The 72,089-nt window shown below is 31.0% G+C and overlaps 5 protein-coding genes and 2 long non-coding RNA genes across 7 annotated transcripts; 3 read left to right on the top strand and 4 right to left on the bottom strand.

Moving 5' to 3' along the window:
• The first annotated feature begins 2,688 nt into the window (after nt 1–2,688).
• Nucleotides 2,689–3,445, top strand: LOC128295477 (uncharacterized). Its single transcript, XR_008285907.1, has 2 exons — nt 2,689–2,803; nt 3,046–3,445. It is a non-coding gene; the product is annotated as an uncharacterized LOC128295477 (long non-coding RNA).
• A 557-nt stretch (nt 3,446–4,002) lies between these two features.
• Nucleotides 4,003–4,924, bottom strand: LOC108483031 (uncharacterized). Its single transcript, XR_001870995.2, has 2 exons — nt 4,731–4,924; nt 4,003–4,279 (listed from the first exon to the last, which is right to left on the bottom strand). It is a non-coding gene; the product is annotated as an uncharacterized LOC108483031 (long non-coding RNA).
• Nucleotides 4,925–30,474: 25,550 nt separating this feature from the next.
• On the top strand, nt 30,475–35,628 carry LOC108479155 (uncharacterized). The gene is made up of 4 exons (XM_017781586.2): nt 30,475–30,641; nt 30,851–31,302; nt 34,335–34,944; nt 35,026–35,628. Exons 1-4 carry the CDS (start codon nt 30,576–30,578, stop codon nt 35,482–35,484), a joined length of 1,587 nt encoding a protein of 528 aa, XP_017637075.1. The 5' UTR covers nt 30,475–30,575; the 3' UTR covers nt 35,485–35,628.
• Nucleotides 35,629–37,459: 1,831 nt separating this feature from the next.
• LOC108479149 (uncharacterized) lies at nt 37,460–41,705 on the top strand. The gene is made up of 4 exons (XM_017781576.2): nt 37,460–37,605; nt 38,080–38,531; nt 40,383–40,989; nt 41,082–41,705. The coding sequence occupies exons 1-4, from the start codon at nt 37,543–37,545 to the stop codon at nt 41,538–41,540; spliced, it is 1,581 nt and encodes a 526-aa protein (XP_017637065.1). The 5' UTR covers nt 37,460–37,542; the 3' UTR covers nt 41,541–41,705.
• Nucleotides 41,706–44,195: 2,490 nt separating this feature from the next.
• Nucleotides 44,196–45,811, bottom strand: LOC108479144 (AAA-ATPase At3g28610-like). The gene has a single exon (XM_017781566.2). The coding sequence runs from the start codon at nt 45,797–45,799 to the stop codon at nt 44,348–44,350; it is 1,452 nt and encodes a 483-aa protein (XP_017637055.1). The 5' UTR covers nt 45,800–45,811; the 3' UTR covers nt 44,196–44,347.
• Nucleotides 45,812–51,698: 5,887 nt separating this feature from the next.
• On the bottom strand, nt 51,699–53,526 carry LOC108479140 (AAA-ATPase At3g28580-like). The gene has a single exon (XM_017781558.2). It carries the CDS (start codon nt 53,310–53,312, stop codon nt 51,780–51,782), a length of 1,533 nt encoding a protein of 510 aa, XP_017637047.2. The 5' UTR covers nt 53,313–53,526; the 3' UTR covers nt 51,699–51,779.
• A 2,891-nt stretch (nt 53,527–56,417) lies between these two features.
• LOC108479139 (AAA-ATPase ASD, mitochondrial-like) lies at nt 56,418–58,447 on the bottom strand. The gene has a single exon (XM_017781553.2). It carries the CDS (start codon nt 58,294–58,296, stop codon nt 56,821–56,823), a length of 1,476 nt encoding a protein of 491 aa, XP_017637042.2. The 5' UTR covers nt 58,297–58,447; the 3' UTR covers nt 56,418–56,820.
• Nucleotides 58,448–72,089: the final 13,642 nt, after the last annotated feature.

Here is a 72,089-nt window from a genome sequence, read left to right as displayed (position 1 = left end):
GAACTAATAAAAATGATTGATTGCTAACAAAATATACATACAATTAAAAACAAGACATTTCCTATCAATAGTATTTAATATATAATACAATAACATAGTAACAAGAATAAAAGAATAATAATTATATAATAATATATTGGTTTGAAAGTATGTAAGAGATTTCATAATATAACAATATTGGTTTAAAATGAAATAATATATGTATAGTAAATAAATAAAAATGAAATGTGTATATAATGTGAGTTAAAAAATATGATTTAATAATAATAATTTACATTTTATATATAAAACAATATAATTTATGATACATGATATACATAACATATATATAAAAAAACAAATAGATAATATAAAATGAAACATAATAAAGATTATATAATAAAATGTAATATAAACATATAAGAAAAAAATAATAGATATAATATGAAGTAACATATAAACAATATATATATAAGTAATTAATAAACATAATATATGAAAATATAATAATATATAAAAGATATGTAAAATAATAATTTAAGAAAAATAATATATAATAAGTAATAATAATATATAATTAAAAATAATACTTATAACAAAATAATTTTATAATATATAATACAAAAGTAAAATTAGAATAAAACAAATAAAATATATATATGTAGAATAATATAATAAATATGGGACTAAATTTAAAGTTTAACAAAATTATGGGGCAAATTTTGAAAGGAATAAAACTAAATTAAGGACCTATTTAAAACACGCGCAAAATTAAAGGGACTCACTGGGCAAATTGCCCTATTCCCAAAACGGCAACGTTTTCCAGAATACAATTTAATAGCCATCGGGACTCAATTGAATTAAAATTAGAATATTGGGGTAAAATTAAAAAATAAAGTGAAATCATGAGAAATTAAAAGTTGAGAGGACCGATTGGATAATTAATCCATTTTGCAAAAAGCGCGGATCCTACCCGGGCAATCGGGTCAACGCGCGGATCCTTGGGGTCACAAAACGATGCCGTTTTGTCAAGGCTATAAAAGCCAATTCCTCAGCCTTTAGTTCATTTGAAGCCCGTTTTAAAAAAAAAAAAACTAAAAATCTCTCGAAAGAAAGAGAGAGGAAGGGAGCTCTAGGCTTTGGCCTCTGTTGGTCACATTCACCACGCTACCATCGCCCGCCCTAGGACCACCGTGATACTGGTAGCTGTGGTTCAAAAACCTTTCCTTTTTCGTGCCATCCGTCAGGTAACCCTTTTCTTTTATTTTTAAGTTATTTTTGTGTACATATATATATAAATATTCATATGCTTCTATACTGAAAATAGAGAAATGAAAGACAAAAATATAAAAACAAGAATCACCTTTGAAACTGTTTGTATCCCTTTTTTATTTCTATCTGCGTATCTTTTTTAAGGGTTACAAAGGGCTTTTTATAGCCATTGATTTGTTACATAAGGAAAGAAATCTCCGATTTCTTTCTATTTCTTGTCTACTGTATCTTTGGCCATTATTTGTTGAGTTTCCTTTTCTATTTTGTAGGTACTCCGACGATCTCGGCGTTAACGGTGGTACCAAGGCCAGAGGGGAAGCGTGAGATTGCGGTACTAGATGATCGCGAGAGGGACGAACGCATTGATGGCGCTTTGATGGCCTCGATCTGGGGAGTTGAACCGATGCTCCCTGAAGCTTCCAGAAGCTGTTGCGACGCTGTAGGGAGAGAGCTAGGGTTAGAAACCCCAGCTGATGGTGTTAGGTTTTGGGCCTCTGAGAGCTTAGGTCAATTGGGTCTAGTTTAGGTCTGGGCCCGTTGGGTATTGGGTCCGTATATTTGGGCTAGTTTAGTGTATCTGGGTAAGATGTAAACGGGATTAGCTGAATTGTTTTGGTTTTGGGCCCATGATTTGGGCTTTGTAACCTGGACTGTTAAATAAATAAACATTTGTTTATTATTTTTTAATTTTGGTTTTCGGTTTCAAGGCCCGGTCAAATTTGGGTTATTACAATAGGTTTATTGAACCTTATGAAGTTCTAGAGAGAGTTGGACTAGTGGCATATCAGTTAGCCTTACCACCACAGTTAGAGCGTATTCATAATGTGCTCCACGTGTCCACGCTTAGGAGGTATCGTTCGATCCTTCCCATATCTTATCACTTGAGTAGATTGAAGTGAGCCCAGACTTGTCATATGAAGAAGAGCTAATTCAGATTTTGGCCCGAAATATTAAAGAACTTAGGAACAAGAAGATCCCCTTAGTAAAGGTCCTGTGAAGGAATCACAGAGTTGAGGAGGCGACATGAGAGCCAAAGGAGTCCATGAAATTACAGTATCCGCACATTTTTTATTTAGGTAGATTTCGGGGAAGAAATTTCTTTTAAGGAGGGGAGAGTTGTAACGGCCCCAAATTCTTGAGTCAACGTTCGAGTGTTGACTTGGGTTGGCGGTGGATAAATTTATTTTCAAATTGGATTTTGTTGGAATTAATTTGGGTGAATTTTGGACCTTTTTATAAGAAATTAAGGATTTTGGGAAGCTTGTGTGAAGTAGAGGGAAGATGGATGGCTAATATGGTGATTTTACCATTTTTGAATAAAAATCTTCTCCCAATTAATGAGAAAAGATGGGTTGCTAGATTAAGGTAAAGGATAAAGTGGATTTGTCCCTATTTTTCATTATATTATAATCACCCTATTGCTTTTTTTTTCTTTTTACATTTCCTCATCTATTATAATCGCCCATCTATTTTTCCTTAACAAGTCATGTAGAGGGAGAGAGATTTGAGTGAGTTCTCACCATTTTTTTTCATCTTCCAATTCTCAAAAAAGGTAAGGGTCTTGATCTATTTTTTTTTAAAGTTCCATGGAAGAAAAAATATATATATCTATGTTCATCAAGGATGAAGGTGGAGGTTTTTGGGTGTTTGGAAGGGTTTGAGTTTGAGGAAGTCTCTACCCATCTTCTCATATTTTATTTATTTATTTATTTAAAGTATGTATTTTTACATACTATCAACTCTTATTTTTTTTATTTTTTTTGTGGGAAATCTTGTGTTTTACATGGCTATTAGTTAAAAAGGGTGGTGAATCTTCTAAAGGGTAAAGGCAAAGTGGTGGAGAGCTAGGCAAGTCACTTTGTTGGTGTTCTTCCATCAATGTGGTACCCTCTAACTCTCTTATACTTCTTAATAAGTCATAAATATGATGCTTGTATGATAATGCATGCATGTTATATGTCTTTGGGTGATTTAAATTGAAGCTAAAAACTTAGTTGTGAAATCTGCTAGAAACAGATTATTACATGAATAGTAAGTTTTAAAATTTACCATAAATTTTGTAAAAATAATTAAGAAGTGATCTATATATTATTGTAATCGTGAGTCAGTCTAGTTTCATTTAGAACAAATAGAAATCAATTTCGTTTTGTATTTTAAAATATATGAATTTTTGAGTGTTGAAAGGTCATAAAAATCTGGCAGCAGAATTCTTATAAACCAGATTTAGCAGTGACTTTGAAAAATCACCAAAAATTTCACAAGATAAAATAGGAAGTGAGCCTTATATCTTTATAACTGTATAGAAGTCTAGTTTAATTTAAAACAAAAAATGCTCGATTTAGAGTATATATTAATAGTTATTAATTTTTTAATGAGAAAATGTCAGAATGTCAAGGTAGTAGACTATCACATCTCATTAGTTAATATTTTATCTGGAATGATAAGCAAGTTGAAATAGTATGAGGCTTGAATGTCATGGATGTATTTTTTTAATGATTATATGTTTGATGCTTTGTTTGCACTCAGCCTTCGAGCTCTAACCTAACTAGTGGCCATGAGTGGCACGGGGCCATCCGGATACCCGATTATTTGAGCAGCATGTGCAATCTAACAAGTATGACAAGTTTGATATGCAAGCGATTTGGTTATGTAGATTTAATGACTCATGATTTAATTATTCGATACTTGTAAGGCCCAATTTTTATCCGAGCTTACACCAAAAATTAAAAAAGAAAAACAACAAACACAAAATAAAATTAAAGTCCAAATATTTATAATAAATGTCCAAATTTTACACACCATCAGGCCAAGAAAAAAAAGTAGCCCAAATACATTTTCTACCCAAATTCCAAATCCCCAAACCCAATAAAAATTAGCCCAAATAACCCATTGCCCCAGGACCAATACACCCAAAAGTAATGTTAGCAGCTAGAGAATGCTAGAATATTCTGGAATAAACTAGAGGGTCAGCTTCACACGAGAGACCCTCTCCACGTCGCCCGGGCTCATCTCCTCCGTACGGCCATCCCTGCATTAGAATACACGAGAAGAAATGCTAACAGAATACAACAGATGACAACAAATAAAATGTATTTTATTTTTTATTTTTACTCTATAAATTTGGCTATAAAAGCCGATGATTGTACTCCAAAAGGACTTACGCATACTGTATCTGTACACACGCACAGAGAATAGAGAAAAAGCAATTTAAGATTAGCAAAGGTGATTTCAAGCCTTCTTTTGTCCTCTCTTATGATTTCTTTTTTTAGTTTATTTTTTTTCATTTGGTTCGGATTTTTTTTAGTATGTGAGTCAATCCCAATGAAAACCCGAATACTTCAGAAATACTGAGGTAAAGGCGAGGGAACAAATAGTGTTGAATCTTTACTTTATGAACCTATCTTCGTTTTTTTAAAAAAATAATGTGAGATTTGAAGTTTTTTTTTTAAAAATAAAAAAGGGAGGAAGAAAATACTTACCAAATTTCTCTAGGCATGATCGAGCGCCTTCAATGAGGAGGATGGGTACTATCTGCATGCTGTTGATCACCAAAACAATGGTGGTTTGGCTGCTAGCAAAAGAAACCCTAGAAATTTACTATCAAGGCTATGATTTTCGGCTAAAAAATGGGCCTGCGTTTGAGATGGGAAATGGGGAAGGAAAGGTTTTAAATAACCTTTTAACAAAGCAGTGATGTTTGCATAAATAAAGGCCCACGTGTCAACTCATTTGACAGGCCCAGTCTGCGCATTATCACTCAAAAATGGGGAATTTTCGTGGAGGGTCCTTTGCCTTGCGCACAATATTCAATTGACTCCCAATTTGCTTACCTTATGTTTTAAAATTTGGCCTTCTAATTTGTGTTTTGTTTCATTTTGATCCGCGGTTCATTGCAGTATTGTGTGGGCGCGAGATATTTACAATTCCAGTCCCCGCATATTTGTGCGCATAACACATTGACCCTATTTTACAATTATTTATTTGTAAATTGTTTCTCCTGTTTTAACTTTATTTCAATTAAGTCTTATCCTCATTATTTTATTTACTGCACATAAAATTTCTTTTACATGCTAGATTATTGATTGTGATATTTTGTTGCTTTAGTAATTGAATTTCGTTTTAAAAAAAAAAACATTATAATGATCTTTTATTTATTCTATTATTTTAATAATTGGTGTGTTATTGGTGGTAAAATTTATTTTAGTTTATGTATTCGGTTAATTCTATGTTATTTTATTCTTTCCTAAAAAATTTTATTCGCATATTTTAATATTTATATTTTAATGTTCATTTAAATTGTTATTAAACGTATATTTAGTACTTTCATGCATTATTGAAGCCATATTGTTTTTATTCATATAATTTTAATAGATTTGTACATAATTATGGTTTAAATTGTGACATATATAATTTATGTTAATATTAAGTTAATCTTAAAATTCATATTTTAACTTAATGATATTTTGACATACAATTATTTTTAAAATATCTCCATATATACATTACCCATATTAAATTATTTTTTAGTGCATATTATTATTTTCATAAAACCTTACGTAAATATTTTTTCTTCCCTATGTATATACATTTTCTTTAGAAATTATTTATATGTATACTGCATTTCTTGTAAGAATTATATTTTAAATTATATAATTTATTTATTGAATACTCTCATATTATCTTTATGTATGTATTATTCATATATTCCATCACTCTAAATCAATTTGTTACATGTAAAATTATATATTATTTGCTTCCAAATTCCTTTATAAATATAATCTTATAAATATATATATCACTAAATTTGTGTGTAAATATAGTTTTGCTTTTTGTATATGACCTTGTCTTTTAGAAATTTTTGTTACATATATATAACTTATATATTGACTTTGTTTCTTTCATACATTATTAATTTCATTTTTTTACAAATAATTATACCCAATTTTACTTGTATATACATGTTTCATAAATTTATTATATATATTATTTTATATCATGTATTGTCATTCCTTCATATTTAATACATTATTTAAGTTATCATGTGAATTATCAATTTTTGAATGAATTTGTGTTTTAAATATTTCATATACAATTTAATTTGAACTTTTATTTTATAATAACTATTTCAATAAACATGTATCCCAAGTTTTTATGCAAATTTGTCAACTTATATATATACTATGTAATCATTAATTCATCATTATGTTAAAATGTCTTATATTTCCAATTCCATTTTGTTTCATACATATTTTTGTGCATCATTTTATTTTGTGTCATGTTAATTATCATCTATATTATTTTTGTATTAATTATTCAATATCCATGCTTAAAGAATTTTTGGTTACATTATACTTAGAATGATCGTATATAATTGTTAGATGTATTAAGTGAGGTTTATTGTACTTTGTGTATATTATTTCATATTCATCAACCCTTTTATATATATATATATATATATATATATATGTCTTGTTACAATGCATTAAGTATTTCATTTATTTTAAAACAAATAAACGTGTTTTTGAGCAAATTTCTAATTTCCTTTATCATTCAAAAATTCTGAAATAAGGCAATATCTAATATTTAGGGAATTCAGAAAATCGTGCTCAATCGTACTGGGTATAACTTTTCCGGTGAGCCAAATATTTGGATAACCTTTTATAATTTTAATGTATGAGTTTTCAAAAGTCGAAAATTAATCGCGTTTTTAAGGGTATAAGGGATCGTATCCAATCGTGCTGGGTATGATACTGCATATCTTTGAAACGAGAGATTTTTGACTACTAATTTGAACTGTTCAAACATTTTAAAAAAGTAATACTTTGAAAAATCTTTTCTTTTAAGACCTTTTGGTATAAGGACAACATCAAATCAATTAGGTACCAATTTTTGGGCGTCATGAAGGTGCTAACCCTTCCTCATGCGTAACTGACTCCCGAACCCACTTTTTTTTATTTTTCATGAATAATAGGTGGCCCAATCACACCTAAATCAAGAGATTGGTGGCGACTCTACATTTTTTTTGTTTTCAAAAGTCGATCCCCATTGTTTTCAAAATAAAAAAGGGTTTCGACAATACTCATGTCAAGTTTCTGTATATACATTTGATTTGCATGCTTTATTTATGAATTGCTTGAAGTATGGTAGATTTGTTGTGTGCCATTGAGCTTGTAAAGCTCAGCCTTCGAATTGTCTTAATGTTCAGATTTGTAGACTTTTGTCTGTGTCCGAGGAACATCATCAACGAGAGACTCCTAGCATCACGTATTCAGAGGACAGTACCTTATCAATTAATGGGCATTGTATTCCTAAGGCCTTGTATTTTTTTTGTAGGTCTGTAACTCATTTATCATTTTTTTTTATTTTGACTATTTTGATATACGATGATATTGGAGCTCTATATATTTTGTATAACTACTTTTATTGCTATTTTCAGTATAACTATGTATGGTATTTTCTCTTATATAAAATGTATTTCAATTTTTAAAATTATTTAAAATTTTGGTCGGGTTACTCTGGTGACCTAATGTAGCGCCTTAGTATTCGAGTACTCCATATTCGAGAATAGGGTGTTACAGTCACCATGTAAATCGACATCCTCCATCTTCTACCTCTTTTTGATCCTCAAGAATGTATTATATGAATACGATTATCTTTTTACCTTTTTCATAGTATTTTATATTTGTATCTATCCATACTCATATATAACTATAATCATAATAAGAATACATCACTTTATAATTATTTTTATATATTATTATAAATATTGTGATTGAATTAGATGTTATTTGACTCAGTACTATCAATTTAGCATTGAAATATAAATACGTCTTCGAATGGGAGGAAAGAAAACCCCACTACTGAATTTAAGTTGTGCTAATATATAACAAGTATTAAAAATAAGGCACAATGATTTATTTAGTTCTTCAACTTTGTAGAAAAAGTCATTTTAACCCTCCATTTAATTTTTAGCTTCTTTTAGCCTTTAAATTTACATTTTGATATGACCCTTTAATCGTGTTGAACCTAAAAAAGAACAACAAGACCCAAACTCAAATTATTGGAGCACAATTTATTGTATGATAGTCTAAAACAAGTTCGAAATAAAAAAAATAGGACTTTGACCCAATAGCTATATCAAAAAACGAACCAGAGGTATAAGGACCTTGACCCAATTTCTATTACAAGTTACAAACCAATAGTATAAGAAGGACCCCGACTCGTTATCTAAAAAGATAAAAACCAAAGGTATAAGGTAGTCGCCACACTCAAGATAAGTAGAAGGTGAGTGGAAGATTGAAAGGTTGAACGCCACAAGAAATAATTCTTGATAAGCTCGGATAAAGTTCTCAAAAAAACTAAAGAAATAACTCTTAATTTAATCAATATTCATTAGTCTTTTGCATAACCTTATGGTTGGATATTTGTACATGAAACAAGTCCCACAAGAATGGAAATGGGCAATTCGGCCGTTAATGAAATACATGAACCTTAACATTCAATGGATTGTTGAAAAGTCACATTCATCCACCTTTAGTTGTCCATACATGTATCTTAAGTTCATGGAAAGTCTTTCATAAATGTACATGCTCCCCTCCTTACCATCCATTCAATATACCATGTGCATTTAATTTGAACACTCATGAAATGTACTTGTAAATTACTATTCGGCCATGCATGTATATTCCTTGGCTTGGCTAAACATGCATTGAATCTTAAAGGTAGATACTTGGTCTTTCATGCATACTAGCCATACCTTGAACCCAATGAAGGTGAAGAGTCGGTGGTGCATGGATTCACATGCTGCATTGTATCAATGGAAGCCGATTGATCTTTGGTGCATGTCCTTGTATGGCCAACCATAGAGATGTATCTAAAATATATTAAAAAACTTCATTAAAACATAAAAGTCGAAAATTAATCGCGTTTTTAAAGGTATAAGGGATCGTATCCAATCGTGCTGGGTATGATACTGCATATATTTGAAACGAGAGATTTTTGACTACTAATTTGAACTGTTCAAGCATTTTAAAAAAATCATACTTTGAAAGATCTTTTCTTTTAAGACCTTTTGGTATAAGGACAGCATCAAATCAATTAGGTACCAATTTTTGGGCGCACCCTTCTTCATGCGTAACCGACTCCCGAACCCATTTTTTTGATTTTTCATGAATAATAGGTGGCCCAATCACACGTAAATCAAGAGATTGGTGGCGGCTCCACATTTTTTTTGTTTTCAAAAGTCGATCCCCATTGTTTTCAAAATAAAAAAGGGTTTCGACAATACTCATGTCAAGTTTCTGTATATACATTTGATTTGCATGCTTTATTTATGAATTGCTTGAAGTATGGTAGATTTTTTGTGTGCCACTGAGCTTGTAAAGCTCAGCCTTCGAATTGTCTTAATGTTCAGATTTGTAGACTTTTTTCTGTGTCCGAGGAACATTATCAACGAGAGACTCCTAGTATCACGTATTCAGAGTACAGTACCTTATCAATTAATAGGCATTGTATTCCTAAGGCCTTGTATTTTTTTTTTGTAGGTCTGTAACTCATTTATCATTTTTTTTATTTTGACTATTTTGATATACGATGATATTGGAGCTCTATATATTTTGTATAACTACTTTTATTGCTATTTTCAGTATAACTATGTATGGTATTTTCTCTTATATAAAATGTATTTCAATTTTTAAAATTATTTAAAAATTTGGTCGGGTTACTCTGGTGACCTAATGTAGCGCCTTAGTATTCGAGTACACCGTATTCGAGAATAGGGTGTTACAGTCACCATGTAAATTGACATCCTCCATCTTCTACCTCTTTTTGATCCTCAAGAATGTATTATATGAATACGATTATCTTTTTTACCTTTTTCATAGTATTTCATATTTGTGTCTATCCATACTCATATATAACTATAATCATAATAAGAATACATCACTTTATAATTATTTTTATATGTTATTATAAATATTGTGATTGAATTAGATGTTATTTGACTCAAGTACTATCAATTTAGCATTGAAATATAAATACGTCTTCAAATGGGAGGAAAGAAAACCCCACTACTGAATTTAAGTTGTGCTAATATATAACAAGTATTAAAAATAAGGTACAATGATTTATTTAGTTCTTCAACTTTGTAGAAAAAGTTATTTTAACCCTCCATTTAATTTTTAGCTTCTTTTAGCCTTTAAATTTACATTTTGATATGACCCTTTAATCGTGTTGAACCTAAAAAAGAACAACGAGACCCAAACTCAAATTATTGGAGCATAATTTATTGTATGATAGTCTAAAACAAGTTCGAAATAAAAAAAAATAGGACTTTGACCAATAACTATATCAAAAAATGAACCAGAGGTATAAGTACGTTGACCCAATTTCTATTACAAGTTACGAACCAATAGTATAAAAAGGACCCCGACTCGTTATCTAAAAAGATAAAAACCAAAGGTATAAGGTAGTCGCCACACTCAAGATAAGTAGAAGGTGAGTGGAAGATTGAAAGGTTGAACGGCACAAGAAATAATTCTTGATAAGCTCAGATAAAGTTCTCAAAAAAACCAAAGAAATAACTCTTAATTTAATCAATATTCATTAGTCTTTTGCATAACCTTATGGTTGGATATTTATACATGAAACAAGTCCCACAAGAATGGAAATGGGCAATTCGGCCGTTAATGAAATACATGAACCTTAACATTCAATAGATTGTTGAAGAGTCACATTCATCCACCTTTAGTTGTCCATACATGTATCTTAGGTTCATGGAAAGTCTTTCATAAATGTACATGATCCCCTCCTTGCCATCCATTCAATATACCATGTGTATTTAATTTGAACACTCATGCAATGTACTTGTAAATTAATATTCGGCCATACATGTATATTCCTTGGCTTGGCTAAACATGCATTGAATCTTAAAGGTAGATACTTGGTCTTTCATGCATACTAGCCATACCTTGAACCCAATGAAGGTGAAGAGTCAGTGGTGCATGGATTCACATGGTGCATTGTATCAATGGAAGCCGATTGATCTTTGGTGCATGTCCTTGTATGGCCAACCATAGAGATGTATCTAAGATATATTAAAAGACTTCATTAAAACATAAAATATTAAGACAATAGAGCATTAAGACATATACTAGTGAGACATGAAAACATAAACAAAACATAAAGACATTGAAACACTTATGAATGCATTAAGTAAACGGACTGAATCTTGAAAACTAAGTGGCCAAATGTTAGGATTTGAATGGACACTTCTAGAATGTCGCATTTTTCTTGGTCTTGTTGGAAGTGGGCTTCTCACGTTCGACCCAATCTTCTTGGGGCATCCCGTGGATGGCCTTTTTAGGCCATTTAGCCCTAGCACTTGTGAGCGACTCACCCGACGTTTGTAAAGGTTTTTTAAGCTTGGAAATGGCCTGGAGCTGACCCAATTGAAATAGGCCCACTTGTAGACTAATTCATTGACGCTTGAATTGAATCCTTGGCCTTTGAAAATGGCCCAATGACCAATGGCTTGATCAAAATCAGTTGCATACTTAAAATTGAACTAGGAAAGCTTGGCCTTCTTAGAACTTGAAGAAGAAGTTTAGTTGATGATCCACATAATGGGAGCAAGCTCACATCACGTTGTTTGTCAAATCACCCAAAAATGGATGGCAAAGCTTACATCTATTAACTTTACTAACATAACATACACGTGGATTGCCGCATGGATACCACATCAATAATTAATTATATTTTTAAATTTAAAAGTTCAAAAAATTATAAAATTTATTTAAAAAGTAAAAATTATTAAAAAGGTATAAAAACTATAAAAAAATTTTAAAATTAATCAATTGCTAACATGACATACATATGGACTATCACATGAATGTCACATCAGCAAAGTTAACTCTCGTTAACTTTTTCATCCATTTTGGGATGATTTGACAAATAATGTGAGTTCAAAGAATAAAAGAAGTAAAAAAATTAAATTGAGGGCTAAAATGAATTTTTTTATAAAGTTAGAAGGCCAAATAAGTTATTATACCAAAAAACAATCATCAACTTTTTTATTATTTTTAAAAGGTTAAATTCTAAGTCTAATTCCTGCATTTATTGATTTGTGCAGATTTAATCCCTCTATGTAACACCCCAAAACTCGGCCTAGAAGTTTAGACCGAATCCTGGAGGTTACATTAACCACCGAAGTGATCTAAAAGCAATTTTACAAAACGAATTGTTAAAATCTCATTACGAACACAGTTTGCTAAAATCGAACAAAACTGTTTTGGATTCAAAACAGAAAATTTAAGTTAAATTAAAAACATTCAGAAATATAATTCTACAGTTTCTAAAATTCGGTCCAAAATCAATTTACGAAAACCCACACTAAAGTTATACCACAATCCTTATAAATACTTACTGTGACAACCCGAATTAGGGCCTAATCGGAATAGTGGTTTCGTGACCACAAATCCGAGATAGAAATAATTGTTTTATAAATATTTTGGGGTTTATGATATGATTGCATGATTGTGTGAAAATTTCGTGATGAAATTCTATGCCTAAAGTGTTTAAATTGAAAGTAGGGACTAAATCGAATAAGTTGCAAAATTTGCATACTAGAAATTTTAGTATGAAATTGTTTTGAAATATTTATTAGGAGGTCTTAAATAGCAATTCTACCAATTTTAAGTTCATGGACAAATTTAGGACATGGAAGGAATTTTGGAAAGTTTAGTAGTAAGGGTATTTTAGTCATTTTGATATTAAATGAAATAAAATGGGAAAAATAACACAAAATAGTCATCTTCCCCATTTAGTTGCTGCGAAACTTCACTCTCTCCATAGCTAGGATTCTTCAACTTTCAAGCTCCATAGTAAGTGATTCTAAGCCCGTTTTAATGTTCTTTACGTTTTTGGAATCCGGAAGCTCGATTAAGCTTATGCTAGTAATAATTTAACCTAGGGTTCATATTTGGAAAAATACCCATAGGTGAAATTTGTGTATTTTGATGTTTTATGCTAGAATATGAGGTTTTAAATTGTGTTAAATAATTTGTGCTACTCGGTTTTAAGTGAAAGCGAGTAAAAGCAGCATAATCGGTAAAAATACCTAATGTTCATAACTATATGATAGAGTGGGAATTTGATGTTGTTGTAGAAGAGAAAATGTTCAGCATATCATAAAACATAAGAATAAGGGCTGAAATTAAATTCCGAGCCTAGGGGCAAAATTGTAATTTTGTAAAAGTTAGGGGCAAAATGTAATTTTTCTACAATGTGATTTTTGGATTGAAATAAATAGTATGAGTATTAAATGAGCTAAATGTGTTATTATAGATCAAGAAAGGCGAGGCCCGACCTCGAGCAGGGAAAGAAAAGTTTTGGACTAAATTGCAAAATTTCCATATTTTGCACCAAGGTAAGTTGTATGTAAATATTACAATAATTTCATGTACATTCTTATATTTCAGCCTATTATATAAATATACTAGCTGATGTTAAAATATAAATTGACTATGGGAAGAATGGAAATAAATACGAGAGAGAGATCCGGTTGAACATTGAGAGATCGAATGAAATAGAGGGCGTAGCTAGGTCACATGTATGATGCTGAGTGCACATCATGTGTACAAGAAAGCTACGAGATACCCTGTAGTAGCTAGGTCACATGCGTGATACGAGATGTATCCCATGTAGACAAGAGAGCTACGTGAAAGATAAATGTAGCTAGGTGCATGCGTGATTCCAAGTGAAGGACACCATGTAGACAAGAGAGCTACGTGAAAGATAAATGTAGCTAGGTGCATGCGTGATTCCAAGTGAAGGACACCATGTAGACAAGAGAGCTACGAGACAAATCGGCTAGGTCGCATGAGTGGTACTAAGTGTTCCCCATGTGTACAAGAGAGCCGAACTAAATGAAGTATGATGGTGGGGTGTGTCTTTGAAACCGTTAAATATCGAGGATTGATCCGAATTGTTCAACGGGATGGTTTTGTGGTGACATTGTGGTTTGGACCTACACTTATAGTGAATGAAATGTGGTGAAAATGAATTGTGGCATATACATATATACGATAAAATGAGGTTAGCATAAAGAATGTGTGAAAGAGTGAAATTAGTATTAAAACTGTTTTTAGATGGCAGCAGTGACGTGATTTTGAAAAATCACCAAAAATAGGAGGAATATAATTAGAGGTTGAATGAGATGTGAAATTAAAGCTTAATGAGTCTACTTTCATATAAAAGAAGCAGGGCAAGCAAAGGAATTCTATATTTTGAGATATTTACAATTGTAACTGACTTGCTCAGGATGAATACGTGATCCCTGTTTCCACTTTGAAAAATCATTAAAAATTGTACAAAGCAAACTAAGAAATATAGTTTACATGCCTAAATTCCTTATTGAGACTAGTTTTAAATACAACAGACTTCAGGGTTGTTTGAGTTATGTACTGAGAGAAATTCAATTCGTAGTGGACAGAGGTCAGGCCAGTCGAGCTGTGTAACAGGGAAACTTTAACTAATAAACTGTACTAATCTGATGAACCAAAATTATAAAAAATTTAGCAAGAAGCTTTATGAGTCTAGATTCAGGGAAATTTTACGGATATGAATTTCGAGTTTTGTAACTCGAGTTATGATTTATTTAGTGAATATGACACAGCAGAGACAGCTTAATCGAAGTGGAATAAGTAGTGAAGTTAAAGTAGACATACTTGAATTGTTGTGTAAACATGTTAGATTCTTAAATTAGTATTTACATACTACTTACTAAGCTATAAGCTTACTTCGTTTCTCTCTTTTGTCTTATAGTGTTCTCCAGCTTGCTCAGGAGTCAAGGATCGTGAAGATCTACCCGCACTATCATACTTTGGGGTATTTGAACTAAATGTTTTGAATTATGGCATGTATAGTAGGCAAAAATTATTTTGTTATGTGTCATATTTGTCTAGGTTTAAAATATTAGTTCTGATACTCGACCAGTTACTTTGTACAAGCCATAAAAGTTGGCTAATATTGTTCAAGATATATGTTATACGATGCATTATCAAATGGGATGACATATTTCTATCTTGGTATATGTTATGTTCGGTAATACCTTGTATCTGTTAAATGACAGTAGCAGGTAAGGTGTTACACTTACAGTCCAAAACAGTTTACAAATTTTAAAATTTCAAGAAACATTTTATTAGCTTGATTTAAAACGTATCATTCCGAGACGTCCAGCATGCCGAGTCCAGCTTCAGAATGCGGTAGTACCTGAAAGGGAAAAACTAAGGGGGTGAGCTACGCAAGCTCAGTGTGAGTTTGAAAACATGACAGATAGTATAAGACGGAGTAACACCACAATGTTTCAAAACAGTATATGTATGAAAATCATTTACGAAAACTCAAACCGGTAATTCAAAAACAAATCATTCCATAATCATATTACCAAAAGCCAAATTTTTACACAAAAATATGTATTTACTGATGCAAAATGGATGCAACAGATTAAAAACTCACCCAACCAACCGAACACCACTTCAACTGCCCTGCACATCATATATGAGCTATATCAAGCCCAACCAACCCTACACACCACATAGGACCTTGAAAGGCCCATCTACCCTATACACCACATTTGTGGAACCAAGCCACTAAAGTATCAATATGCAACTGAGCTAGCATATGAACAGTACATTACGGTAAATCGTTATACAGATGTGTTACAATTTAAACAGTCAAATCATATCAGTCTTTCTTCTCTTTGCAACCAAACCCAAATTTAAATGCAAATGTCGGAGTTCACTAAATATGCTAACAGACTCGTAGAGTAGAATACATAATCAGTGGACCATTTTCAGAGTCTATATTACTTGAATGCAAACAATATGTAACAATAGCAGGAACACCTTACACCTATTTACTAGGTAACTTCACATAGCATCTAATCAAACTATTATATTAACTCTATAATTACAAACAAATGCACAAATCCAAGATGAAACGGAGTCCCAACCACCCTTACTAGGGCCTAACCGAAGGTCGAAACACCAAAAACACAAAACAAGTAGAAAAGTGACTCAGAACAAAAGTCTACGAAATAAGGCCACACGGCCATGTGCCCCGATAGTGTAGGAGCTGCCTAGGCCGTGTGGAAGTCTACACGCCCATGAGGCACACGCCCATCTGAAGAAGCACACACCCGTGTGAAAGGAGGCACACAGTAGTGTGACTGAATGACATGGCCGTGTGAATAGCCCGTGTAACTTTCTGTCCAAATTTGATCAAATAGAGGGCAGTGCAGATACGACCGTGTGGAAATCTCATACGTCTGTGTGGCTGAAGAACATGACCATGTGAATATCGACTAAAATCCCTAAGTTGAAGCCATACGGCCATTTGGCAAGACCATATGGCACCAAAATTTACCCAAAAACCCTAATTCCCAATTTCACACGGCCGTATGAACCGTCCGTGTGCGGCACAAGCTCACGCGGCCACTTGTATGGTTACAAAACTACCCCAAAACAGTTTGAAAATGGCAAAATTCACCACCAAATTGACCCGCGATTGCTAAACCAAGAAACATACAAAAAATTGCATAATTTCATATAGTTCAACAACAACACAAAACATTAATTAACTAATTTATGAAATCCACAGGAATTTTCGATTCCTACAGAATCCACTTAGAAATTCAATACCAAAATTGAAAGGTTTCCGAACACACACCTGAATTAGCGATTAAAGCACCACAACCTCAATCTGGAACTCAGTTACAACACCATCTCGAAATCGAATTGAAGGAAGGTGAACAACAAAGAAGAAAGCCAGAACGTAGGAGAAGGAAATTATAAAATCTCCATAACAAAATAAAAAATTTTAGGACCAAAGAAAGTGGAAAAATCTATCGTGAGCAAGAGGGAGGGAAGGAGAAGAGGAATGTGGAAAAGCTTTTAGGATAACTCCCTATTTCAGATACAAAATAAAATTAAAAATAGAAATTCAATTAAATAAAAATAACAAATAAGTATTGACACTTCAAACAAACTAAAATAAATTGACTCCTCTAAAATACTCATAAGGACTTGAACTTGAAACCCAAAGGTAAACTAACACACCCACTACCACTAAACAAAGAGACTCATTCTATCACTAAAACATGGAAAGGAATAAAAAAGTTCAACCTACTCACTGACCCTTACTTAAAACCTCAAAACTCCTCACCTCAAAAATTGAGGTGTTACACTCTACTTTTTGAATCCATCATTTACATTCCTTACATTAACTTTTTCCATTATCTATGTTTACAATTTGAGTATAATCACAAATATAGCCCTCAATCTTTATATTTTTTTATTAAATAAGCCCCTAGTTTTGTTTATAATCATTATAGCTTTACAATTTTAATGAGATAAGAAACAGTGTTAAATGTGATTATGTGGAACTTTAAAATTGTGTCAAGTTGTAACCTAAAAGTTAAAACTAAAATAAATATATAAAATATCAAAAAGTACAGAAATATCTATAATATAAAATTGGAAATTAGTAAAAATATTAGAAATATAAAAATATACAAATGGTAAAAAGAAATTATATATCATATAAAGCACATCCACTTAGTTACTTCTTCAAAGTAAATAAAAAAAATTTAAAACACATTATCCATCTTTTCAGCATCAAGCCCCACCATTATCTTCTTCAAAGAAACCAATCAGATAATTGTTCTTCAATAAATAAAGCTTTAAAATTTTCTAGTTTCTTGTTTACCTTCATTGTTTGTAGTGGGTGCCCTCTTACTTGTTTACGTTCGTCTTTTTTCTCCGATTTTAAGGACGAATCCATTCATTGACCCTCATTTTTTACAATTTTTTTCCCTCAATCTTATAAGGTAAAATTGATTTTTTTTTGGGTCAAGAAAATTTAATAAATAGATTTGACAATTTTTTTTGAGTTTGGAAAATGATGTTTTAAACAATTAGAAAATAGTAAGATTAAGAAAAAAAATAAAAAATAGCTATGTGAGATTGTTTTTTAGTCAAATCTAAACAGAAATGAAGGACCAAAAAGAAATGTGAGTTATCCAATAAAAATTCAAAAGTTTCCTAAAATAAAATTAAAAAGGTAACCATGCATATAAATTATATATAAAGATTATTATTTTGATCGATACTATTATCACTAAAATTCCATAGTCTCATTTTGTGGGTTAAAAACAATAAATTTTAAATAATAATGTTAGCTATAAAGTGGCGAAGTCAGAAAATTTTTGTAGAGAGTCAAAATTAAATTTTAAATTTTAATAATTTATATATTTATAATTTTAAAAGATTAAATCAAATTTAGAAAAAAAGAGAGTATAAACGATAGTTTTGTAGAAGTTTAGAAAATCTCAAAACCAAGATTCTTTCAACATTCATTTTGACAATATATCACTTTTAAATTTTTCATTTAAAATTATGTGATGAAGAACCGACGATCAGTTAATGATTACATTAAGCTTTAATAAATTATTACCTAAATGTTCTTATCTGTTCTTAATTCTAATTTTATCAAATTGAATTAATCTTTCATCATATCACTTATTAATCAGTTTTTCTATTCTTATCAAAACAAATAGATTTTTAATTTTAGGTCTAAATAATTATTGTAGCGACGTAAAAATTTCGCTTTGGCCGCTAGTTGAGGCGATTATTTGAAAATTTGAAAATGGAATTTCGGTTTTAAAAAGAAAAGGAGTCGCCACTGATTTTTTTTCTAGGTGTGATTGGACACCTAATAAATCCTCTTTTTTAAAAAGAAAATTTATTTTTGAACAAAAATGAAGGCCGAATTTGGGTCTACGCGAAGATCTAGAGAGAAATAGGGTTCGGGAGTCGGTTATGCACGAGGAAGGTATTAGCACCCTCGCGACGCCCAAAATGGGTATCTTGTTAAACACGCATTGCCTTAATTCTCAAAAATACAAGTTTAATTTAATATTTAATCGCGATCCGATTGAACTACGAGAATTTGAAATTTTGGTTTTTTAGAAGGACGTCTCGTTTTTAACACGAGCTAATGATATTCACCCAACATAGCGATGAAATCAGTGACTTGGTGTTGAAATCGGTACGTTACCTTATTTATTAAAATTAATTAAAAGCATAAAAATAATATTATTCACAATAGGAATTTGTAAATAATGCACACGATGATACAATTAACGAAAAAATATTAAAATACAATATTAGAATAAAAATAACAATAATATTAATATATACACAAATAATAACAGAAATAATAATAATAATGACACTACAAGTCAAAGTAGAAAATAAAAAATATTATCAATAGTAACAATCATAGATTAATAAAATGATGACATGTTAACAAGGACAATAATAAATAATAATTAATAATGCTAAATTAGTTAATAATAAAACAATAAATAAATAAACACAAAAAGGAAGGCATATAATATAATAATAATAATATTAAAATAAAGTAATTAAAAATAATACTATATATAAATATATATATATATATATATATACATACACATATAATAAAAACATACACTAATATTAATAATGATAATAATACTAACAATAGTAATGAAATACAAAAAAGTAAATATAATATAATAATAATATTAAAATAAAGTAATAAAAATAATACTATATATAAATATATATATACATATATAATAAAACATATACTAATATTAATAATAATAATAATACTAGAAATAATAATGAAATACAAAAAATAAAATAATAAAAATAAAATAAACATAAACATAATATAATAATAATATTAAAATAAAGTAATTAAAATAATACTATATATAAATATATATATATATACCTATATAATAAAAACATACACTAATAATAATAATAATAATAATAATAATAATAATAGTAATAATATTGAAATACAAAAGAAGCAAATGTAATATAATAAAAATATTAAAATAAAGTAATTAAAAAATAATACTATGTATAAATATAAATACATATACGTATATAATAAAAAAATATACACTAATATATAATAATAATAATAGTAATAATAATAATATAAAAAATAAAAATAAAAATAATAGTGTTAGACAAATTGATGCGAAAAAGGACTAAATTGAAACTAATATGGAAGTTTGGGGGAAATTTGAAAATAAATAAAGAGAAGGACCAATTTGGGCACGCGGATAACAAGAGAGGACCAAAATGGGCAAGATCCCCTCCTCCCAAAACGCACAGCACCAAGAGGGACTAAATTGAAGGTCAAAATAAATTACAGGGCAAAATTAAAAAACGAAAAATACTTGATTGCAAAGTAATAAAAAAGCGGAAGGGCTAAAAGTGCAATTAGCCCTTCCATTAAAAAACACGCGGATCCTAGGCGAGTCGGGTCAGGTCGATCCGGTCCAAGTTAAAACGACGTCGTTTTGGGTGTTAATGGCCAACCCTAAAACGACGTCGTTTTAGGGGGCTATAAAAGGCCAAAAATTTTTACAAAAAAAATCATTTTCTTCCTTGTTTCAAAAAAAAAATCCCTTTCTCTCTCTGGCCGAGGCCAGAATCCGGCGAGGGGAACCGCTGTCGATCGCCATCGTCGGCCACGGTACACGGTGGCCGGAAATTCGAAAAGGTATATTTTTTTATTTTTTTTACTTTTTTTATACTTTTAATATATGTGTATATATGAGGGAATAGACTCAAAAATAGGAAAGAAAAAATAAAAATCACCTTGGGCTTTTCGGTTTTGATCTCTGATATTTTGGTTTTCCGATTTGGAACTGTTCTCTTGCTTTGGTGTTGCTAGATTCACGGTTTTGCTTAAAAAATCAAATGCTTTTGTATTTCCAAAAGTTGCCCAATCTTACAAATGACTTTGGCTTGGCTTTTTAAAGCCATTTACACGATTTTTTTTATTGTTTTTACTGTCTTTCTTCTGTCTTGCGTGTTTGCTTCGTTTTTGCAGGGCATGGCCGGTGGAACAGGTGGTGCCACAGGTGGTGGCAGAGGGCAGTTGGCCATAGGGGCGGCGACTAGCTAATTTTTTTAGGGTTTTTCTTTTTCTTTTTGTTTTGTTTTTTTGTTTTAAGTATTGGGCTAGGGTTTGAAATTGGGCTTAAGTTTGGGTTTGTATTGTGATAGGTTAGTGGGTTTAACTTAGGTGGGTTAGGTTTAGTTTAATTTGGGCTGGTAATTGGGTTTAGGTTTGGGATATATTGGTTGGGTTTTGGGTTTAATTTTTGGGGTTATTTAGGTTATTGTTTTGGCCCGAACCAAATTTGGTTTGTACAATTATTAATCTTTTTTCCTGTACAATTATGATTCAAACTCAAGCTATTTCTAAATAAGGTAAACACTCGACTAATAAGCTATAACGATTGGACTTTACAATTTAGTCCTTAAGCCTTAATTAACCGCAATTCCAGTTAAATTGATTAACCAAATTTCAATTCATATATTTAATATTTACGAAACGAGGTTCCAAAACTGCAATTTTCGATACAACTGAAAACTGAGTTATTACAAAATTAATAAAATCTATACCTGAAATCTTAAAAATTTAAAATGCAATTTTTATCTTTAATTTTTTTCTAAATTCCACCTACTATGACTTGATTTTGAACTCTTATTAGTATTATTAAAAACAATTATATGATAATAATAAAATAAAACATGAAACAAATGTTATCGATATGAAAATAATACCAATGCAACATAAATGCAGATAGACATATATAATTTTATATAATAAAAAATGAATTATTAATGTGACAATTTTCATATGCAAAACATTTTAAACATTGGTAGATTAAAAGAATCAAATATGATTTAAACAAAGCATACTACAAAATAGAATTCTAATAAATATATCAACTGGTGTAGAGGAGTAGAATAATAAAGTGAAAATTTCGAGGTACCTCTAACTGTATTAGATCGATTTAATTATATTTTTCTTCAGTTAGGTCAATTAAGTTGTGCTTAGAGTTCGTAATTATCCCTTTAATAGTGTTATTTTTAAAATTCGAATTTACATTCTCTATTTTAGAGTATAAAATGTGTTACGATTGCACTCAATACAAAGACTTGATTAGTTACAGTGGGAGGTATAAATTTCATGTCCCAGAAGGTACAGTTGAAGGGATTTTGAAATTACAGCGGGGTAAGCTTGCTGAGCAAAATGTGATTGTTTCTTTGACTTGTTTGTCAAGAATACCAGCCGAACAAGACGGCAGCGTAATACGTCAGTGATAATACCCTAATGAACAACGAGCGATGATACCTTAAGCATTTAAAAAAGGATCATTCTCATTTCTGTATTCACAGATCATTCATAATACATCTAGTTAGAAGCATTTGATTCATTTCGATCATAGCATCCTAATCATTTGGCATAAGCATAGGTACATGAAACCAATTCTACAGATCATGTCTCTAGAGGACGGTGAAGCAACATTAGTGAATTTGTAGATATTATCTCCCTAAGCAGTAGTGGAGCAGATCGAAGGCGGCGAATCTTGTCTCTCTAAGAAGTAGTGGAGCAGATTTAAGCCACCATCCTAACCCCCTAAGCAATAGGGTAACAAGCTGAAGATTACAGATCTTATCTCCCTAAGCAGTAGCAGAGCAGATTGAAGACGGTGAGCCTTAACCCCCTAAGCAGTAGGGTAACAAGCTGAAAATTAAAGATCTTATCTCCCTATGCAGTAGTGGAGCAGATCGAAGACGGTGAGCCTTAACACCTTAAGCAGTAGGGTAACAGGCTGAAAATTATAGATCTTATCTCCTTATGCAGTAGCGGAGCAGATAGAAGACGGTGAGCCTTAACCCCCTAAACAGTAGGGTAACAGGCTGGAAATTACAGATCTTATCTCCTTAAGCAGTAGCGGAGTAGATCGAAGACCGTAAGCCTTAATCCCCTAAGCAGTAGGGTAACAGACCGAAAATTACAGATCTTATCTCCCTAAGCAGTAGTAGAGCAGATCGAAGACGACGAATCTTGTCTCCCTAAGCAGTAGTGGAGTAGATTTAAGCCACCATCCTATCTCCCTAAGCAGTAGTGAAGTAAGCTGAAGATTGTAGATTTTATCTCCTTAAGCAGTAGTGGAGCAGATCGAAGACGGCGAATCTTGTCTCCCTAAGTAGTAGTGGAGCAGATTTAAGCCACTATCCTATCTTCCTAAGCAGTAGTGGAGTAAGCTAAAGATTGTAGATCTTATCTCCCTCAGCAGTAGTGGAGTAGATCGAAGATAACAAATTTTGTTTTCCTAAGCAGTAGTGGAGCATATTTAAGCCACCATCCTGTCTCCCTAAACAATAGTGGAGCAGGTTGAAATCAATAATTCGTATCTAATTGAAGTTCCAGCGGAGTAGATTGAAGCTACAAATCTCTTCTCCCTGAAATGACATTGAAGCGGCTCGAAGCCACAATTCGTATCTCCTTGAAGTTCCAGCGAAGCAGATCGAAGCTAAAATCTCTTATCCCTGAAATGGCATTGGAGCGGCTCGAAGCCACAGTTCGTATCTCTTTGAAGTTCCAGTGGAGTAGATCGAGGCTACAAATCCCTTCTCCTTAAAATGGCATTGGAGCGATTCGAAGCCACAGTTGGTATCTCCTTGAAGTTTCATCGGAGTAGATCGAGGCTACAAATCTCTTCTCCCTGATATTGTATTAAAACGACTCGAAGCCACAGTTCGTATCTCCTTGAAGTTTCAGCGGAGTAGATCAAAGCTATAAATCTCTTCTCCTTGAAATGGTATTAGAGCGGCTCGAAGCCACAATTTTTATCTCTTTGAAGTTTTAGCGGAGTAGATTGAAACTATAAATCTCTTCTCCCTGAAATGGCATTGGAGCGGCTTAAAGGCACAATTCGTATCTCTCTGAAATTCCAGCAGAGTAGATCGAGGCTACAAAACTGTTCTCCCTGAAATGGCATTGGAACGGCTCGAAGCTACAATTTGTATCTCTTTGAAGTTCATGCGGAGTAGATCGAGGCTACAAATCTCTTCTCCCTGAAATGGCATTGGAGCGACTCGAAGCCACAATTCGTATCTCCTTGAAGTTCCAGTGGAGTAGATCGAAGCTACAAATCTCTTCTCCCTGAAATGGTATTGGAACGGCTCAAAGCCACAATTCTTATCTCCTTGAAGTTCCAGCGGAGTAGATCGAAGCTACAAATCTCTTCTGGCTGAAATGGCATTGGAGCGATTGAAGCCACAAACCTTATCTCCCTGAAGTTACAGTGGGGCAGGTAGAAGTTACGAGTCCTATCTCCCTAAAGTTGCAGTGAAGCAGATCGAAGATAGCAAATCTTATCTCTCTAAAATTGCAGTAGAGCAGAGTTAAAGCTATAAACCTTATCCCCCTGAAGTTGCAATAGGGCAGGTTAAAGTTACGAGTCCTTATCCCTCTGAAGTTTCAGTAGGGCAAGTTGAAGTTACAAGTCTTATCTCCCTGAAGTTATAGTGGAGCAGACTGAAGAAAGCAGATCTTGTCTCCTTGAAGTTGCAATGGAATAGATCAAACTATAATTTAAAGCCACAAACCTCATCTGCCTGAAGTTGTAGTGGAACAGGTTAAAACTACAAGTAGTTGCAGTGGAGTAGATTGAAGCTACAAATCACAAACCTTATCTCCTTGAAGTTGTAGTGGAGCAGGTTGAAGCCACGAACCTTATCCTTCTGAAGTTGCAGCGGGGCAGGTCGAAGTTACAAGTCTTATCTCCTTAAAGTTGCAATAGAGCAAATTAAAGATACTTGAAGAAAAGAAGCGCCAAGAGAAGTTGAGACTCAGCTAGTCCAGGCAAAATTGGCCCTTTTGTAGTTTTTGCTCTATTCCCGTTGCACGATAATGAGCAAAGAGGGGCAGCTGTAACGGGCCAAATTTGCCTGGGCCGATTCAGCCCAAACAGAAACACCAAAATAATAAACAAAACCTAAGAATAAAATTACAAAACCCATATTGCCAAATTTATCAGCAAACCCTAACCCAAATGCAAAATAGGCCCGTTGGCCCAAAACCTAAACTAGGTTTTCAATAAATCAGAAAACCCTAGGTCCCTATGTGCCGCTCCCCCATGTGCGTTCTCTGACAGCACCTGCTCCACCTACTCTGGCATCAACCACCACCAGCCTGCAGAAAAGAGATTGTAAAGGAGGATTTTTTGGAATATAAAAAAAGGAGGAGATTGTAAAAAAAAAAATTAGTGTTTCAAACATATATCTGAATACAAAGAAAAAAAACAGCAAGCATTGAAAAAAAAAACAGATTCAAACGTGCCAAAGTCCCATTTCTCTTTCCTTTTATTTTCATTTTTCGACTACACATACATACATGTTTTCTCTATTTTTCTTTTAAAAACAGTATATATATATATATATTTATATATATATATAGCAAAATAAAAATAAAAATTTTACCTTTTTCGATTTTCGGCCACCGTGTACGGTGGTCGGTGCAGCGGACGATGACGATCCAGTGAGGCCAGAGGGGAATGAGAGAGGGCCTAAAAGGAGCTCTCAGTTTTTTGAAGAAAGGAAAGGGAAAAATGAAGGTTTTTGCAAAAATTTGGCCTTTTATAACACTACCAAAACGTCGCCGTTTTATTTAGCTGCAAAACACCCCAAAACGGCGTCGTTTAGGCGCCAGACCCGTGCGACTTGACCTATGAGCATTAGGATCCGCGTGTTTCTACTAATTGGGATAATTGCGCGCGCGGTCCTTCTGCTTTTGAGGCTGTTTTAACGTGGTCCCATTCTGTTGCTTCCTCTTTTTAATTTTACCCCAGGATTTTATTTCTGTTTCATTTAGCCCCCATGTGAAATGCACCGTTTTTGAAATGGGAATATTTTTCCTATTGATCCCTGCCCTTTCCTGCGTGTTCGCATTTGGTCCTTTATTCTTTTATTATTTTACAATTTACTTTCTTTAATTTCATTTTAATTTCGAATTAGTCCTTTTTTTAGTATCTTTTTATTATAATTTAGACTTTAAAATCTCATTCTAATCTCGATTTAGTCCTTTATCTATTTAATTTCAGCCTTTAAAGATTTTATTTTATCCTTTATTCATTTATTTATCTCTTTGCTTATATGTTCATTATTGTTTTATTTTTACTCATTTGCTCGTTCGTTTATTTGCTATATGTATATACATATATATATATATATATATATATATATATATACATATACATATATATACATATATATATACATATATATATATATTTTTAATTCTTACATTCCTTTATTTATCATCCTTCCAATCTTTAATAATCTTTCACTAGTTATTTATTTTATTTACGCCTTTATTATTATTAATTTTTTATCTATTATTATTAATTTATTCATCTATTTGTTTATCACCTTTTATGTCTTTAAAATTAGATATTTTTACTTTTATATATATATATATATATATTTTGTTCCTACTATTATTATGAATTATTATTATTATTATCACTTTCACTTATACATGCTTTACTATAAATCTGCCTTCAATTTTTTTATGTTTTAGCGCCAATATTTTTATAAACCCTTTTTCTTATATTTATATTTATATTTATATTTATCTATTATTTTGTTAATATTGCCATTGCTATTATTCATTCATTTTGTATGTTTTATTTTTGGAATTTGTTGGCTAAAATTGCTATTATTATAGTACATTAGTACTATTATAACATTCATTTACTAATCATATATACTCGACTTATATAGTCGCTTCATATTATTGCATTATTATTACCCCATGCATTATGTTCAACTATAATCAATCGTCTTTACATCATATTTCAAATAAGCCCATGTCATTCTAAACTTACATTCGATAAATATTTCAAAAAGAGAAATTTTCAGAATAAGGCAATACTTCGTATTTTGGAAATTTGAGAAATCGTGCCTTAACTTATTGGGTTTCGATTTTTCTCGTTTAATCCAAATGATCAAATAACCTTTTAAAATTAAAATGCATGAGTTTTGAAAATCAAAAGGCAAGCTTATTCTCGAGGTTTTAAAATGTTGTGTCCTAACGTACTGAATGTGACATTTTATTACTGCGGGACAAGAAGATCTTTAGCATCCACTTCGACTTACTCAAGCATTTTTGTAAAATTAACATTAATAAAAAAGGAGGATCGTATTTTTAATCTCTTTTTGGGTTTTCAACTTTCGGCATTTAAGACATTCATTAATCAATTAGGTACCAATTTTGGGCGTTACGAGGGTGCTAATCCTTCCTTGTACGTAACCGACTCTCGAACTCGTTTTCTCGATTTTCGTAGACCAAAATTGTTGTTTTAGTAAATTAAAACGCTTTATTAAAATGATCAATCACAAGGTGACCCGATCACACCTCATAAAAAAAAAGAGATCGGTGGCGACTCTCAATTTTCGTTTTCTTTTCCAAATATAAAGTCGACCCGTTTTCAAAAAATGGTTTTGACACTCTATTTTAGAGTATAAAATGTGTTACGATTGCACTCAATACAAAGACTTGATTAGTTAAAATCGTCTTTCCCTTTCAAACGGTAATCCATTTGTCATTTTCAGTAAACTCTTTATAACATACCTATTACATAAAATATTGGAACTCGACAAAATATTTATACATCATATTAGTATATACTCCTATCGAGTTTCCCTTTCAAACGGTAATTCATTTGTCATTTTGAGTAAACTCTTTATAACATACCTATTACATAAAATATTGGAACTCGACAAAATATTTATACATCATATTAGTATATACTCCTATCGAGTTAATGTAATAAGTCAATCGAATATCAAATTATTAAAATGTCTTTTATATACAAATTTTATGAGGATATTTTATCTTTTTTTCTATATAATTTTTGTGATTATGACATAAATTTAATTTTTTTATACATGGGTTTTATTAAAGTACAAGTAGGATGAAGGGTTGACTTTAACAAAGCACGCAAATTTAAAAAGCAAACAAGAAATTATTTCATGTTAATTTAACAAATGCTCTACAAATTCATATTCCAATTAGCATATGTAATTGGAAAAGAAAAGTTGATTTTGACTTTTAATGGTTCAATTTTGACTTCGAGTAACAAAAAATATTGCTTGCCCAAAATTTCGCTTCAGTTTATTAGACTCTTTATACTACTTTAGAATTTTAAAATAATATTATTTTAGTATTTAGAAAAAATATATTAATTGCTTAATTTGCAAGAATTTACTCTACACCTTTATATAAAAGCATAATGTTAAATTTAGTCTTTAACGTTTACATTTTTTTTATCAATTTTTACCTTTATTTTTTTAGTTAAATTTGGTCTCAATATTTCAAAAAAGTCGAATTTGACTATTAACATTTCAAAAAGAATCAAATTGTTGTTTTTTTAATCAACTTGGAAAGGTGAATGTTGAATAGCTTGAATTGTCATAAATAGTTTTATTGTGAAATGGTGCCAAATGTGGCATATTGATTTAGATGTTTGGATGTAACTCAAGTTATGTGTTTGGCATGAAATTTGGACGATTTGTGCAGGTATAAGTAGTGTTTAGTGCACTTCTTTGGATGATTTTGGAAGTTGATTTGAAACAGGTGTCAAGAGGCCTTTAATGTAACAAAAATAGGATTCACGTCGTGACGTTGTATAGTGGTTATCCTGACGAGAAAAGGCCTGTAATGTCAAATTGAGACGAGGAACCTCATTATCTTAAGGAGGCCAAACAATAGGTGATGTCGCGACATTAAGCAAACTGAAGCCATGACTTGAAAAACTGTTTTGGCAATGTCATGACGAGGAACTCCCTCACGTCACGACGTCATTTTGAACTTTTTTAAATCTTTGTAGTTTGATCCTTGTTTGATCCCGGGCCGACTTTTGAGCTTACATAAGCTTGTACAAAGCTCAGGGAAAGTTTAAATTTGTACAGAATAACTTATATGAAGATAGTTAATGATTTTTGGATTCGAATTATCCATTAAATTTCTATATCTGTTCCGTTTTGCACTGTAGCATTCTGTAGCTCAGCTTGGCGATCGGGATTGGCAAGGGGTGTTACAACGCGGGTTGCCACACTAACATCATTAAAAATCTAATTTTTTGGTCAACATTTCTGTTAAAAAATTATTTGACTCTTTTTGAAAAGGTTGAAGATTAAATTTAGTTAAAAAAAATAAAGGCTAAATTAACAAAATGTGTAAACATTGAATGCTAAATTTGGTATTATGCCTAGTATAAAACCTTAAAGCTTTACTTGATAGGATGGAAAGAAATTGGAAAGGTAAGAAATTAAAAGTGTAGAAAAACATAATGATAGAAAATATATTTTTTCTTTTCATAGAAATGCTTGAAAAAACTGAAAGAAAGAAAAAATAATTTATCTTCCATTGGAGAGTTAAAAAATGGGAAGAAAGAAAATGAAACTTTTAAAAAACGCAAAGTTAATAAAAAAGCACAAGAATTACTTAATTATTAGGAGTCAAAATATTGTAAAGTCAAATTTTCGTTTTCTTAATATGCGAAAAGAACTTAAAATAAAATCATGCAAACATCATGATACACTATCAAAAATTTGTCTTAACAGTGACACAAAATTGTCACAAAATGCTGTAAATTCGTCATTTAGCATTAGTGACGGATTCTGTGAGGAACTTTTTGTCACACTACAGCTTCACTAGTAAGTTATCACAAAGTTGACAAATTCTGTCATTAAATTTGTGACAGAATTACCTTCATAAACCTTTATGTTTTCTATCAGAGTCGGGCAGCTGCCTGTCACCATACTTCGTAACTAGCTTTTTATTTCTGTCAGTATTTCTATCAATAAATTCAATTACAATTTTAAACTTTGTGTCAAATTCCATCACTAAATTTTGTGTCAATTTTAATTTTTGCGTCAAAAATTTTTGTCTGGCATAAATTGCCACTCTTTCCGTTACGTTTTAATGCCTTTAATCTGTCACAATATATAAAACTCGTCACTAAAAGATTAAAGTTCACATGGAAAAACATATAGACATATCTATTTCACTAAAGCCTCCATTTACCTACTCAAATCATTAATTTTACTGTTTGCAGAGCAATCACTTACCTACACACTCTGTAATTCCATTCTTATATTTTTCACTTAATTAAACATATCCTAAAATTATGATGAAACTTTGTTAATAAAAAACACAAGTGTTACTTAATTATTTGGAAACAACATATTATAAAGTCAAATTTTCCTATGAAAAGAACTTAACATAAAATCATGCAAACATCATCAATTTTCAGATCCTCTTAGCATCCCAACATTGTACTATAAATAAAGATTGTGATAATAAAAGCACCTTGAGACTCAAATTTAATGGAGTTTCTTCTCTTACTATGCCTTCTTTCTTTGCGGGTTTTTACTCCTTCAGCATATTCAAATGTAAGTCTCAAAATTTCTTTTTTTTTTCTTTATTAATCTTAGATACAGGCGTGCACACACATATATACATATAAATATTTATGATTAAACCTTGAATTGTTTATGCATGTTCATGTGCAAATCTTAAATTAAACCCCAAATTTTTAAAATTTTTAATTAAGCCCCTAAAACTTAATGCCAATGTTAAAATTGTGTTATGGTTGGTGCAGCACTGGTTAAGCCATGGTGGGAACCTACTGAACAGGAGATTTGCGGAGAAAGAAACCAAAATAAGCCCCGAAACAGTATCACAGCTGAGATTGAAATGGAAATTCGAAGCAGGAAGGGACATAACAGCAACACCATCAGTTTTTGAAGGAAGAGTTTATTTCCCAAGTTGGGATGGTTATCTTTATGCTGTGAAACAATCCGATGGTTCTCTTATTTGGAAACAAAATTTACAACAGTTGACCGGTATTAATTCAACAAGGGTTATTTCCAATGTTAATGTCACAGCTTCAAGAACAACACCCACAATTGCTGATGATTTGTTGATCATTGGGATCAGTGGACCAGCTTTTGTTGTCGCAGTGAAGCAATCCAATGGGGAACTTATTTGGTCTACCCAGCTTGATGATCATCCAGCTGCTGTTATCACAATGTCTGGAACTTATTACGATGGGTTAGTTCTTTTTACTTCCTATTACACAAGATAGCATATCAAATTCTATATAACACCAATTATTTGATTGTTTATTACAAATACAAAATAATTTAAACACAACTTTACAAAATAAATGAAAATACAAAATACTAGGGTACTTATATGAAACTACATCACATACATGGTTCAATATGCTCTAGTGAAAAAAAACATAAATATTTAATTGGGACAAAAAAAATTCAAATACCCAATTGAGCATTGAAGTTAAACTTGAGTATATAATTATTAAAAGAAAAACTTCAAGTATCAAAATAAAAATTCTACCTACTAACTCAAACACTAAATTAAATATTAAAACTAGACTTAAATATTTAATAATATTTAACTATTCATGTGAAAAAAACTTATAAAGAAAAGTTTAGACTTGTAGCCGATTTACTTTTATAATCTTCATGTGACATAATGATGTGATGTGATTTTATTGCGAATTAAAATACAAAAACATCATGGAGATGCTCAATTAGGTGTGTTGGGTAAATTAATTTAAACAATAAATTAATAATACTTTTAAAAGTTTTATCCATTTATATTATTAAATAATTATGATTGAGTAAATAGGTAGTGAAATTTGGTGTGCCATATGTAATTTAAACTGACATGGTATTTTACCATAGAGGTGTGGCCCGGCCCGAAGGTTCGCCCGAAATGTGGGAGGGTTTGAATAAAAATAAAAGCCTGAAAAATGGGTTTGGATTAAAAAATAAGGCCCATTTAAAAAACGGGTCGGGCCTCTGGTAAGGCATTTTTGGCCCTGGCCTGGCCCGACCCGAATTCACTAAATGAAAAAAAATCTATTTTTTTAAATATTATTTTATTATATTTTGCTACTATTTTACTATTATATTGCTACTATTTTGTTGTTACTATTTTGTTGTTATTGTTTGGATATTATATAAAACTTATTTTATTGTTATTTTTTTATTATTTTAAAGACATTTGCTAATTTTGTTATTATTTTAGAAACATTTGCTTGTTAAATTGTATCTTTTTAGTGTTATTTAAGTATATATATATTTTAAAATTTATTTTCAATTTGTTGAGAAATATTTATTTTGATGTTTTTAGTATTTTTGATGGTTTATATATTTTTAAAATTATATAAAATAATATAAAAATTAATATGGGTGATTAGGTCGGGCGGGCTTAGGAAAAATTTTAAGACCATTTTTCAAGTTGGGCCGGGCCTTGGCCTAGCAAACGTGCCTAAATTTTTAGTTGGGCTCGACCTGAACCCGGCCCGGCCCGGCACATGCACACCTCTATTTTACCACATCATTAAATAATTAAAAATTTTAAAAATAAATATTTTTTTAATTTTTATTATTAATAAATTTTAAATAATTTTTTATAATCATTTGAAAAATCACGTCAAGATGAATCTAAACAAACAATTGTCCAGGTGAAAAAGAAGCTAGACAAAACTTTATCCAGGTTCATCCTAGATGGGGTTTTTCAATAATTATTAAAAAATTATTTAATTTTTAGGATTTTTATTTTTATTTATATTTTAAATATTTACACATGACATGCTATGTGTTGTTGCTACTTGCTTAGTCAACCACATCATCACTTAAAGGTAAAAATAGATAGAATAATAATAACAAAAGAATTTCAAAAAAAAAAAACATAATCATATACTAAACTAATTTCGGTAAAAGTACCATGGACTTTTGTACTGATAGTGTGATCACATTTTGTCCCTTCTATTAAATAAATTGACAAATTAACTTTTGTACATTGGATCAAGAACTAATTTGCTCTTTCATCTAACATCCAAGGCTAATTTACCCATTTTTTTAGTTAAAAAAATACAATCTAACTCTTAATATAGAGACCTTCATGATAATTTTACTGAAATCAATATGTTTTTTTTTCTATTCTTACGTTATTATTATTCCATTATGTGAACAAGGAAACTTTGAGCTAGCTTTCTTTCTTTAAAATCGATATAGGTAGATAATAACAGTACATTTCTGTACTTATGATTCAATTGTATCATTTCTATATTTTTTGAATTTTTATATTTTAATCTTAAGATAAATAATAATTATTAATTTATTAATTAAATTTTAGTTAATATTATGTGAAAATAATAAGATGATATACATACAAAAATTAAAAATATATTCAACGCATCATAATTTGCAAATAGTAGAATTTAATAAATTAATGATAATTATTTATTAAAGACTAAAATTTTAAAATTTTAAAATATAAAAACTAAAATTAAATAAATTAAAATATATAAACTAAACCCATAACTTTCTCAGAATTTAAGTATTTGACAATAGACTTAATTCGAATATAAAAATAGATATAATTTTTAATATATGAAAATGTTAAAGAAAAATCGAAGCTAAATGTGACTAAAGCAAGATGATATAATTGAAAAACAGAAGTCTAAACCATCTCTCAGATCAGTACTGTTAATTAATAAAACTTGGATAAATTATTTAAATTCAAAGTAGGTTAAATTTTCCTTTTGGATTTAGTGTTTATATTTTAATTTGATTTTTAGTTTTATACTTTTTGAATTTTGAAGTTCTAGTTCTAACCTATATTGTAGTAATTAAAATTATTTGGTTAAATTTAATTATTAGTCTTGTACTATGTGTACAGTTGTAGATTTAGTATATATTCTTTAATTGGATAATTTTGAATTTTGTGCAATTCAAATTTAAAAATTTCATTCTTGATGCAAATGATCATTATTAATTCATTAACTAATTTTTAGTAAATAATATGTAGAAATAACAGAACAGAACTTAAATTAATAAATTTAATAATTACCATTCGGGCGAGGGTCGAAATTTTAGCATTTGAAAAATATAAGGACTAAAAATAATTAAATTATTCATTTAGAAGTAGAAAAGAACATTTGCAGTGGTTTTTTGAGAATATAAGGTAAGTTTGATTGATGAAGATGTATTAGTAGAAAGTAATATTTATAAAGTCTGAATATAGACCGTATTTATTTGATTTAAACTCAGGAACTTCTACGTGGGCACATCTTCACTAGAGGAAGAGGTAAGCATTGAAGAATGCTGCATCTTTCGTGGAAGCTTCGTCAAACTAAACGCAAAAACTGGGAAAATCTTGTGGCAAACCTTCATGTTACCCGACAATTTCGGCAACCGTGACAAATATGCCGGCGCTGCCATCTGGGGCAGCAGCCCGCCGATCGATGTCACTAGGAACCTCGTCTACGTTGCCACTGGCAACCTCTATTCTGCACCCCAAAACGTAATCGATTGCCAAGAGAGACAAAACAATCAAATCCAAGTTGCTCCTACTCATTCCGATGAGTGTGTGGAGCCTGAAAACCACTCAGATTCATTCCTGGCCCTTGATTTGGACACTGGAGACATCAAGTGGTTCCATCAACTTGGGGGCTATGATGTTTGGTTTTTCGCCTGTTTTAATATTTCAGTCCCTGATTGTCCTCCCGGAGGACCAAACCCTGATGCTGATTTTGGTGAAGCACCCATGATGCTCACCATATACGTCAATGGAACTACAAAAGACATTGTTGTTGCTGTTCAAAAAAGTGGATTTGCGTGGGCTTTGGATCGTGATGATGGCAACATTATATGGTCTACCGTAAGATATCTGAACCCTTTTTTTTTTTTATATCAAGTTGTGAAAAACAATGATTATATTAGGCTTTAAATGGTGATGTAGGAAGCTGGACCTGGTGGTCTCACAGGAGGCGGAATATGGGGGGCGGCCACCGATGAAAAGCATGTCTACACCAACATAGCCAACTCCGACGGTAAAAACTTCACTTTAAAACCATCAACAAGGAACACGACTGGCGGTGGATGGGTGGCAATGGATGCTACTAATGGCCAAGTTCTTTGGTCAACAGCCGACCCTACTAATGGTACGGTAAGTGGACCGGTGACCGTAGCAAATGGAGTGGTATTTGGAGGTTCGACATACAAAGAAGGACCAGTGTATGCAATGGATGGTAAGAGTGGGGAAATTTTATGGACATATAACACAGGGGCCACTGTTTTTGGTGGTATGTCAGTCAACGATGGGTGTATTTACGTAGGGCATGGATATAGGGTTAGTTTTGGTTTCTTTAATCCGAGCATCACTGCTGGGAACACACTCTTTGCTTTTTGCATATCTTGAGTTACCACCCAAACATCAAATTAATTATCTGTAATAAATACATGCTGCTATTTTTAGTTTGTAACTTGAATAGCAGAGTCTGTGGCAATGATGCCTAAACTTTTATAGTGTGATTAGTTTTTAAATATTTTATTGATTATTAAATTTTTTATTAAATTCAATTTAATTATAATGTCATTTTTGTCTCATGGATATGAAGGTAGTATATATTTTTTTAATTTTAATGTGTCCAACCAACAAATTTAACATAAGAATTTTAACAGCGTTAATAAATAGATCTAAATTTTAAAGTTCAAAAATAGAGATTAAATTTCTGAAAATAAAAATATGAAGATTAAATTTTAAATTCATGAAGACCTCACAACACCTTTAAGCATATTGCATACTTTAAAATTATATTCTATAATTTTTAAAAAAATCAACCCAACACGTGGGAAGGGACCATACTAGTTTAAAAAAATTTAATGTATCATCCAAACAACTTTGCTTGTTTTATATAACAAAATGAATTATTAATGTCATCATTTTCGTATACTAAACGTTTTAAACATTAGATTAGAAAAATCAAATATGATTCAAGGAAGTATATTACAATATAAAATTCGAATAAATATTATTGATTTTAAATTAGATTAATGATTGAATAGATAAAGTTATTAGTTAGAAAAATAATAAAAAATATTCGATTTAATCAATTTAAAGTCATTTTTGAACACATATAATTCAAACAACATTGATAAATATGATAATTGGTCTAGAGAAATATAATAAGTTATTATGATTAATGTTTAAAATTTGTGATTGCTCTTCTAATAATATTGTTTTCAATATTCGGACTGATGTTGTCCTTTTAGAGTATAAATGTGATAATTTAATTTTTTTAATGTTTTTATCATTGGGTTTTATTAAAGTCTAAGCATTACTAAGCATGGAGTAAGTAGGATAAAAGAGTTGACTTTAACAAAGCACGCAAATTAAAGTTATAATTGACTAAGATGACTTGTAATTTAAAAAGTAAAAAGAAATTAATTCTATGTTAATTTAATATCGAGAAAATAATATTAAATTTAGCATTTAATGTTTATATTTTTTGTTAATTTGGTTTCTTTTTCCTTTAGCTAAATTTGGCCCTAAGTCAAATTATTTTTAAATAAAAATACTTACTGAAACATTAAATTTTTAAATATGACAGCCCATATGACAATTTACATTTACTTCTACTTTTTTTTGAATTTTTATGAATTTTTATATATTTTTGAATTTTTAAAAGTTTTAATTTATTTGTTGATGACGCATATAAAACAAATAATGTCATATCAACATAAAGTACATGTAGATTATCACGTGAGATGCCACACTATCATTATTAAAAAATGATGTTTTAATTAGCATTTTTGTTAGAAAAAAATCCATTTCACTCTTTTTTTTAGGAAGTCGAGGGCTAATTTTAACTCAAAAAAAAATAAAGATCAAATAGATAGTAAATGTAAACATTGAAAACTAAATTTAGGATTACGCCTTATATAAACTTTAAAGCTTTGTTTGGCATGGGTGGAAAGAAATTGGAAAGAGAAGGAATTGAAATAGTAGAAAAATAGAATGAAAAAAGTATAATTTTTCTTTTCATAAGTGTACTTAATAGAAAAGATAGAAAAACGGAAAGAAAAAAAAATCTTTCTATTCATTGTTTGATAGAGTTGAAAAATGATTAGAAAGAAAATGAACCTTTAAAATTAAAATTTTTTAATTAATATTATCAATTTTCTTAATTTTTTCCGTCCTTACCAAACACATTCAATTTTTCCACTTTCTCCTCTTACTTTTCTATTCAACCAAACAAACCCTAAAACTCTGATAATATAAAACATTTGCATTACTTAATTATTTGGAGTAAAAATATTATAAAGTCAAAATTTCAATTTTTTAATATATGAAAAGAAAACATAAAATAAAATCTTGCAAACATCAAGGTATCAATTGTCAGATCCTGTTTTGTCTCCTAACATTCTGTATAAATAAAGATTTTGATAATAAAAACAGCATAAAGACTCAAATTTAATGGAGTTTGTTCTCTTACTATGCCTTCTTTCTTCACTGGTTTTTACACCAGCATATTCAAATGTAAGTCTCAAAACCTCTTTTTTTTTTCTTTCTTAATCATATATATAGGCATATATACATATGCATATAAAAAAAATTACACATAGCATATATAAACATAAAAACCTTTAGTGATGTTAAACCCTAAATTTTCTATAGTTTTGTATTTGAATCAAGTTTTTTTCTCAATAATTGCCAATTAGTGTTACACTCATTTGCTTCACATGCTTTTCAAAATATTGCATGTTAGATTGATTAGAGGGTTTTTGGCCCTTCAAAATTAGTGCTACTAAACTTTAGAAAATTTTACTAAAACCCTCTAAAATTTTCGAAAATTCTCAATTTTTAAATAAAATTTAATGAAATCCTTTTTTTAAAATTCTCATTAAACACCAATTTTTTTTGGAAGTTTTAATCAAACCCCAAAACCCAAAACTTAATGCTACCTTTTGCCACTGATTGTGTTTTAGTTAAATCTGGAATCACTTGGTGTAGGACTGGTTAAGCCATGGTGGGAACCTACTGAACAGGAGATTTGCGGAGAAAGAAACCAAAATAAGCCCCGAAACAGTATCGAAGCTGAGATTGAAATGGAAATTCGAAGCAGGAAGGGACATAACAGCAACACCATCGGTTTTTAAAGGAAGAGTTTATTTCCCAAGTTGGGATGGTTATCTTTATGCTGTGAAACAATCCGATGGCTCTCTTATTTGGAAACAAAATTTACAACAGTTGACCGGCATTAATTCAACAAGAGTTATTTTCAATGTTAATGTCACAGCTTCAAGAACAACACCCACAATTGCTGATGATTTGTTGATCATTGGGATCAGTGGACCAGCTTTTGTTGTTGCAGTGAAGCAATCCAATGGGGAGCTTGTTTGGTCTACCCAGCTCGATGACCATCCAACTGCTGTTATCACCATGTCTGGAACTTATTATAATGGGTTAGTTATTTTAACTTTATTTTTTTAACTTCGTTTACGATTTATGTTTAGAGTTTTTAGTTGACATGTAGAGTCGGCATAGATTTTAACTCTGTGTTGACATAATGATTTTTCTTTTATAATCTTCAGATGACATAATGTTGTGATTTTATAAATAAAAGAATTAGGCATATCAATCATTGTTGGCAATTAAAATAGAAACATTAAATCAGTTTTGTTTATTATTCTATTATTTGAACAACAAAATTCTGAGCTTTGCTTTCTTTATTGTTAGATAAACACTTGGCCTGCAACATATACACTCATCAACTTGGTCTTCAATTTGTTTCTGACATTTTAGGCATAAGTGGATGTTATTTGTTGATAAATAATCGAAAAGTCAAATGTAAGGCTATCTTTTATTTTCTTTGGCTAACTGTTTTAGTCGGTTGTATTATTATATCTCAATTTTCCAATATTTTTATGGTAAATTATAGAAGAAGTAATACAATTATTAGTAATTCTTTTTTGTTGCTCGACTATGAAAATTTATAAAATTGTCATCTAATTATTTAATTTTATCGTTTGTTGTCACGGTTGACTAATAATAGGCTTTTAAAATTGACATAATAGTAATTTTAACCTTCAACATTTACATATTGTGTAATTTAGTCTCTCATTTTTTGCAGTTTTGCTTTCTTTTCTTTCTTTTTTTTTGTGGCACCAGGGGTTAATTTTAAAAAAAATGAGAAAAGATGAAAACTATTATCTTGGGTTTATGGCTGTTTTCGTTTTTTTTTTGTATATTTTCAATCAAATTTAGTTGATAAATTTGTTTGTTTAGCTTTTTCGGTAAAGGGTCACAAAAATATGCAAAAAAAAGATAAAATTACACAATGTATAAATATTGAGGGTTAGATTCTTTAGAATCAAAACTAAATTGACACAATTTATAAATGTTGAATATTAAAGTTGTCATTATGCCAATTTTAAAAGTTATCACCATTAGCCGCCCAATGACCAAAAAAGATGAGATTGAATAGTTAGGTGACCAAAAAAAGAATTTACTAATAGTTGGGTAACTATTAATGTAGTTCACCTTATTTTTTAATCTTAATTTGCACTTAGGTCGCTACTTTGTTTTGGTGAAAATAGTTTCTAGAAAATGAATTAATTTTATTGGAAAATCAATATTTTTAGTATTTGAATAATTATATGTAAAATATTTTTAGTTTTTGGTAAATTTTTTAAAATTGTCTTCTAAAAATTGTTCTTAGTGAATTAAGCACAACATAAATATATCAGTTACAAAATATTATAATAACATTTCCTTTTGACAATCAAAGTTTATGTTATAATAAAATTATATTTTATAACATTTACATATATGAGAGTGGATAATGGATGGTGAAACATTAAAATTAGAAGAAATAAATGAAGCTAAACATGGTTTAAATTAAAATAATTATATTTTATACTATAAAGAATCTATAAATTGTAATATATATTAGTATTAGAATATTAACATAATATTTTTAATAATATATTAATAATATTATTTAAAATTATTATAGTTAATTTTATTATTAAAATAAAATTGTAATATTAAACAATTTATTAAAATAAAATAAAATAAAATATTAATTATATTAATACTTTAGTATATTATTAAATATAAATAATTAAATGTGTATATTTAATAATATTAAATATTATAATATTTGATATTAATATTTTAATATTTGTAGAAATTAAAATTAAAAATATAATTCTAAATCCTAAATATGGATAGTAAAACAGGAACATCACATGTAATTGCATTTATAGCTAAACAATAATGCATAATGTGGCGTTCATTTGATTTAAACTCAGGAACTTCTACGTGGGCACATCTTCACAAGAAGAAGAGGTAAGCATTGAGCAATGTTGCACCTTTCGAGGAAGCTTGGTCAAACTAAACGCAAAAACTGGAAAAATCTTGTGGCAAACCTTCATGTTACCCGACAATTTCGGCAATCGAGGCGAATATGCCGGCGCTGCCATCTGGGGCAGCAGCCCGCCGATCGACGTCACGAGGAACCTCGTCTACACTGCCACTGGAAACCTCTATTCCGCGCCCCAAAACATAACTGATTGCCAAGAGAGACAAAACAACCAAACCCAAGTTGCTCCTACTCATTCCGATGCGTGTGTGGAGCCTGATAACCACTCAGATTCGTTCCTGGCCCTTGATTTGGACACTGGAAACATCAAGTGGTTCCATCAACTTGGGGGCTATGATGTTTGGTTTTTCGCATGTAATAATCTTTCAGTTCCTGATTGTCCTCCTGGACCAAACCCTGATGCTGATTTTGGTGAAGCACCCATGATGCTCACCATATACGTCAATGGAACTACAAAAGACATTGTTGCTGCAGTTCAAAAAAGTGGTTTTGTGTGGGCTTTGGATCGTGATGATGGCAGTATTATATGGTCTACTGTAAGATATCTGACTCCTTATCACAACATTATATGGTCCATTGTTCTAGTCGTGAAAACAATGATTACATTAGGCTTTAAATGGTGATGTAGGAAGCTGGACCTGGTGGTCTCACAGGAGGCGGAACATGGGGGGCGGCCACCGATGAAAAGAAGGTCTACACCAACATAGCCAACTCCGACGGTAAAAACTTCACTTTGAAACCATCAACAAGGAACACGACTGGCGGTGGATGGGTGGCAATGGATGCCACTAATGGCCAAGTCCTTTGGTCAACAGCCGACCCTACTAATGGTATTGTAAGTGCACCGGTGACTGTAGCAAATGGAGTGGTATTTGGTGGTTCGACATACAAAGAAGGACCAGTGTATGCAATGGATGGTAAGAGTGGGGAAATTTTATGGACATATAACACAGGGGCCACTGTTTTTGGTGGTATGTCAGTTAGCGATGGGTGTATTTATGTAGGGCATGGATATAGAGTTAGTTTTGGTATCTTCAATCCAAACTACACTGCTGGAAATACACTCTTCGCTTTTTGCATATCTTGAGTGACGACACAAACGTTAAATTAATTATCTGTCATAAATAAAAGCTACTGTTTTATTGTCTGTAACTTGAATAGCTTCAATGGAGGAATGCTCTTGTATTAAATTCCTGCTGAGAATGACACTTGTGGTTGAATATTTTCACGACGTAGTTTGTTATATGGAAAATGATTTCCATTTGTTTTATTATTTATATCAGGATTTTTTCTGATATTTATTATGATTCAGCTTTTGTTGATTTATAAAATGTAGAAATAAAAAATACCCTTATATATAGGTAAATTTATGGTGTTGACATGGCCTTGACTCTCTAAAATAAAAATTATTATTTAAATTTTTAATTTTTTAAAATTTTAAATTAAAAAATAAAATTACTTTTTAAACTCCTTAAAATTATAAAATTTAATTTAACTTTTAAAATTTAAAAAATATAAATTATAAAAGTCAAATTTTCTTTGAGCCCTCTAAAATTTTTTTGTTCTGGCTCTGTCCTTACCTTGTAATAATGTAAAAATTCACTTTTCTATTAAAAATTATCAAATTAATCCAAAAAAATGCAAATTAACTCTTTCATTAAAATTTCACCTGAAAGAATTTTTTATTTAGAAAAAGTAAAATCCAACCTGGCATTTTTGGAGAATAATAAAAGTTAAAGAAAAAGAAATAAAAGACTCTAGACATCATATAACCGACCCATTCCATTTCATCCCATGCCTGACCCGACTCCACCCATCGCTAACCTAAACAGGCGGTTAGTAGGGAAGAAAAACAGGAGACGTTCTTCGACCAACCCTTGACCCAAAATCAAAGCCGCTATCTATCGCCGTCAAAGCTTTGACTAGCGATCGGAGCGAAGCCGCCGTCGCCCTTGGTCTATAGTCGACCTAAAACAAGGCTGAAAGCCACCGTCGCTGGTATGGTAGCCCCTAAACCCACTGTTTTTTGCGAAGTTAGCGGTCAGAGCAAAACCATCGACACCCTTGGTCGGTAGTCAACCTGAAACAAGGCTGAAAGCCACCGTCGCACTTGGGTGTTCTTCTGACTTCTCTGCTGCAATGAAGTAAAACTTCTAGTGAAAATGGTTTTTACACTGGGAATAGAGGCTCTTGATTAAAAAGGGATAAAAATGGGTATTTGAGTAGTGCAGTTTCTAAATCCATGTTGTCACCATAATAAAAAATAAATTAGAAAATCTAAATAATCAGCTAACAATATGAAGAAATTTTTAGAAAAATTATGATGATTGATCAAATGCTTGGATCAATTGGGTTTACAAATTTCTTTGGTTCCAAATGGCGAGAATGTTGGAATGGGAAAGTTTGTAATTTTTTAATGCCTTAATATAACTTTTGATACGATATTGTTTTTTTTTTCTTAATTTGGAACTTACATCGTATTGTTTTTCTTAATACTTAAATATTTTTTTAATTTGGTACTTAAATTTGGTGTTTTCTTTTAATTTGACACTTTAGCTTTTTTTTATCTATTTTTGTACCAAAACTTGTCAAATGTTGTTAAAGATGGCAATAGAACTGGGTGAGGGTGGATGTTACTGAATCCATCACCACTTCATAATTGGCACATTTTACTCCACCACTCATTCACTCCATTATGGATATATAATCTTGAAATCTATTACCACTTCTATGAATGTTGGATGCATTCATCTGTGTCCACTTTAATTTAATTTTTGCTTTTTTTAAAATTAAATAAATATTTCAACATTATTTATCAAAAAATATGATTTTTTTTATAATACGTTACTAGAATTTTACCCTTTTAATAGTTATATATATAAAATGATAAAATGATAATTTTATATAGTGGAGTAGGTTGGAGTAGGGTAAGCAATTATCATAACCGTTCCATAATCATTGTCTAAAAGAAAAAATTCATCCCACTTTGATTCGCCTCGCCCCACATCCACTTTTCAAAAAAAAAAAAAACCAATTTCATGTGGAGCGAATTTGTTCGAAATCCATGAGGTAGTTCAAGTTTTGCCATCCCTAGCTGTTGCTCGTTCTATGTCCTGTTATAACGAAACGTTTTTTCTACTTAGGCCATAGACTTGGCCTTGAATAGGTTAGGTTTTGTTTGTGGTGAGTACATTCCACTTGAATGTAACATATTTAACAAAACTAGAAGCTCGGTCAACAAGGGTGTTAAGAGTCCCAACTAGATTGCTTGAGGTGATTGGTCAAGTATAAAAGTCTTATTATTAAAATGCTAAGACTCCATATTAGATTTTTTTCAAGAGAGTTTTGGAGTTGTTAAAAGATTGATTTAATGTGATAAATACTTAAAATAATTAATGAGATAATTTCAACTTTTAAATAGGAGTTTAGAGCCTATCAAAACAAACACTATTGATTGACCACTAGAAGAGCTTATAAATAGGCTATTTTGTCTAGCCCAATAGGTGATCCGAACAATTGTTGAATAAAACCATTCACTGGACGAGATTCCGTAGACATAGGACCGTTGTGTATGAACTGCGTTAACAAAGACAGGTTGTGTCGATTCTTTTTTACTTTTTTTTTCGCTGCATGTTTTCATTTTAATTACCGTTACAACAAACATTAACCAAAGTTGATTTTATCATATCGACAAACTAATTATATTTTTTCAACTAAATACGAATATATTAGTTTTAAAAGATTGTTTTTTGAAAGATACTAAACATAACTTAATGGTAAAAAGCCATAGTTAACATATTCTTTGGTTACCCAAGATGAAAGAGGACTAAATTGTACATAGTGAGAAATCATTAATATACTACTAAATAAACCATTGGGCTTCATAAATGAAGCCTAGAACAACAATCTTTTAGCATAAAATTTCATGTTTTTTCCTTTGTTGATTTTGATATTTTTTTCCTTTTCAGCTTTCAACTTAGCCTTTTCTTTAGCATCTTCAAGAGCTTGAATCAGGCTGTTTAAACAAGCATCTGGATCTTTCTTCTCACGTTTTGGCATCAAATTCTCTGCAACATCAGCTGGAGTCATCTCTGTTTCCTTCAACAAAATCCCAATCTTTTCAAGCAAATCATGTGAATCAACATCCAAATAGTTCTTGGCTAATATCTTAAATGCTTCAAAGCTACAATATGAAAGCTCAATGTGCATATCCATCCGCCCTCGTCGGATTAAAGCCGGATCGAGTTTGTGTATATGGTTTGTAGTGAATACAAAGATCCTCCCAGTTCCACATGCTGACCAAGTCCCATCAATGAAATTCAATATCCCTGAAAGTGTTACTTTACTGGTTTTTTCATTTTCAGGTTCTGTCTCTTTTTCATTGGATTTTGGCCCGCCTTTCTTCCTTTCACCAGTTACATCTAAAGAACAATCAATGTCTTCAATCACAATTATTGACTTACTTGATGTTTCAGTCAACAGTTTTCTAAGTTCAGTGTTGTTTTTGACAGTAGTTAGCTCAAGATCATAGATATCATAGTTCAAAAAGTTAGCCATGGCAGCAATCATAGTGGACTTACCGGTTCCAGGTGGGCCATAAAGGAGATACCCTCTTTTCCATGGCTTCCCAAGCTTCATATAATACTCTTTTCCTTTACTAAAACTCACCAAATCATTGATGATTTCTTCTTTTTTGTTGGGATCCATTGCTATTGTTTGAAAAGTTGCAGGGCTCTCAAAGGCAATGTCACTCCACAAGTTCTTCTTGTAAGAACTCCAATTCTCACTAGGATTGTTTGTATAAAGCCTTCTCTGCTTATTCTTCGCTTGAATTGCTTTCCCTTGTTCAAGAACATGATCCAAATATGACCCAGTAATCAAATCACGGTGTTGTCTATGGAAGATGAGTTGAAAATACTTGTCCTCAGAAGAATTTGTTGGAGAAGGTTCCAAAACCCACCAAACTTGAACTGCATTAAATTCATCACACACTTTTCTGTCATCCCTTGTAAGAACAAGGGCTTTGCTGTTTTGTACAAGACTACCTTTGAGCAATGAAGCTTTAGTGGTTGATAAAGCTCCAACATATGTTTCAATGGCGTCAAAGGCTTGATTACTCCAATAACCAGAGTATTCAGGGAATGTGATGTGAATATAGGGTGAGAAAAGGTTAACCAATTTATCACATAATTTTTGGACCAAAGAGAATTGTTGAAGTGAGGCTAAAACAAATTGTTGTAAAGAAAGTCTAAGTTGGTGAGGAAAGAATTGTTGTAAAGTAGCTAAAGTAAACATCAAACCAGCAATGGTTGAACCAATTTGAGCCCATGATTCTCCAATCATCATGTTTGTTTATGTTACTACGAGGAGGGCCGGGGGGGGGGGGGGTGCTATACTCTTTTGGCTAAGTTGTTTCTATATAAGATCAAAAAGTACAACTGAAATTTGGGTTTACTTGGGTTAGAAGGTTCATCAACTTTTCCAAGTATTTTCCTTTTTATTTTTATTCTCAATCCAACTTTTTTGGCTTTTGAAAATTCAGTCCTAAGTTCTCATTACTTTGAACCTTCTGGCTCAGTGAAATGGATGTAAATATATAGTGGGTTTTTTCTTATTATATTCATGAACTTTTGTTCTAATAATTTATATTGTTGTTCATATTTGTTTTTGTATAATATATTTATATATAGGTGTATATGTTTGACCATATTTACCTGTATTCATTCAATAAGAAAAAGATGCCGACATGAGCTTTGCATGGGACAGAAAAAACCATTTAAAAGGGATGGCCTTTTTTTTCATGTAAATCAGATTAGTGAACTTATTGTGCTTAAATCATTTTTAAACTACTTAAATTATGAAATTGTAAAATTATTTATTTTGTAAATGAATTCCAAAATAGATAATAATAAAAGGTAACATATATTAACTTTGATAATGTGATACATCCACGTAGATACCACATTAGGAATTAATTAAAATTTTAAAATTAATTTTTATATTTTTAAATAATTTTTGAATTTTTTAGTTTAAAAATTAATTAATTGTTGATATGATATACATGTGGGTTGCCATGTATATGCCATGATAATAAAATTAATAAGCATTAATTGTTTCATTCATTTTAAATTTATTTGATAGACAACAAAATTTAAAAATTAAAAGAAACAAAAAATTAAAAAATCAAATAAATTATTATTTTTTTCTCCAAACTGCTTCTAAAAACCATAAAAAATTAGTATTTTATTAGTCCTTGTTAAAAAATGTTTTTGTCCGTGAATTATGGCCACCGAATTCTTGAATCTCATGATTAAGTATGAAGAGATTATTATCCCTTCTCTTATCTCTGTTCTAGGTTTATAGAAAATAAGCTGGGCCACCAGCATACTTCTATCTTTGATGTAGGGTTAGCATGCAGTACCTCAAATTTATTTTTACATAATTTCATTTAATAGGAATGATATAATAACCTTCTGTATTCACAATTATGTTTATAATATAATATTTGAATGAGATATTATAATGATATTTTTTTTTCTCGAATTTCTCTATTTCAATTCAATTGTTCTATAAATATGTCTCATTGGATAGATTCATAAATAATCATTGATAACATGCTAAGATAACTAACATTGAACTAAAACTTGAAGAAACACTGCAAGATCATAAAATAGAGATCACTAGTTGATCTCATGAGTCTCACACAACTTAGAAGAAAAGATCAAATCTTTTGTTACCTATATTGGTCGTATAATGCAAATATGGTATGAAATATATGCTACCATATTACTCTCCCTTTTTCCTTGGAGTGTATATCTTTATCAAAATTTGAATACCATTCTGGTGAGAGGTTAGATATGCTTAGTATTTAACTTGAGTTCAGAACTCTACTTTATTAATGAATTCATCAATAAGACTTCTACTCATCATAAAAGATAGAAAGATTGAATTGGGATCTTTTGTTCACTTTTAGTTATAATTTTATCACTATATGACCTCATCTTGATCTTTTATCAAGGTAATTTTGTTTTAAGCTTGAGCTCTCATTACAACTCTCAGTATTTAAAACTTAAAACTAATTTTATCTCCATATAACACTAAGCCATAAAGTTGTTTGCGTATGGCCAGCCCGTGTGGAAATGCCCAGGCCATGTGGATACTGAAAGTAGCTCTTTTTACTCGATTTTGTCTTGTTTTTCGTTCCTTTCGCTCCCCTATGCTCACCTAAGTATAGAAACATGAATTTAAAGGATTAGGAGCATCAAATTCACTAATTTACATAATAAATCATCCAAAAATACATCAAGAATGGGATTAAAAACATGTTACTTTTATGGCTTATCAAGATACTTTTAAAAACTTTAACAGTTTTGCAAATTGGTACATGGGCTAGCTAAATCAAGCTCCCCATGATTCAAAAACATAAAAATTACAAAAAAAGGACGAAATTGAACATACCTATTAATGACCGAAAGTTTGAAGCTAAAACAATGGCTTCCTTAGGTTATCTTTGGTGGTTTCGATTGAAGAAGAAAGAAAATAAAAGATGACAATACTTATTTGTCTTTTATACCTAGATTAGTTTATAATTAATCATAATTAACATTAAGCATAATTAACCAATTTGGTGGATTACAACTAGCCTCCACCACCGTTTGGCTATATATCAATGGCCCTATTTCTTAATTGGTCTTTCGGTTAATTAAAATTCATAACAATTAACTTTTACAACTTTTACAATTTAATTTTTATACTATAATTAACTATAAATTTGAAAAAAATTAAGGAATCAAACTTTAATTAATCTTTATGTTAATCTCGTAAAAAATTAATGGACCAATTGATATTTCCAACACCACTGAAAAATAGGTTGTTGCATTGATTGTCATCTTTTTTTTTTCTTCTCCACTGAATGAAAACAAAAGAAAACCTAGAAGCCATTATTAAAGCTTCAAAGCTTTCAATCTCTAAATTCTAAGGTAATTCAAGTCATTTTCTTGTAATTTTTATGTTTTTGAGGTCATGAGAGCTTGATTTAGCTAGCCCATGTACCAATTTGCAAAAATATTAAAGTTTTTGAAAGTTTCCATTGATGATTTCGTGAAGAAATTGGTGTTAAATTGTTAGATTTTATGCTTACATGCGAAAAAGGACTAGGTTGTAATGTTTAATTGCTAGTTTTTTACATAAGGACTAAAATGTATAAATTGTAAAATTGATGTGGAATTTTTATAATAATAGATAATAAAGGGTCATATAAGGATGTGATTGAGATTAGTTTCGAAATTGAAGCTCAAATTTGCAAGTTATGGCTATTTCGATTTTAAGGACTAAATTGAGTAAAATGAAAAACTTTAAATGTATTCAAAAAATGAAATTAAACTAGTTCATGCATAGTATGGGATGATATAAAAGTGTCTGATAATGATAGATTGAACTGAATAATTGTATAAATCGAAAATCAAACCAAACTCAAGATAATCGGGGAAAAATGAAAATTGTTGATTAGTCCTTGCAAATTTAACTTGTTGGTTGGTTTGACCAGGTAAGTTCATATGGTATGATTGTGTTTAAATTATGGTGTATTTAAATTATGAATATGTGTATGTTTGGTTGAAATTTGGATTGTTTGCGTTTTGGTACAAAAGGTAAGATTTGGACTAAATTGTAAAGGAATATATATACATGTGTGTTGAAAAATGCCTAGGTGAATTTAGTATAGGTTTTGTGCACACTTGTATAGATTGATTATCGATGATTACTGAGATCCAAAATTTGTTGCGGACTTGATGATACATGTGACATAGGTTTAGCCTAGACTAGTAACCTGATGTTGTTTTAAAGGTTTAGCCTGGACTGGTAACCTGACACAAATATATATTTTCAACTCAGACGCGCAATTGATGTATCAAAGATACTTGTGACACAGGTTTAGTCTAGATGGGTAACTTGATATGTGTATATATATTCAGCTCAGATAACTGGTGTAACAGGATACCTCTGTATGATATGAATTTGATGTTCAAATGATTAATGTTGAATTGGTTATGAATATGATATTGAAAAATTGATTTTAGTGAATTGAAATTATATATGTTTGAATTACCATTTGATGTGATTATATGTTAAACTCATATTATTGATATGTGTTGTCATGTTTAGGCAAATGTTACTGAGCTAAGTAGCTTATTGCAATTCGTTGTAATATGAAGTAAGTTTTTGTTTAATGCTTATGAACTTACTAACCAGCATTTATGCTTACCTTATTGTTTTCCATTTTCCTTGCAGATCACCTTGCGAAACAAGTCAAACTGGATAAACATTGAAGCTCACATTATCCTGTTTTTGAATCAACAGCTTTTTATCATTTTAAATTTAGATTTGTGGCATGTATATAAGTGATTTGTAAATGCTATCTTTGAAGGTTGAACATAGTAGAAACTTATCTAAAGCATGGTTTTGTCAATGTTAATGCCTAGTTGAATTGGCATGTTTTGGTATATGTGTTTGAGATATGTATGTGGAAGTTGGAAACAACATATTGAATGTGATTTGGTATTGACAAAGTTAGTACTTGTACAATTGATGTATGTCATAGTATTGGATTGATGTGTATAATGGTTGAATAGGTGAATTAGACTAAAAGAAAGTGAATGTGGTTGTTTGCACTTGTTTGGTTAGGTATTTGAAATGTTTTGGTGCAAGTAAGTTTATGCCAATTGTGCATAAAAGTGAAAAGTTGTGTAGAAACTTGAATAGGTGCCAAAAGACTCAAATTTACCAAAAATAGAGGCCTAATCTTGATGACTATTTTTCCTTGTCGAAATGTCGGCCAACAGTATGTAACGTCATGATGTCAAGTGGCCTGACGTTTGACGTCATGACATGACAAACTGTTTGGTAACATCTTGACGTAGAAGTGATGATGTCACGACATCAGCCTTGAAATTTTGAAACTCTGCAATTTGGTCCTATTTCGTGCTCAGGTCAACAAAAGAGCTTTTGTAAGCTCGATTAAGGCTCAAAATTGATTGTTTAATATAATTAAAATGTGTTTAAAACATAGTTGCTTATTTGAATGATTATTTTATGTAAATTTGACGGTGGGTGCTCCGACAACAAATGTAGAATTCTATAGCTCGGACCCAGTGGCCGGGTTGGGCGAGGAGTGCTATAGAATCCCAAATGATTTAAGAATTATTTAAGCTAGGCAACCTCTTGCACTGCAATAAAAATTCTCACAAACTCAACTTCCATTGTGGACAATACAATACAAATTTGACGGTGGGTGCTCCGACAACGAATATAGCATCCTGTAGCTCAGACCCAGTGACCAGGTTGGGTGAGGAGTGCTACAGAATCCCAAATGATTCAAGAATTATTTAAGCTAGACAACCTCTTGCACTGCAAGAAAAGTTCTCACAAACTCAACTTCCATTGTGGACAATGCAATACAAGTTTGTTTCATACTGGCCTAAAAAATTGCACAATTGTTTAATAAGAAAACATATCCTGATTTTGATTTTCTTTCATCTAAATCTCCTTCCCAATCACCGTTGATGTATCTCGTCAGATTCATGTCACATCCTTAACAACACAACCAATAGTTATAGTACCTTTTAGAAAAAGGTAAAATCATGTGCAATGCATGTGAACTTATAAACTAATTTATATAAGGAAAAAACGAAAAATAGTTTATAAAATTAATGCAAATAAATAATTTCTAATTAACCCTAAATTTTAAAAGTAATTTAACATAAATTATTATCTTTTTATTTGTATTTATAAATAAAAAAGCAATGAATGAAAAGAAAAAAATAAAGTATAAAAACCTAACATGTGTTGTAATTAAATATTACTACACATGTCACTAATAGACTTATTCATGAGTCGAGCTATTTGTATAGGCATAAAGGCTTACTCAAAATTTGAGAGGGTTTGGACAAAAAAATTAGATTCGCTTAAAATATGACCTGAACTTGAACTTGAACATTCAAGACCTGAGCTTCACCCAGAAAGCTTTTAATATTTTATTTTTGTATATTATGTAACTTATGACACATAAAAATTAAATCTAAAGTAATATATAATACTACCATATGTAAACATTAAAATTATTAAAATACTATATGTAATATTTTAATAAATAAAAATTAAATTAATAAAAATTAAATTTAAATAATATAAAAATATATTTCAAAATTTTAAAAATAATATGAATAGTTTAGGATAAGACGTAATAACCTTTGTCTAGCAAAACAGCGCCTCTTAAATACGGATTTGAAAATTTTACATAATATAATTGTTTCGATGTGGGACAGAGGTGTTACAAGATGATTTCATTGTCTTTCACCTGTTTGGCTGAAATTGGATCTCGTCTAACATTATCTTCAACAGTTTGTTCCTTTTCCTTTTCTTCTTTCTCTGCCTCTAAACGAGCATGATAATCCTCAGCTTTCTTTTTTGCTTCCCCTTTAGCAGCCTTAAGTGCTTCAATCAAATTCTTCAAACAAGTTTCACCTTCTTCATCATCATCAGATGTCAACATCAAGTTCTCAGCAACATCAGCAGGTGTCATATCTGTTTCTTCCAACAAATTGCCAATTTCTTCGAAAAGTGGATGAGAATCAATGTCCAAATAGTTCTTTGCTAACACCTTGAATGCTTCGAACCTACAATATGACATTTCAATGTGTTTATCCATTCTCCCTCTCCTGATTAAAGCTGGATCAAGCTTCTCAACATGGTTGGTGGTGAAAACAATGATTCTTTCACCCCCACAAGCTGACCAAATTCCATCAATGAAGTTCAACAGCCCTGATAATGTTACTTCACTCTCTTTTCTCTCCTCATTTTTCGACATTGCACCAATTGGATCGCCCCCTTCATTCTTATCATCTTTCTTCTTCTTCTTCTTTTCTTCCCTTTGGCCTGTAAGATCAAGAGAACAATCAATGTCCTCTATCACTATGATAGACTTGTTTGATGTCTCAATCAAAAGCCTTCTCAATTCCACATTGTTCTTAACTGTTGTAAGCTCAAGATCATACACATCATAGTTCAAAAAGTTAGCCATGGCAGCAACCATGGTGGATTTGCCAGTTCCTGGGGGACCATAAAGTAGATAACCACGTTTCCAAGCTTTCCCAATCTTAGCATAATACTCTTTCCCATTACTGAACGTCACTAGATCTTTCTTGATCTCCCTTATCTTCTTTTCATCCATTGCTAATGTATCAAATGTTGCAGGATGCTCAAAAGCCACATGTGTCCATGTAGTACTACTTCGGTTGCCTTGGCCTGCACCGTTCGAGTAGAGCTTCCGCTGCCGGTTATTTGCAGCGATAGCCTTCCCTTGTTTCAATACATGGCTAAGATAAGTTCCGGTGATGACTTCCCGGTGACGATTATGGAACTTGAGAGTGTAAAACCTCTTCTCATCGGCGGCCGGATAAAATGAAAACTGTTGTGTTTTGGTAGTAGTTCGATTAGCAGACCACCAAAGCTTGACTCCATTGAACTCATCAGTGATTTCTTCGTTATAATCCATGCTAAGAACTAAAGACTGACTATCTTTAACAACATCAGCCTTAAGTCGTTTAGCGTTTGCAGAAGATTTGTCACTGAGATAGTTCTGAATTGCTGAGAAGGCTTCACTTTTCTTAATCTTTTCGCCCGTGAATTCATCGAAGGTTATATGAATGTAAGGATACATGAAATTCGACAACTTTTTACCATATTGAAAGATATAGTCCTGAAGTTGTGGAGGGAAATACTGTCGGAACATGGCATACACGAACATAATGGCCGCCATTGTTGAGCCTAGATTAGACCACAGTTCTCCCTTCAGCATCATCATTCAGGCTCAATTTCTCCCTTAATTTTTTCCCTCAGAATTACTGAAATTTTGTGATAGAATGTGTGAAGTTATAGAGAAGAGATGATTGGTTGTTGAAACTTCTGGGAAGCTTCTTCTTACCATGCAATGCATAAATAATAAATATGTTTTGCATGCACCATTAATATTAAAAATAAGGTTAAAATGTGCCCATAGGTCCAGTACTCTTCCCAAATTTAAAATTTAATTCACATATTTTTATTTATAAGAATTTAGTCTCTTTACTTTTCAGATTTCAAAACAGAGGATCAATTTATAACACTTTAAAAATTATTTTGTTAAATTTAAATTCATTACAACATTCTTTTTTTAATTACATTACTATAAAATGAGTATTCTTTAAATGTCACACTAATAAATATAATAAAACAGTAGTAACTTCTTAAACTAAATTTTGAAAGTAAAAACTTTTTACATATTTTATCCTAGAAATAAACATGAACCCAAAGTTGGACCAGTGACTTGGAAAAAAACAAAAACTGGTGGGGCAAGCACAGGATTGGTCCACAAGATGTAATGAGAATGCTGTTACAATCTTTGTTAATTGGGGTTAACTAAGATACAAATGAAATTCGAAATATAAGTAAGATATAACCTAAAATTTAAATCTTAATATCTATAAAAAGATAAATATATAATCTTTCACTATTTTAATTTTTATTTACATTTACATGTAAATTATTTAGAATATGAATATAATAAAATTTATTAATTAATTTGATGTTATAATTTTAAAACATATATTTTGATAATTTAATTCTAAGCTTTTTTTTGAAATAATAGTTTTTATTACAAATATATTTTAAATTTCTTGTACTTAATTTATATAAAAAATTTCAATTGTAATTATAGAATTTACTATTATCATTATTTATTTTTATATTATATATAATTTATTATTATGTTATTCATAATATTTATACTTATGTATTATAAATTATTTATTACTATGTTTACCTCTATATACTATTAATATATAATATTATTAAATTTATTAATATATTACCAATAATTTACAAAATATCTAACTATTTTTTAAATAAAATTTTAACATCTAAAACCATATAACTAGAATATTTATTATGAATTAACATATTTAAAAATCTAATTTAAAAGTATGCAACTTGATAAGTGAATGCAAAATTACACTTTGATATTATATGAATTATGATATGTAATCAATAAAATATAATTAATCTAAAAATGATAAGATATAATAAAATTACCCTAAACGCTAAAATTTGCTCCTAAAATACTACAAAACAAAATTAAAATAATTCTAAATACGAGTTCTACTGAGCTTCTACCAAATTTCAATGCCATAGAAAAGTCCCTGTACTTTGGGATTTGTTCCAACATGGTACTTATAATTTTAAAATATTCAATTTGGTACCTGCATTTTTGTTTTTGTTACATATTTTGGTATTTGGCCCTAACGACGCTAGATTTTACATGGACATGGCACATTGTCCAATCAAAAGTCACCACGTGGTTATTTATTGAACTTTAACTAGCTAGATAAGAGAGAAATTATTCTATGGACTTTTTCCGTCACCTCATATATGGTCTTACCCAATTATTTTATGTCACATCAATAATTTTTTCTAACTCAAATAAAAAGGATTAAAACAATATCCACATCATATTTAATATTGTTCAATTTCTTATTCTTTTCATTTGATGTGATTTTTTTCTTCCCTCTCTCCGTCTCATCACTGTTAGATGAAGAAGAATCAGGGTTTTGATGATTTTCTTGATTTTTTTTCTTTCTTCATCATCTCTTTACTGTTAGAAAAAAAAAGCCTCAAGACAAGCCCTTTAAATAATAACTAATGCTTTCACTATTAAAAATAAGTAATTAATTTTCTTTTTCTCAAGACAGACCATTATTTTTAAAATCAGAGCAGAATTTAGGGTATTAGAGCATGATGAAACTCTTTTTAATTTGAGTTGAAAAAGTTATTGATGTAGCATTAAATAATTTTGTAAGACCATATATAAGGTGGTGGGAATGATTCATGAAATAATTTCTCCTATATAAGAGTTTTAAGAATAGTTTTTTTCAAAAAAATAAAATTTTACAAATTCATTTTAAAATATAAAAGATTGTTTTCGTTAGTTTTTTTATTATAAATTCATCAAAATTATATTCTTTTCAAAATAAAATAATTTTAAAAATTTTAAAATATTTTTAAAATTTTCTTTTCTCACCTAAAATTGAAGCTTCTTTTACTTTTCTTTACTTTTCTTTGGTAATTTGTGTTATTTTCTTCTTATTTCTTAAGAAAAAACATTGAAGAACATTGAGAAAAAAAAATATTCAAATCAATTGAGCCTTAAGAACATAAGCCAAATAACAAACTATTTGGAACTCTATTAATTTGCTAGTGTTTATCTTTATTTGTACTGAAGAGAAAAATGTAATTTTTTCTTAAACGTACAATGTTCATTAGAAGAAACTAATGTTTGAGACACACGATAGCTAATACAAATTGGCAGTCAAGAATCCCATCACAATATAACACTTATCCAATCAATGATCACTAATGGAACTCATGAACATGTTGAACTAGGCATAACACGAGAAAAGAGAAAAAAAAAATGAATAAACCTTTGGGATCTATTAAAAAGTGCTTTGAATCCCATAAATTCAAGTTTTGAGAAACCCTAGTCTCTCCTTATTACAACCGAATACGACACCTAATTTAGGAGATTCGAGTCTATCTCTTAAAGATTCAAACAATAGGGATGTAGAGGAGGTTGAGTATAGTAAAATATTTTAGGCACGTGGTGATCCAATAGTGGATGGTGATGGATCGAGTTTTTTTGGTTTTGAAACTTCGCTTGGATTTTTATGGAATTTTTTTTTGGAGAAAATCCAAATCAAGAAAAAAAGAAGAAGAGGAAGGACAAACTTCATTTTAGAGTGGGAAGCAAGCCCAATGGACGGCATAGAGGCGACATAAATAGGAGTAGCAATAGTTGGGATTCATGGTGGAAGAAAGAAGAGAGGAAGAGAGAAAGAAAATGAAAATGAATGAAAATAAATGTCTTTAAATGAGTCACTATCTATGACATCTTATACAATTTAAGAAGATCCAACTTGACTTTGTATACAATTTAGTCACCATCCATGACATCTTGCTAATCTTAATCTTAATACAAAAATAATGTATGCATACATCATTTGTTCTTAAACATTTTCCTTCCATTAATGACTTGTTTTCCCTACTCCAAATAAACAAGTCAAGCAGATAAAGGCAAACAAACCAAGTAAAAACATATTCCAAGACAGAACTCCTTAGTTAAGGTAACTTGTACTATTATTTCATACACACACACACACAGACATAAATTAATTTCGAGTTCTACTACTTGGTAATGGCTACAAATGATATAGAAATTAAGCTACCCTAAACCTCATCTTCTTGACATTAATGGAATGACAACATAATTTCTTATGATGTTTTCATTTCTTCTTCTTGTTTATTAGATTGCTGTTTCTTCTCTTTCTCTTTTGGTTTGGCCTACATGCTCCTCCATTTTTAGTAGCCTTGAGAGCTTCGATTAGTCGGTTTAAACGCAGTTCGACGTTCTCGCCTTCAAACTTGGGAATCAAATTCTCTGCAACCTCTGCAGGTGTCATATTGGTTTTACCCAACAGTTCACCAATTTGTTCAAAGAGTATATGAGAATTGATTTTTAAATAATTCTTTGCTAACACCTTGAATGCTTCAAAGCAACAAAATGGCATTTCTATGAGTAGGTCCATTCTTCCTCTCCTGATTAGAGCTGGATCAAGGTTTTCAATGTAATTTGTGGTGAAAATAATGATTCTTTCACCCCCACATGATGACCAAAGTCCATCAACACAATTCAAAACACCCGATAAAGTAACTTTACTATCTGTTGTCTCTTCCATTTCCTTTTTAACCTTCTTACTGATTGGATCCATGTCTGAATCTTCCTTGATCTTCCTCTTCTTGCTCTCTCTTTCACCCATAAGTTCGAGAGAGCAGTCAATATCCTCGATTACTAAGATCGATTTACCCGACGTATCGATCAAAAGCCTCCTCAACTCCGTGTTATCTTTGATTGCAGTAAGTTCTAGATCATAAACATCGTACTCCAAATGATTAGCCATAGCAGCAATCATGGTTGATTTACCAGTGCCTGGTGGACCATAAAGCAAATAACCTCGTTTCCAAGCTTTTCCAATGCTTTGATAATAATCCCTCCCCATTTTGAACTTATTGATATCATTGATGATTTCTTGTTTCTTGTTGGCATCCATTGCCAAAGTATCAAATGATGCAGGATGTTCAAAAGCAACATAGCTCCATTTTGGATTGAATCCATTCCAATCCTTGCTTGGATTGTTGGTGTAAAGCTTACGCAGCCGGTTGTTTTGCTTGATTGCTTTCCCTTCATTCATCACCCAAGCTAGATAAGACTCGGTAATGATTTGCTTGTGGCGATTGTGGAATGTCAACTTGTAATACCGTTTCTCATCGACGGCCGGAAACAACGAGAACTGCAACGATCTTGGGGTAGTCCTGTTTGAACTCCACCAAACTTTGATCCCATTGAACTCATCAGCAACTTCTTCATGGTAATCCATGCTAAGCACCAAAGACTGACCATCTTTGACAGCATCAGCCTTAAGCCTCTTAGCAGATACAACGGATTTGTCACTGAGATAGTTCTCAATGGCTGTGAAGGCTTCGCTACGCCGCATATACTCTCCGGTGAATTCATCGAAGGTGATTTGGGAATAAGGATAAGCAAAATTCACTAGTTTTCTGCCATATTTCTGGATATCATCTTGTAGGTGTTGAGGGAAGTGGTCACGGAACATGGCATAAATGAACACAAAAGTTGCCGTGGAATAAAAGAAAGTAAATGTTGCCATGGCTGAGCTAAGGTTAGATAAGAAATCATCCATCTTCTTTTCTCTAAATTTTCTAGTAATCAATTTGTTGTTATGAGCTGCAAACTGAATTAACTGATATAATTTATAGATAGGAGAGAGACGAAACAGATAGGTACTGAAATTTCCTCGCTACTACAACTGTCTTTCAACCAAATTTCAATGTTATAGAAGACAAAAAATAGAATAAAATTCCATCTAATGCTCAAATTTCCTCCCAACATATATTTAAGTAAGAATTTAGTATACCGATATTAAATACATACTCATATTTAATGTTCGAACCTAGTTTCATCAAATTGCAATCAGGGTGTTTTCTTTTATGTTTCACTCATATAACGACAATACAAGACATGAACAATATATGTTCTATCAATTATAATGTAAAATTTAATTAATATAATATACAACAGATAAAGAATCAGAGAAAAGCAGAATTAATCCGAAAAGTTTTTTTTGGCCCAAGTTTGAATTTCCTCCCATGTTTATTTGGGTTTTTTTTTTCTATTGAATGGTTTAAGCTTTTTTAAAAAAATTTAATTAATAAAGATGTTATTTTCAATTTTTTATTAACAAACATTTCTGTATTTATATAGAAAAATAATAAATATGTAATTATATGATGAAAATAATTTTTTACATATATCATTATGTTAAATATATTTTATTTTTAAAAATATCAATTAATTTTTTGATATATAATTTTTATATGTCAAATGTGGACATGATAAATTCTAATATTATAAAAATAATTATTTCATATATCGTTATTTTTACCTACATTGTGAGTATGGTAAATCTAATATAAAAATTAATTAATTATTTAAAATATAATTATTTTTAGTAAATATAATTATTATATGTGAAATGTTTATTTTTTGATCCATATCATGGGTGTGACAAATTTTAATATTACATATTTTTGAATATTTATTTTAAATAATTATTTTTATAATATTAGAATTACCATGCCCACAATGTAGGTGAAACTATATTGATATTTGAAAAATTATTTGATTTTATAATATTAGAATTTACCATGCTCACGATGTAGTGGAAAAATAAATATTTCACATATAAAAAATTACATTTACTAAAAATAATAATAATTCAAATTATTAATTGATTTTTATATTATAATTTATTATACCTACAATATACGTGAAAAATAAATATTATATATAGAAAATATATAAAAATTAATTGATGTTTTTAAAAATAAAATACATTTAATATAATGATATATTAAAATTATTTTGATTATATATATATATAATATTTTATCTATATAAATAAACAACTTATTAATTAAAAAGTCAAAGGTTTGTGGAACGCCTAACAGTAATGAAGTTGTCATTTTCATAGCAGGAACAAATAAGTTTCAAATATAAACGTGACCGATGACGTTGATTCAGTTTACTAAAATTTGAAGTTTATTACTATTTTTTCCTTCAATTTTTAAAAATGGTTATTTAAATCAATACAAATTTCTGCATGGAAGACGTGAAGTTTGAGAAGTGATTTTTTTATAAAATATATTTTAATTTTGATATTGAGTAAATTAATTTTTTATTAAAATATTTTAATTCTTATTAATTTTAAAATGGTAACAAATGATAATTAATTACGATGTTAATATATTTTTTGGTATAATACTAAATTTAACCCTTGTATTCTATATAAATGTTGATAGTTAAATTTGTTAAAGCAAGTGTAATTCTTCAAAAGATAGGAGATAAGATGAAACAAATAAGTAAGAATTGACGTTTAGTTTTTGATGGTTAAGTAGGTTGCACAATGCTTAAAGATCTTAGGTTGAAACCGTATCTCTCTCGTTCCTTTTCATTTTATTTTTAGCAAGCATGGTTGAAAACCACATTAAATAGAGTGAAAATGTGATAAGTTTGGGTTGTAGCCCAAATGGTAAGGCCTTAATGTTTCTTTCTTTATTTCTAAGGTTGAAGTCATGCTAAACATATCCTCATTTCCTTTCCCATTTTTTAATTTCGGCAAGAAGGGTTAATTCTCCTAGCAACCTCTCAAATTTTGGAAAACCTCGGTGTTTAATCCCTTCTCCAAGTCAAAATAAAACTCTAGTTTCTTTTCTATTTGAACTAGAAGTTTTGCTTTCTTTTTCCCCCATTTCTTTCCCTTTTCTACTATATATTTTCCTTTGTAAATATTTTTCCTCTATTGCTAAAAATATTATTTTGATCCCAAACCTAAAATCGATCTCCGTTCAATCGTTCTTCTTATCAATTTAGTGTAACGCCGTCAAATTTCAACTCTATCGTTGCCAAGATTAGTAAGAAAATTCCAAATCCTGATGTTTAGACCTCAAATACCTATAGAATTCTTGTTGTCGTTAATTTCAAGATCAATTCAATGATCTTGTGCGAATCTTACCTATATTTCTTGAAATCTTAACTTTCTTTGAAAATCGTAATTAATCCTTGTGTATTTGTCAGTTGAAAGACTTGTTATAGGCATCTCAGATCAGATTTGGATGTGAGGATCATGATTTAAAACCTCGGTGACAGGTGTGTGTTCTTTTATGAGAAAATCAAGGCAAAAACGAACCTAGCCTAGACCCAAAATTTGCATTTAATGCCTTAACTGCTCTTATTACATTGCGTGATATGTGAACAAAATGTACTTTCTGATAAAGTGAAATTGTTAAATTGAAAGTGATAATATTGTTGCCACCGTGCGAAGAACATGATTAACATGTTAAGTGTTAGTGATGAATTGAGTACATGTTACATGTCTACTACTAGTGTTGATTTGTTATAATACAAAACATGAAATAGTGCATAGCATGGGGCGAGACATTGTACAGAGGAAGACTAGCAATTTATTAAATCTACAAACAAGTGGTGGCTCGTCCACAAAATCCAGTGACAATTTGTTTAATCTGCAAATATGTTGTGCACTCATAACAAGCGGCAATAACTGCAAATATGTGGCTCGTCTACAAACCCAGTGGCAGTTTGTTTAATCTGCAATCATGTTGTGCACTCACAACAAGTGGCAATAATTGCAAATATTTTTATCTAAAATAACTGCAATAACTGCAACCATGTTCTGTTTACCCACATTTTTTTTTACAAAATGGTAGTTTATCTACAAATCAGTGGTGGCTTGTCTACAATCCAGACTGATATGATAGCGGAGTTGGATATGACTTTTCTGTTAATTTGAAAGACATAGATGTTAGTAAAAGTAAGAAAATATCACTTTTCCGCTCTAGGTCATAATTAAATTTTGTCTAATAAATACACTAGAAGTTAACTATGCTTTCAATGGTAATCACCTTTTACAAGAAAAATATTAAATTAATCGTATTTTATCAACCCATGAGTCATTTTCTAAAAATAGACTAAGTCTTTCTAAAGATAAACAAATGTTTTAATTTGACTATTTAAAATCTCCGATTGCACTAGGCCATCTTGGTGGCCGATATAATCTCCCGAATTCGGGCCTACTGTTTAGGCCGGGTTAAGGAGCTTACATCAAGATCAAATTAACTGAATATGTAAAATTTGAGAACTAAATTTTTTTATTATACTAATAAAAAGCATATGTAATTAATGAAAAACATTGCCATTATAATTAAATTGATAGCGATTAAACGACTCTCATTATTTTTCAAAAAATTAATTTACTTAACACTGAAAAGTTCAAAACAATTTTTTTTTTAACTTTTCTTCCATAATTCATTACAGCATAATCTTTAACAAATGTTAATTTAACCAAAAATCAAAATCAAATTTAATTCTTCAAAAACAATCACAATTTAAAAAAGGGGGGGGGGGATTGTTGAATTTTTGAGATCAAAGATCGGTTAAATGTCGATCATATATCCACATTTGAAGATATTTACTACATAAACCAGAAGTGGAAAAAAAGAGAGCTAATTTTGAAGAAATTTCTAGAGAAAATTTTAAAAGATTGATAATAAGAGACTTAATACAAAGTAAAATAGAATAAATCCAATCATAATGTTCCTGTTTTTTCTCTCTCATCAAGTGATGGGTGAGAAAATAAAAGGAAAATATAAAAAATCAAAATTTGGGAAAAGAGAAAACAAAAATTGATAATTTTGAAATTTAATCTTTATATTTAAAAGTTAAAAATTTATCCTATATTTATCAATTTGACATATTAATTGATTACCCTTATATGACATGATATATGATTAATAAAAATAAATATGTTATGTTGATAAGTTTTGATGGAAACTAATAATGATGATAATTATTGAATTAAAACTTTTAAATTATTGGAGGATTGAATTTTTAAATTTTAAAATATAGAGATTAAATATCAAATTCTATAAAAGTATAAAGATTAATAGAGGAATGGACGGTTGCGAGGGAAATGTGTTTAATATTTGATGATAAGAAATTAGGTGAAAAATATAGTCATAAGAAGTTTATCTAAAAATGAGGTTGCATTTGGAAAGTCATCTAGTAATTGAATTTGAGTGTTAATTTCTTATAATAACACATGGGGTATAAGTAATCATTGTAATGAGTAGATCTCATTGAACAGAGTGTAACTGAAGCACTCCAATTACACTCTCCAATTCTTAGAGGAGAATAAACATTAGGGTAACTGCTCGAATAATTTCACTTAAATCCAATTTCCTATAGTTTTCTATGCATACTAGTACATTATTTGAAGTTTAAGGTTAATTCTATTTTTAAATATAATTATATGTTTTTTCTACTAATCTCATTTAAACAATTTAAAATTTTTATTGGCGAAAGGAATATTTTTCTCACATTTTGAACTATTAAATAATTAAGCCCTCTACATCAACATTTTTCCATGTCAAACGCCACTTCATCATTTATTGCCTAACTACCACGTCAGTTGTCGTGTCATCACTTAATCGCCCACCAGAGGGTTCAACATAAATATATATATATATATATATATATATATATATATATATTAGGAGCTCAATTGATTGTCAACTTTCAATTAATGGCTTAATTTATTGCAATTTTCAATTAGGAGCTTAATTGATTGTATTCTTAATATTTTAGTCCCCAGCAACGACGTCAAAAATTTGATGTGTCGTGAACTAACTAAAAATTTTACTAAGGCAAGTGCACCTATCAATTAATAGTATAGCTAGGTGAGCAAAGATATCATTCCCACGAAGACTAAAAGTATTAGTAATTACTGTCTTTCTATTATTTAACCGATAAATTCAAGTGATTGATTAAGAACTAAAGTTAACTAAATTAATTAACTAATGAACACGACAAAGAGCGAAACAAGCAAATAAACGATTAACAACCAAGAAGCAAAACAATATCTAGGAAAAAATTCACCTATATTTCATCTGTCATTATCACTCTAAATTACGAAATTTCTTTACTTAGTAACTTGATCCGTGAAATTCCTAAATTATGCTAATATCTCTTTCGAGAGTAAGAGCAACTGATTCTAGGTTGATTAATTGAAATTTCTTTCAAATTAAAACCCTTATTATCACACTAACACGTACTATGGGTTCCTCTATTAGATTTGACCCTAATTTAGTGGATTTGTCACCTTATTTCTAGGATTGCATGCAACTCCACTCAATTACGCAAGATTTACTCTTAAACAATGTATATTCCTCCTTTGATTTAAGCACATCAAACATAAATCTATAATCTAGAAATATCAAACTAAGAATTAAACACACATAATTGAGAATAAGAAACTAAGAATTTATTGCGTAAAATAAAAATCAAACAACAGAATCCATCACAGGGTTCATCTCTCTAGGTATTTAGAAAATTAGTTCATGCTTGAAAATAAAAATATCTCAGATACAGTATAATCGAAAGAAACAAAGAAATTTATGATAATCTCCTTAGAAATCAACTGGGAATCTTCAATCTTGAAAAAAAATATGTTTCAGAATAGTCTTCAATGGTGTTTTTTGAGTTGTTTTCTTCAATATTCTATGATTACTCCCTACTATATTCTTATTTTTTCACATAGATGTCTTAAAATGCCCGAAAAACCTAAAAAATACGTTTTTTCGTAGTTTTTGATTTTCGCTCATTTTTCGCTTCTTTTGCTCCCAAATGCTCTATTAAGCATAAAAATATGAGTTTAAAGGACTAGGAGCATAAAATTCACAATTAACATCGAATAATCACCCAAAAACGCATTAAGAATGATGTTGAAACATGTTACTTTTAGCACTTATCAACTTTAAAACACCAAAGATTAATTACTATTACTATAAAACAAGCTCTTTTTATTTATTTATAAGGTTTGGTTAATGAGGGGTCATTATATGATTAAGTGTAAATGTATAGATTACTCGTTATCACTTGAGTGTGTAATGGCCTAAATTCAAGGTTATCGGAACAATGGTTTCGTAACCATAGATCCGATTTAAAGAGAAATTTATTTCAATACTTTTGCTTGAAAATTGATATGATAGGAAAATCGTATGAAAATATTGATAGAAAAATTTTACCAATTTAGTGATTAGATAGAAAAAGAAATTATTGAAGAAATTGGGTAAAAACAAGGAATCGAGACCTCTATCTCATAAAACTGAGTCAAAAATAATTTTATAAATATTTATGAAATTTTATTAATGTGGTATTAAAATTTCGTTAGGAAATTTTAATGTTTGGGTAGTCAATTAAATGAAAAGGACTAAATTCTAATAGGTGTAAAAGTTGCTAGAGTGATTAAATAGCTTAACAGTCTAATGAGAATGGATTTAAAAGGAAATTAGACCCAAAAGTTATTTGGGCTGGACGGAAAGGGTATGAAATCAGCAGAAAAATTGATAAATTAAGGGTAAAATTGGAATATTGCAAAATTAACAAAATAAAGCTAGGACTAAATAGGAAATATCTAGATTACTCTTCATTTCTCTTCAATTACAGCAGCTAAAAACACCATAGGATGGTTCTATAAGCTTATATTTCATAATTTTTTCACCAAGTGAGTTAATCCTTGCCTTTTTCTTGTAATTTTTGTGTTTCTAAGACTTTTACAACTAGGTCCTACTATTAAATTCATTAGTTTTTGATTTCATGGATGAAATTGAAAGTCACCATGGTTTAGTGCTGTAAGTGTATGATTAAATAGAATTAAATTAAAGCTTTAATTTGTTTATGAGATGATTTTATTAGGTAATTTCAATAGAAATTGATTTTTAGGACCTAATTGTAAAAATGCTTGGAATTAAAGTCTATTGCTGAAATTCTGATTCCTAAAGGTTGTAAACTAGTTTAAGGTGATAGAATAAAATGTTAATTGAGAAAAATCAGCTCAATTGAGAGGCTAATTGAGTAGGGACGAAATTATCATTTATTAAAAGCTTAGGGGAAAAATGGTAATAAACAGCTTGCACAAAAACAGTTTGGACAGCAGCAGTAGACTAACTTTGAAAAATCACCATAAATTGTAGAAATATAATTAGAAGATGAAAAAAATATGGAATTAAAGCTTATTGAGTCTAGTTTCTCATAGAAGAAATAGTGTAAGCAATGAATATGTAAATTTTGAGATATAATGAATTTTGTGAGACAAGGTCAGAATGAATTCGGGTTCCCCTGTTCTGACTTTGAAAAATCATAAAAAATTTAATAAAAACAATTATGGGCTTAAATTTATATTTCTATAATACTTAATGAGTCTATTTTTAAGAGAAATAAATGAGAACATTATTTGAATTCTGTATGAAGAGATAATTAATTTTTAGTGAAGAAGGGTCAGAACTGTCGACAGCAGAACAGGGGTGACTTTAAAGAATAAACTATACTTATTTGCTAAACCAAAAATTCTGAAAATTTAAAGGTAAAAATATATATGAATATAGCTTCAGATAAAATTAACGGATCTTAATTTTGAGTTACGTAGCTCAAGTTATAAATAATTTAGTGACTATGACTCAAGTAGACAGCTTTGAATGAACTATAAATAATAGTTGAATTATAGAGAATGTTGTATATGAACATGAAATGTATTAAATTGATAATTAAATTTATTTATTTAGATCCAGAAGATTCAAATACGAAGCTAGATTGAGGAAAGGAAAAAGTTCGGGATTAGTAGATTTTTATTGTTTACAAACAAGTATCAAGGTAAGTTCGTGTAACTTGAATTATATTCTTAAATGCTTGAAATGCATGTTTTTGATATGTGAAAATGATTTGAATGTTCATTATATGGAAATTTATAAAACATTGATATATATGATAAAATGGGAAGAAATCCCGTTTTAATGAAAGGAAAATTCGATGGATCTCGAAAAGGAATTGACGGTAAAAAGATCTAGCCGGACGGGTGATCCTATCTGATATAGCCCTCCCGAAGAATATGTGTAAAATGGATTTAGCCCGGACGGGTAATCCGAATTAGGGTCTGAATTTAGCCTAGACTGGTAATTCAGATCCAAGCTTATTAGAATAATTGTCGTTGCAGGGGATTTAGCCTGGACTAGTAATCCCGACAATACTCTATGAGTTTATATTGCAGGGGATTTAGCTTAGACTGGTAATCCCACTGCAAGGTTGAGGTTCGCGGGAGTGTGCTCTCTGAAATGGATATGTGCGCACATGAATATGAATTGACGGACCCGGAATTGTACAATAAATGTGTACCTCTGAAAATCCATCGAAATTCCGATAAATTCAACAGGATAAATATGGAAAAATAACAAGGAAATGGAAATCATGGTATTGACGAGCTCATCAATCATGGTATATATATTATTGATACATGAAAATTATTGTACTAACTTGAATGTTGAGTTTGTGCATGTTAGAGTAATAATGCATTGAATGGATATATGAATGTTTATTATATTGTATTGAAAATATTAGGTAAGTATAATTCTTGTTACATGAGCTTACTAAGCACAAAGTGCTTACCCAGTTTCCTTTTTCCTGTTTTGTAGTGTTAAGAGCTCGGAGGTCGGATTTGGTGGAGACACATTATAATATCAACCTCGGGATTTCGGTATATAAAGAAACTTTATTTTGGAAATCAATGGCATGTATAAGCTAACAAAGTAAATGTTAACGTGAAATGAATGTAAAGTTAGCCATTTGTATGGTTAACAAACCTGGTTTTAGATATGTGATGACGTTATCTTATAAATATGCATGAATTTATCTTGAAAATATGTTGAATTGATTTGGTTGATGTGGATTGGTCTCGATTTAATATTACAAGGAAGGTTAGATATTTATAAAGGGGCTATATTGAATATAAAAAAAAATTAATTCGTAAACTCCGGTAATGCCTCGTACCCTATTCCGGCAATGAATACGAGTAGGGGTATTACATTTATTGGTATTAGAGCTACGGTTTAGCCGGTTCTAGGATCGATGTAGCAAATACGGGATTAGCTATACATGCCATTTAAATTATTATTGATAGTGTGATATCTCCTGACCATTTAAAATATGTTTTTCTTATAGTAATGTCATCCGACCGAGCTCAATCTGAGGAAGCTGGGAGTCATGCTCCGGCTTCAGTACAAAGAGAAGAAACTAGTAGTAGAAGGCCCGAGACAGAGGGTCGAGGGGAGGAGATAAAAACAGCCTTCTTTCAAATGATGAATGAATGGTTTAATCAATACTTAAGAACTAACCCTGTAGTGCAGCAAGTTCAAGCTCCCCCTCCTGCTCCTCCACCGGTTCCCGAGATCCCACAAGGTACAGGTACTGAATCTGTTAGAAAAGGGAAAGCTCCAGTAGATAAAATTCGAAAATATGGGGCCGAAGAATTTCGAGCAGCAGTTGATGATGATTCCGAACGGGCTGAATTCTGGTTAGAAAACACTACTCGGGTTCTGGAGGAATTATCTTGTACACCAGAAGAATGTCTGAAATGTGCCGTCTCACTGCTAAAAGACACAGCTTACCATTGGTGGAATACTAAAGCTTCAGTTGTTCCGAAAGAAGAAATTACATGGGAATTCTTTCAGACTGAGTTTAGAAAAAAATATATCAGCCAGAGGTTTCTCGATCAGAAAAGAAAAAAATTTCTTGAGTTGAAACAGGGTAACAGATCAGTATCTGAATATGAAAGAGAATTTGTTCGATTGAGTAAATATGCTCGAGAATGGGTACAGTCAGAAGCTGAAATGTGCAAACGATTCGAAGAAGGGTTAAATGAAGACATTAAACTACTGATCGGAATTCTTGAAATTTGAGAGTTTGCTACATTGGCAGAGAGAGCTTATAAAGCAGAAGAATTGAGTAAAGAAAAAAAACAGGCTAAGAGGGAAGCTCGAATTTTTAGTAAAAGACCGATGGGAAAATCTCAGTTTTCTGCTTCAAAGAAATTGAAGAAGTATCAGGATCGTTCTACTTCAGCCATTGGGTATTCAGGCAAAGAGCGAGGTTCTCAACGCACTAATCCAAGGCCTTCTACTCCATCAGTGACCAGTGTTGGCAGTGTTGGCACTCCTAAACTGAGATGCCAGTACTATAATAAAGCTCATTGGGTGAATGTCGATTAAAGAGCGGGGCTTGTTACCGATGTGGTTCTTTTGACCATTTCCTCAGAGATTGTCCAGAAAGGGGTGAAAAAGAAACTGAACAGATATCGAAGCTGAGTAATCCAGTTTTGAGAGGTAGACCACCTCGACCATCCGGTAATGTCGGTGGTAGTCGAGGAGCTACAAAGATCTGCAGTAGGCTCGAGGCACGAGCACTGCTAGGACATATACCATTCGTGCGGAGAAGATGCCTCAAAGACCGATGTTATTCTTGGTACATTTTCTTTACTTGATAATCGATATTCTGTATTGATTGATCCCGGTTCTATGCATTCATATATATGTGTTAAACTTGCAATTATTAAAATTTATCTGTTGAACCTCATGAATTTGTGGTTAAAGTCTCGAACCCCCGGCTAGTCTGTGTTGGTGGATGAAATTTGTAAAAATTGTCCAATAATGGTAAGAGGTTATTGTTTCTACGGTGATTTGATGTTACCGCCATTTGATGAATTTGACGTGATATTGGGCATGGATTGGTTAACCCAAGATGATGAGAATGAATTGTAGACAAAAATATATTGTGCTAAAATGTCGAATGGTGAGTTGCTCGGGTTAAATCTGATCAGACAGAGGGGTTATCTGATATGATTTCGGTAATGGCAACACAGAGGTATGTCAAAAAAGGGTATGATGCTTACTTGGCTTATGTACTTGACACCAAAGTATCTGAGTCAAAAATACAGGCAGTTCCAGTGGTATGTGAATTTTCCGATATGTTTCCAGAGGAATTACCAGGATTGCCACCAGAAAGAGAAGTGAAATTTTCTATAGATTTGATTCCGGGAACTACTCCGATCTCCATAGCTCCATATCGTATGGCTCCTACAGAATTAAAGGAGTTAAAGACACAGTTGCAATAACTTGTTGACAGGGGTTTTGTCCGACCGAGTCATTCACCTTGGGGTGCTCCGGTTCTGTTTGTGAAAAAGAAAGATGGGTCTTTAAGATTGTGTATCGACTACCGGTAGCTTAATAAAGTAACCATAAAGAATAAGTACCCGTTACCCCGGATTGATGATTTATTTGATCAGCTGAAAGGTGCTACTATGTTTTCAAAGATTGATCTTCGATCAGGTTATTATCAGTTACGGGTAAATGAGTCAGATGTGCCAAAAACAGCCTTTAGAACTAGGTACGGGCATTATGAGTTTCTAGTTATGCTGTTTAGGCTAACTAATGCACCTGCAGTATTCATGGATTTGATGAACCAGATATTCAGACCGTATTTAGACAGATTTGTAGTAGTATTCATTGATGATATTTTAGTTTATTCTCGAGATGAAGAAGAACATGCAGAACATTTGAGAATTGTGTTGCAAATTCTACGAGAGAAGCAGTTATATGCTAAATTCAGTAAATGTGAATTTTGGCTTTGAAAAGTGGGTTTTCTTGGACACATTGTATCTGCCGAAGGCATCAGGGTAGATCCAAGTAAAATATCAGCTATTGTCAATTGGAATCCACCGAAGAATGTATCTGAAGTTAGAAGTTTCTTAGGTTTAGCTGGTTATTATCGGAGATTTGTACAGGGATTCTCTATGATAGCTTCTCCAATGACTCGATTATTGCAAAAAGATGTAAAGTTCGAGTGGACTGATGAATGTCAACAAAGTTTCAACCGATTGAAAGACCTACTAACAAAAGCACCTGTATTAGTGCAGCCTGAACCGGGTAAGGAATTTGTTATTTACAGTGATGCCTCATTAAATGGTTTAGGTTGTGTTTTGATGCAAGAAGGTAAAGTAATAGCCTATGCTTCAAGACAACTTAAACCACGAAAGAAATTACCCAAGACATGATCTTGAATTAGCCGCTATTGTATTTCTTGTTGAAGATATGGCAACATTACTTGTACGGTGAGAAATGTCATATTTATCTTGATCATAAAAGCTTGAAATATTTGATGACACGAAAGATTTAAATTTGAGACAACAGCAGTGGATTGAGCGATAAAGGACTATGATTTGATTATTGATTACCATCCGGTAAGGCTAATGTTGTAGTGATGCTTTGGCCGAAATCTCTGTTTGCTTTACGAGCTATGAATACCCGGTTATCATTGACTGATGATGGTTCAATCCTAGCAGAATTAAGAGCTAAACCGACATTTTTACAGCAAATATGTGAAGCTCAGAAGAATGATGAGAAGTTACAAGTTAAACGGGCACAGTGTGAGTCAGGTAATGATTCTGAATTTCAGATTGGTTCTGATGGTTGTTTATTATTCAGAGGTAGGGTATGTGTACCTCAGAATTCAGAGCTCATACAGAAGATTCTACGCGAGGCTCACAGCGGTATTATGCTTGTACATCCGGGCAGTAATAAAATGTATAATGATCTAAAAAAGATGTACTTGTGGTCGGAATGAAACGTGATATCTCCGAGTTTGTATCAAGGTGTTTAATATGTCAACAAGTTAAAATTTGAACATCATGTACCTTGAGTTACTTCACCAATTACTATACCGAATGGAAATGGGAAAAATCACTATGGATTTTGTATCGGGCTACCTTTGTCTCGAGGAAAAAGATGCTATTTGGGTGATTGTTGACCGATTAACAAAGTCGACTCACTTTATTAAATGCGTATGGATTATTCTTTAGATAAACTAGTTGAACTGTACATATCCGAGATTGTCGGGCTACATGGAGTGCCTGTCTCCATTATATCGAGATAGAGATCCCGATTTACGTCTAGCTTCGGGACAAATTGCAAGAAGCCTTGGGTACTCGGTTGTATTTCAAGACCTTGCATGTCATCCTCGACAGATGGTTAATCGAGCATGTAATTCAAGTATTGGAAGATATGCTCCGATGTTGTATACTAGAGTTTGAAGGTAATTGGGAGAGGTATCTACCTTTGATTGAATTTGCTTACAATAATGATTATCAGTCTAGTATTAAAATGGCTTCGTATGAAGCTTTGTATGGTAGAAAATGTAGAACACCGTTATATTGGATGAGCTTAGTGAAAGGAAGATACATGGGGTTGATTTGATCCTGGAAACAGAAGAAAAAGTAAAGGTTATTCGGGATAGTCTAAAAGCAGCTTCCGATCGTCAAAAATCATATGCCTGTAATACCCCTACCCGTATTCATTGCCGGAATAGGGTACGAGGCATTAGGAGTTCTTAATTAATTTTTTTTATATTCAATATAGCCCTTTTATAAATATCTAACCTTCCTGTAATATTAAATCGAGACCAATCCACATCAACCAAATCAATTCAACATATTTTCATGATAGATTCATGCATTTATAT

The sequence above is a fragment of the Gossypium arboreum genome, chromosome 7, assembly GCF_025698485.1.
Source record: "Gossypium arboreum isolate Shixiya-1 chromosome 7, ASM2569848v2, whole genome shotgun sequence".
NCBI lineage: Eukaryota > Viridiplantae > Streptophyta > Magnoliopsida > Malvales > Malvaceae > Gossypium > Gossypium arboreum.
Note: the sequence above shows the minus strand (reverse complement) of the source record. Positions and strands in the feature narration are given on the sequence as shown.

What these genes read in the sequence shown, in the direction of transcription:
- LOC108479155 (XM_017781586.2), top strand. Translation starts at nt 30,576, where the DNA reads ATGGAGTTTCTTCTCTTACTATGCCTTCTTTCTTTGCGGGTTTTTACT. An exon ending in TCTGGAACTTATTACGATGG is followed by an intron (nt 31,303 to 34,334) that starts GTTAGTTCTTTT and finishes ATTTAAACTCAG; the next exon opens with GAACTTCTACGTGGGCACAT. An exon ending in GCAACATTATATGGTCTACC is followed by an intron (nt 34,945 to 35,025) that starts GTAAGATATCTG and finishes ATGGTGATGTAG; the next exon opens with GAAGCTGGACCTGGTGGTCT.
- LOC108479149 (XM_017781576.2), top strand. Translation starts at nt 37,543, where the DNA reads ATGGAGTTTGTTCTCTTACTATGCCTTCTTTCTTCACTGGTTTTTACA. An exon ending in TTACACCAGCATATTCAAAT is followed by an intron (nt 37,606 to 38,079) that starts GTAAGTCTCAAA and finishes CACTTGGTGTAG; the next exon opens with GACTGGTTAAGCCATGGTGG. An exon ending in TCTGGAACTTATTATAATGG is followed by an intron (nt 38,532 to 40,382) that starts GTTAGTTATTTT and finishes ATTTAAACTCAG; the next exon opens with GAACTTCTACGTGGGCACAT.
- LOC108479144 (XM_017781566.2), bottom strand. Translation starts at nt 45,799, where the DNA reads ATGATGATTGGAGAATCATGGGCTCAAATTGGTTCAACCATTGCTGGT.
- LOC108479140 (XM_017781558.2), bottom strand. Translation starts at nt 53,312, where the DNA reads ATGATGATGCTGAAGGGAGAACTGTGGTCTAATCTAGGCTCAACAATG.
- LOC108479139 (XM_017781553.2), bottom strand. Translation starts at nt 58,296, where the DNA reads ATGGATGATTTCTTATCTAACCTTAGCTCAGCCATGGCAACATTTACT.